This window comes from Eulemur rufifrons, chromosome 30 (assembly GCF_041146395.1).
Source record: "Eulemur rufifrons isolate Redbay chromosome 30, OSU_ERuf_1, whole genome shotgun sequence".
Lineage (NCBI taxonomy): Eukaryota > Metazoa > Chordata > Mammalia > Primates > Lemuridae > Eulemur > Eulemur rufifrons.
Genome location: NC_091012.1, coordinates 11,514,481 through 11,586,569, shown reverse-complemented (window position 1 = coordinate 11,586,569; position 72,089 = coordinate 11,514,481). Strand labels below are relative to the sequence as shown.

At 37.1% G+C, this 72,089-nt stretch overlaps 1 protein-coding gene and 2 pseudogenes across 1 annotated transcript; 2 read left to right on the top strand and 1 right to left on the bottom strand.

Moving 5' to 3' along the window:
• Positions 1-2,010, top strand: part of LOC138378434 (transcription initiation factor TFIID subunit 10 pseudogene) — a 6,307-nt pseudogene extending 4,297 nt beyond the window's left edge.
• Positions 2,011-21,094: 19,084 nt separating this feature from the next.
• On the bottom strand, positions 21,095-28,801 carry LOC138378433 (forkhead box protein K2-like; annotated as a pseudogene).
• Positions 28,802-34,440: 5,639 nt separating this feature from the next.
• LOC138378432 (zinc finger protein 682-like) lies at positions 34,441-60,218 on the top strand. The gene is made up of 6 exons (XM_069463769.1): positions 34,441-34,677; positions 37,989-38,048; positions 39,674-39,800; positions 58,426-58,713; positions 58,789-59,730; positions 60,154-60,218. Exons 1-6 carry the CDS (start codon positions 34,441-34,443, stop codon positions 60,216-60,218), a joined length of 1,719 nt encoding a protein of 572 aa, XP_069319870.1.
• The last annotated feature ends 11,871 nt before the right edge of the window (positions 60,219-72,089 follow it).

The following is a 72,089-nucleotide window of genomic DNA, read 5'->3' as shown; positions in this document are numbered from 1 at the left end:
ATTATCTAAAGATTGCTTGCCAAAAACCACCCTCTTTGTTTTAGCATATTTGATATATTGAGCTGGTGTCGGACAGTAATTGGCCACAGCATCACTTGCTACTTGAGACTGATCCTGAAATGTGCTAGTCATATCAGCATAGAGGAGGGTGAGAGTGTTCCTATTTGATAAGTACAAGGAGGAGGTCATGTAGATGATTCATCTACTAGTTGCATCAGATTATTCAGGTACAACTTAAAAAAAAAAAGTAGTTGCATAGCCTAGTTTTAGTCTACATGTATGGAAAGATTCAACCACATTGGATTTCGTAGTAGAATTTTTATATTGTTGCCACCATATTTCTTCATATTTATTACTACACACTTCTTTCAAGACTGCTAAAAGTGATTAAAATTAATGTGTACCTATTTTTTAGACAGAATCTCACTCTATCATCCTGGCTGGAGTGCAGTGTTGTAATCATAGCTCACTGCAGCCTTGAACTTATGGGCTCAGATGATCCTCTTGTATCAGCCTCCAAAAGTGCTGGATTACAGGCATGAGTCCGTATGCCTGTAATCACAATGTGTAGCTGTTTTTAAAAGCATCTTTTTCATTCTTCTAAATTATCATGTCTTTTTCCTCTTCTTCCTCTACAGATTCAACTTTGGAATCAAATCCAGCTGACCATCCAAAGGCAGGAGCAATTTTTCTGAGCAAATCTAAAAATGGATGGTAAGACAATATTTTTTTCCTCCAAGAAAAGACTAAAAACTGTTTTTGTTTTATGGAATGCCTTATAGAAAGTATTTAAAAGAACTCATAATTAGTTCAAAGTTTTCAAATTTTCTTTTATTCATCTGTCATTTCGACATTTGATACACTTGCCTCTAGTTGTCACTGTTTCACTGCGAACATCTAGACTTTCTGCTTATACAATTTGCCACCTCTTTATGAACACAATAGGCCCCATGATTTAGAAGTGGTCATAGATTTATCCCCATCTCTCCATATTTCTTTACCCTTCTTGCCCTGCTCCAAAGAACACACTTTAAAGATGAACGATGGGATTTAGCCTGCAGTTAGGTTTTTATTTGAACAAATGAAAAAAACTCAGTTGTTTACATGTGGGGATTGAAACTGTGATTTTGGCCCCTTTTAATACAGTGATCTAACCAGATGATCCTGTCACATCCACATCTGTCCTGCTCAGAAATTTAAGCTTTTCAAAACCTTTTCTCCCTAATGTAATATAAACATGCGCTGAGGTATTTCCCAGAGGTTGGCCTCAGTAAGCGAAACTACTGCCAATTTTCCAATCCTGCTTGTTTTAGGATGAGAATCAGAACCCTAGGATTGTTCTGCACTCCTGCTTATGTACCTTAATGTTATGTTAAATCTTAGTTTATTTGCTAAAAATCCATCTACAACCAGGATTTTCAGTTGATCTCAACAGCAAGAATACAAGAAGTGAAGGTCCCAGCTCCCACAGCGCCGCCCACTGGTGCCGCCCAGCCGCAGAGAACAAGACCAGCCCCGCAGGGCCAGCAGGGGAACCCGGGGCTGAAGCCACGGCTGGGGACACCAGGTCCTTGGCTGCGCGGGCGGGACCAGCCCAGCGGGGCGGCTCAGGTGTGGGCGGGCAGCGCGCGGTTTACCTACTGCGGAGCGCGGCGGCGGAGACGCGAAGCCTGCGGTGTCCAGCCCGCCTCTGCTGGACTTCTTAATGCAGCGGGAGGATTACTCACCCAGGGTCCCTGATGCAGTGACTGGTTACTACCTGAACCCTGCTGGCTTTGAGGCTTCAGACCCACACATAATTCGGCTCATCTCCCTAGCTGCCCAGAAATTCATCGCAGATATTGCCAACGATGCCCTACAGCACTGCAAAATAAAGGGCACAGCCTCTGGCAGCTCCCGGAGCAAGAGCAAGGACCGCAAGTCCACTCTAACCGCAGAGGACCTGGCCCTGCCCTCAGCGAGTATGGCATCAATGCGAAGAAGCCCCACTACTTCACCTGGGCCACCTGACCTAAATGTGCTTGTCTATCCCATGTCCCCACACCAGCCTGTTTTCATAATAAACTGGATTGTGACAGGAAAAAAAAAAAAAAAAGGAATGCAGCACAATAAAAAATAGGGGTTTCTTTTTTTCCCCTATCCTTCAGAAATGAAGAAATTGGGTGTCTGCCTATACTGCATTTCCACAGTTTGTGTGTACTTTGCCTGTCTTGAACCAATCATTTCTGGTTAGGATTGCTGTATTTCTCCGTTTCTTGCAGAGCCGTGAGCTTCTCTCAAGTAGAGTGTGTGGAAGCAGAAGAAAACTATCCCATCCCCCTGTCTCTTCAGTGGTGAGAAATGTGTGCCTAAAATGCCATCCAGCCTCAGAGGAGGAGGCAGTGTGGGAAACAAAGTGCAGCCAAAGTCCCTCTTGAAGCATTTACTCTTCTGACCTTTGGTACAACAAAATTATTTTGTGTTCTGTAGGTACCATGTTCAATGCAGTTAGCACACTCATTTTAAAATTTCAATGCCAGCTAGGTTACTTTCCAGTTATGTAAAGGCCAATTTATTTTTCAGTGACATATTAGTACATCACCAATGAGGATGCTTCCAGGGATTCAGATGCATCTAGGGATTGGTGCCTGACCAGAGACTGGTTCTTAAGAGCTGTCCGCTGGTAGATACTGGTAATTAAAGTAAGCTGTGTGTCAATGTAGAATTAGAAGATACTACTGGGTAGTGGTTCCAGTATGCAACAGGTTTACTTTTTTATTAGCTAAATTTCTCATCTGGCCTAATTTGTTTTGCTCTTTTCTACATGGGGATTCTTTCATTTGTATGTAATAGACTTTCATTTATTTCTTATTTATTTTAAAACAGGATCTTCCTCTGTGTGACCCAGGCTAGAGTGTAGTGGTGTCATCATAGCTCATTGCAACTTCAAATTCCTGGGCTTGAGCAATCCTCCTGCATTAGCCTCCCAAGTAGCTGGGACTACAGGCATGCCTGGCTAATTTTTCTGATTTTTTGTAGGGATGGGGTCTCCCTGTTGTTCAGGCTGGTCCCAAACTCCTGGCCTCAAGTGATCCTGCTGCCTCGGCCTCCTTTGCAAAGTGCTAGGAGTACAGGTGTGAGCCATTGCACCTGGCCTGCATATAATAGAATATCTGTTAAATCAAATAGTAAAACTAACATTTTAGACTTTACTTTATGACATTCATCTTGTGAGGTGAATTGAATTATAAAGTTTGCAGAAAATTATTTTTAAAAGAATGGAATTTTATCTGATTTTGTATAATGGTAATTCATCAGATAATTAGCAACTACTTTTACTCTATGACATTTGTATCAGAATTGATCAGTTTTTTTATATTATTTTGAGGGCAAGAAAAGAGGAAGAGCAACCATTTAAAGCATGTAAGTAAACACTTGAAAACTTAAAACATTAATAGTTTGAATTAAAAGTATGTCTGTCATAATTCCTTAAAAGTATAAAGGGGAACACATACTGTTAGTGTGGAACTCTTTTTTGTGGATTTTCTAAATCTCTTCTATTTTCCTAAATATCAAATTTATGTGGAAAAACCTTTGACTGAGTGTGCCAATTTTTTAAGGGTTTCTAAAATTTCAGCTAAATTTCAATAACTTGGTTGTGGTATAAAGATCTGCCTTAAACATTTTTGCCTTAATTATTTAGACTTATTTGTTAATCAAAGTAACAGTGATAATAGCTAAGTTCATTTTTAGCGCTCTCTGCTGATTTCCCGTCATAGCAGGTAAAAGCTGAGCTTCCTCACTCCACCATGACCTTATTTCCCTCCCTCCATTTCCTTGACATGTATCACATTTTGTATTAAATCAGTAATTAATATTTGCATTATTATGACTATGCAAATATTGTTTGTTGCTGAGTCATACAGTTTTCTTGCTGTTCTTCTTCTGCACACCCTTCATTCTTTCTCTTAAATATTTCTGAAATCTGAGCACCTCACTTCTCCCAGACAATCCCCTTTTCTTAGCCTACATTAGCTCACACAACCAAATAAGTAGTCACCGGCTGGTCTCCCTGCTTTCACATCCTTCTATTTCCTGTGGAATTAATTTCCTGACTATATTTATTTGCCTGTTTTCTAACAGCTATTAATCCCCCAAATTTTGTGACATTTGTCACATGCCCATCTAAATATTTTCCATCTACTAAAATATATCTGTTTCATTTTTCTCTTGGAGACAACTCCTCTCAGCCTTTTGTCATTCTCCTCCAGTATGGACTGCTTTGTTTTGCTAGTCCTGCTTTGTTAGCCTGTTTTTCTGGGACATCTCTTTGAAGTCCTCTGAGATCTCACGTAATGGCTCTCTTGTGTCGGATCCCCTGTGCCATAGGTTCTGTGTTTCCCGTGTCTTGTTATACTCCTTGAGGGTCTTTTGTTGTTTTGTTTTTGAGATAGCGTCTTTCTCTGTTGCCAAGGCTAGAGTGCAGTGTAATCATCCTAACTCACTGCACCCTCAACCCCCTGGGCTCAAGCAATCTTCCTGTCTCAGCCTCCCAGGTAGCTGGGACTACAGGCATATGACACCACACCTGGCTAATTTTTAATTTTTTTTTTTTTTTTTTTTTTTTGCAGAGATGGAGTCTTTCTGTGTTGAGCAAGCTGGTCTCAAGCTTCTTTCCTCAAGCAATTCTCCTACCTTGGCTTCTAAAGGACAGGAATTATAGGCTTGAGCCACCTCGCCTGGCCATAATCCCTAGTTTTACTGGAGCACATTCCCCCAGGAAAGGGCACATGGGCAGACATTTTTAGAGATCTAGCCTGTCTGAAAATCCCTCCCATTTGATAGAACATAAAATTCCAGGTTGAAACTAAATTTCATCGTCTGAGGACATTTCTCTATAGTGTTCTCAATTTAGTGTTGTCCTTGAATCTGTTACCATTGTGTGATATATTACATGCAACCAATTTGTAATCTTCCCCCCATTCCTTCTCTGAAAGAATTTTAGTGCATTCTCTATCCCTGGGATAAATCCAATTTTGTAATATGGTTTGGAGGGGATTTTTTCATTTTATTGGGTCCACTAAGTTTGCAGACCATCTCTTCTGGACAGTTTTGTTTCCTTGCTATTTTTTCTGTTCCTTCTTTTTTCTTATATCCTTATTCAAATGTTGGGCCTCTTAGACCAATATTTCTGCATTGATCTTTAATTATCCCTCAACTTCTTTCCAGTTTGTCTTTTTGTTCTACTTCCTGGGGATTCTTTGACTGTATACTCTAACAATTCTACTGAAATTTTTGTCTTTTTGAGAGTATTTTAAGAAAATTTTAAAAGTTTTTATTTTCTACTGAATTTTTACCACTTCTATAAATTCCTTTTTCCTGTTGTTTTGATCTCTCTTGTTGGAGCCTTCCCTCAAATGTGTGGTGGTGGTCCCTATAATTTTCTAATTGGAAACACCATGCATCAGCAGGACTTTTGTTAACTGATGGCTTTCACTGTGAGGATTTGAAGGACAAGCTGGCTTTTCATTTGGAGGACCTCAGTGTATTACCTGAGGGTCTTTTCTCTAGGACAGTTCAGTCTCTTCGGAGAAAGAGCTCCCCACTTTCTACCTGGGGAGTGCAAGCTTAGCTACTTGTACATTTTTCAGTGAATGGACTTTTCCCATTTTCCAAATTTCAGCCCTGGTATCTCTGAGATTGGTACCTCTGAGCCCAGAAACACTCAGGTCTATAGCTCCAGGAATACACATCTAAATTCCTTATAAGATGGGGGCACAGGTGGAGGTGGGGCTCTAACCACAGATTTTGAACTGACTTTGTTGGCTTTTGTTTTGTTTCACCTGCCTCCCACAGTGCCATGTGCCTTCTGAATTCAGAGACTGCCTTGAGTTCAATGAGGCTGTTCCAGTCACTCTCTGCGTGCACCAAAGTTGTGCTTCCACACCAGTTACCACACCTTTGTCATCTTTTTATCTCTCAATATTAAAAATCATCTGCTGTCAATCCTTTTTCCTCGTCTTGTATACAACCTTTATCTGATGCCTTTAATTCTAATGAATTTCAGGAGGAAGAGGAAATAAATTCATGGTCCACACATTAAACCCAAATTTAGAAGCTATATTTAAAGTATAAATCTAAGTTTAAATTCAATATAATTAATAATATTAGTTCAGGTAATTTTTAGTTATTCCTATAATAATCATATTACACTTTTCTGTTAAGCCCTCATTTAGTAATTGAATTCCAACTCTGCACCCTGACATATGGTCCCATCACTGTGCAACATACATGGAGCTGTTTTCAAGAGTGCACAGTGTTAGATATCTTTAAGTGAATAAGAAGTCATCAATTCTTAAAAAAAAAAAAATCTAAAGTCTGTCTTGTAAAAAAAGGCCAAGAAAAAGTTTCATTCACTTTTATTTTATTAATGGGTTTAAAGTCAGAGAGAGTAGGCACAGTGGAAAAAGTCATTGGTTGGGACAGGATTTCAGTGGGTACTTGACCTTTTGTGGTAAGGCGTAGGTTGTGATTTCTAGGTGTTATTTTCTAGTCTTTGCTATTCAACTTTAAATCTACTAAGTACCCTCTTTCCTTTCCTGTTAAAGACTATAAAATTCTATATTCTAGTATTTGTGCTGACTGAAGATAAATGCAATTCTCTGTCCCTGTCTATTTTGTGACTACCTGAAATAATATCTACGAACACTAAACTGTTGGTAGAGTTTTTGCTGTTTAATCTTTTTTAGTATTTGCATTTTATATCCTTAAGTTTGTCAGTATAGTTTGTTGTGATTGTAAGATGACAATGGTAAGGCTTTAGCTATAAAGAGCAATTGTCAAGTTTTCAAGCAAGATGAGGAGAATATTACCAGTTAGAAGCTATAATTAGTTTGCTCAGAAACTTAATTCTGCCACCCTCTAGTCTCAAGAGACAAAGGGATGCTCTTGATATTGAAAAGCTTGCATAGCTGAAATTACAGGCACTTGCTGTATATCTCTTGCTGTGTACTTGTTAGCAGAGAGCTTTTACATCTATCTTTTTCTGATCATCTTGAAATTTGGGAATGGCCTGGTTGTGGGAAAAAAAGCAATCAAGTAGAAATGGCCATTTTCCTGGAATGAATAAATCCTCTGTCTTCAAGCTGGAGTTTAGAGTAAGGCTGGACTGATGGAGAAGTGTTTAATGTTTCTTTGGCTGGATCTAGCCAGTAGACCATAAGTTGCTGATTCACTAAATGAGCTCCCATAAGTTGGTGATTCACTAAAAGCCACATCTAATTCAAGGTTTTAAAGGTTTTAGCATTAATATTTTCAGAGACAAACCATATACATTCATGACAGAAAATCTTAAAGGGAGAAAAATTGGAGAAATCATCATGTCAAGTTTTACAATCTAGTCTGCATTTTGGTCCATTTCCTCTCTGTTCTGTTTATTCTCATGTATATGTTTTTCATAACAACTAACTTTGTTATGGTGTAGTGTATGCCATATTAGCACCTAACAATAGTGACCTTAAAAGATACCTTCTTCCACTTGGAATGAAAGTATTTGAATGAGTTATTTTTCATTTTTCATGCTGCATTTGTTTTTTGAGATTATAAAAGTATACACATTAACACAGAGAGTTAATATGTACACATTAACTGAATAGGTAAAGAAACACAAGAAAGTTAGATAGAATTAAAACATTTCTAACTTAGGGAGAATTCAGCCCTCCAAATAGTAATAGTTCTCAAAAATATAAGTCTGGGACTTTTTATTAATAAGGAATAAGTGATTTTGCAATAGAAACAACTGAAACAAACAAAAGGGTGTTAGATGGTGTGGATATTTCTTATTGTCAGTTACTGGCAAGTTTTAAATGCTGTGTACTTTTAAAAGCAACAAGTAGATCTTCTCCCTGCCCTGTTTCTCATGTATTTGTGGGGGCTACTGATAGGAGAATGTGACAACATGTTAAAAACTATCATATTAATAGGAGGAAAGAAGGCGAATCTGAATTAGTTTTTTTAAATGCATTAAAATCATTGGTATTGTGTGGTCTTAAAGAATGCTGCTGTTTCTTCCAACTATTCAGTCACTGATATTTGGTTGCTAATTTCATTTTTTTTTTTTTTTTTTTTTGAGACAGAGTCTCGCTCTGTTGCCTGAGCTAGAGTGCCATGGCATCAGCGTAGCTCACAGCAACTTCAAACTCCTGGGCTTAAACAATACTTCTGCCTCAGCCTCCTGAGTAGCTGGGACTACAGGCATGTGCCACCATGCTCGGCTAATTTTTTTCTGTATATAATTTTCGCTGTCCAGATCATTTTTTTTTCTATTTTTAGTAGAGACGAGGTCTCATTCTCGCTCAGGCTGGTCTCGAACTCCTGGGCTCAAGTGATCCTCCTGCCTCAGCCTCCCAGAGTGCTAGGATTACAGGGCTGAGCCACTGTGCCCAGCCTGCTAATTTCATTTTTAAGAAAGAGAGCTGTCTTAACATTGTTTAGGATATTTCATTATTTGACTGTTGTATTTTTTGCAACTAAAGGGATACTTATAAAGTGTTTTAAACATAGTTTATTTTCTACAAGGCTCAAAAAGTTTCTTCTAACCTCTGATATCATTACAGATATATTCTCACTAATTTGTGTCTGTAGCAAGATTTATCTTCCAAATTGTAACTGATTTTAAATAATAATTTGTCAAACATTTGTTCTCACTAATTTGTCCCAAATTCTGTGCTCAGCAGCTGGAGGTAGAAGGAGTAAGAGTCCCACTTACCATGCAGAAGCTTGGTTTTTTATTAGGGGGCTGTCCTGTAAGCAACTGTTACCATGTAACAAGCGGTGAAATAAACATATGAGTGTACACAAAGGGAAGAGTTTTGTAGTGTGGAGGCTGGCAAAGGTACCCTGGAATGTAGATGGGTCCAGTTTGCTGGGACAGGAGGAAGGAAAAGGCATTCCATCCAGAAAGCAGCAAGAGTGAGGCAGGAAAGTGCCATGATGTATGTCAAATAGCTCATAGAATAAAATTAATAAAATTTTGAAATGAGTGGAAGGTATTCTCTAAAGTTCTCATTTGAGTAATGTAATGGCAGTCTTATTGAAACAGGAAGTGAAAGTTAAACTAAAAAAGTTGTTTTTGACCTCCATTCTTTGACTATGAGAGTCTTCAAATAATAATTTTATCTTCCATTAAGCAAACAGGCCCAGGGAGACCTACAGTCCCCTCATTTGTTGGTGATTGAGCAGCCTGGGCACAAAGGGCCTGTGTCTCTAAAACATTTGTTTCATCACACTGTCTCCCAAACTAAGACATTTAGTGTGAGCAAATTAGTAAACTTTATATTAGGCTTTAATTTACTGCCATAAATTTCTCTTATCCCAATATCATAGAAGGCATTACATTTTACTGTAATAAATAAATACTAAAAATCTCAATTTTTTTTATCACCTAAGAAAAAAACACTGAACTCTTTTTTTTTATTTCAGCATATTATGGGGGTACAAAAGATTAGGTTATGTATATTGCCCATGCCCCTCATGCCCCCATGTCAGAGCTTAAAGCGTGTCCATTTCCCACACAGTGCACATCACACTCATTATTTAGGTATACACCCATCCCCTCCCCTCTCCCAACATCTGCCCAACACTCAATTGGTGTTATTCCCAAATGTGTATTTCGGTGATGATCAGGGAAACCAATTTGCTGGTGAGTACATGTGGTGCTTGTTTTTCCATTCTTGGGATACTTCACTTATAGAATAGGTTCCAACTCTATCCAGGAGAACATAAGAGATTCTATATCACCATTATTTCTTATAGCTGAGTAATACTCCATGGTATACATATACCAGATTTTACTAATCCACTCATGTTTTGATGGGCATTTGGGTTGTCTCCACATCTATGTGATTGTGAATTGTGCTGCTATAAACATTTGGGTGCAGATGTCTTTTTTACAGAATGTCTTTTGTTCTTTGGGGTAAATATCCAATAATGGGATTGCTGGATGGAATGTTAGGTCTGCTTGTATCTGTTTAAGGTATCTCCATATTGCTTTCTACAGAGGTTGCACTAGTTTGCAGTCCCACCAGCAGTGTATGAGTGTTCCTGTTTCTCCACATCCATGCCAACATTTATTGTTTGGGGACTTTTTGATAAAGGCCATTCTCACTGGAGTTAAATGATATCTCATTATGGTTTTGATTTGCATTTCCTGATGATTAGAGATGTTGAGCATTTTTTCATGTTTGTTTTCCATTCTTCTATCTTCTTTTGAAAAATTTATATTGCTTTCCTTTGACCACTTTTTGATAGGGTTGTTTGATTTTTTCTTACTGATTTTCCTGAGTTCTGAATAGATACTAGTTATTAGTCCTTTGTCGGATATGTAGCATGCAAAAATTTTTTCTCATTCTGTAGGTTGTCTGTTTGCTCTCCTGACTGTTTCTTTGGCTGTGCAGAAGCTTTTTAATTTAATCAGGTCCCATTTATTTATTTTTGTTCTTGCTGTGATTGCCTTTGGGATCTTCTTCATAAATTCTTTGCCTACGCCAATGTCTGTAAGAGTCTTTCCCACATTTTCTTCTAGAATTCTAGTAGTTTCACACCTAAGGTTTAAGTCTGTTATGCACCGCGAATTGATTTTTATGAGAAGTGAACGCCGTGGGTCCTCTTTCAGTCTTCTACATGTGGCTATCCAGTTTTCCCAGCGCCATGTATTGAATAAGGGTTCTTTTCCCCAGAGTATGTTTTTGTCTGCTTTGTCAAAGATTAGACAGCTATATGAGGATGGTTTCATATCTGGATTTTCTGTTCTGTTCCACTGGTCTGTGTCCCTGCACTTGTACCTGAATTCTTATTTTAAACTTTTAAAATTATTTATAAATGGAACTCACAATAGATTCTTGCCGGATTTCACTATAGGTATTATATCAAAGGCAGCATTTTATAAGCCATTCTTCAAACATTGTAGGAGGAAGTTAAGAGCCTTTAGTGAGTTTTCTATAGGGCTACACATAGATACCACAAAGGCAGTTTATGGAGTATAAGAAATATCTTAATGCTTTACCACTTGACTTTTTTTAAAGATTTTTTATTGATAATAATTGTACATATTCATGGAGTACATGTTATATTTTGATACAAGCATATAACCTATAATGATCAAATCAGGGTAATTTGGACATGATTCACCTGAAACATTTATCATTGCTTTATGTTGGGAACATTTGAAGACTTCTAGCTATTCTGAAAGATAATAAATTGTTGTTAACTATGGTTGCCCTATTGCACTATTGAACACTAGAACGTTTTCCTTCTATTTAACAGTATTATCCATTAACCAACACCTCTTCATTACTCCTTCCCACCACCCTTACCAATCTCTAGTAGCCACCATTCTATTCACTACCTCCATGAGATCAATTATTTTTAGGTCCCATATAGGAGTGTGAAAATGAAATATTTGTCTTTCTGTGCCCGGCTTATTTCACTTAAAATAATGTCCTCCAGATCCATCCATGTTTCTGCAAATGACAAAATTTCCTTCTTTTTCATGGCTAAATAACACTCCATTGTGTACATACACCACATCTTTCTTATCCATTCATCCCTTGATAAACACTTAAGCTGATTCCACATTTTAGCCTTTGTGAATAATGCTGCAATAATCACTGAAGTGCAAATATCTTCTGGTTACCCTTTATGTCTTTGCCTCACCCAAGCAAGGTTTAGAGGCATGCCCTTCCCCTCTGCAATGCTCACCATGTTCATGCCCATTAGTTGTGAGTTTACCTCCCCTAACCCCCTATTCCCTGGAGAATATTACTATCATTATCACTTGACATTTTAACCAAAGAAAAAACCACACTTTTATAGGTTTAACTTACTGTGACATTTCATTCTGTTTCTTTTTCCCCTTCAGGTATCTCCAGGGCAGCTTATTAGAAAGGACAGCTCATGCTCAATGGTGTGTCTAGAAAACAACATAGTCAACCAGCCTAACCGTAGAACAACAATAAAATAGTGAGTATAACTAGGCTGCCAAGGGTAGAGTGACAGACCCCCTTATACTAAAAGGATCCCAGACATCCTCAGTCATTCCAGCCATTTGGTGCTGCTTTTTCAGGGATCAGTTTGAGAAATTGATATCAATTATATGTTAATTTTAAGGGCCTAAGTACGAATTTTCAATTTCTGTTTTAATCTTAGACTGTGTAGAGGAAGGGAAAGCCAGTTACCAAATAAGGAATTCCAGAAAAAAAGTGTAGCTCTTTATGTGTTGCATTTACCTTAAGATAATGTTGAGCATAATGAAAAGGAGAGGTGTTTTTTATTGCAAGTTTCTGAAGAAAAAAATAGTTCTTTATGAGTTATAGGCCTGAAGTAATGTATACTACTTTGGAAACTATTCTTGGAAGAAGGGACAGCTTGTCTTATATTGGCAGCCAAATGTATCTGCATTGAAATATACCTAATCAAGCATGAGCACCTTTGAGTTGCACAATCACAGATATACTTTCAAAACACCCTAAGATGAACCATTCAAGTTTATTGAAAAGGCATTAACAACAAAAATAAGCCCCATTGGATTGTCCTTTGAACATTATTAACACGTTGGATTACAAGTGTTGATTTTCAGAACACAGTTTGGAAAATGCTACTTTAGAGTACCAATGTCCTTATCCCCAGTTTTACAGTTAAAAAATATAACTAGCTTATAAACTTAATTTTCTTTCTAATGTACTAGTTTTTTTGCTAATTAAATTATCTGTAACTTCTACATTTAAATAAAAATTAGGCCGGGCGCGATGGCTCATGCCTGTAATCCTAGCACTCTGGGATCCCAAGGCGGGTGGATCGCTCGAGGTCAGGAGTTCGAGTCCAGCCTGAGCAAGAGCGAGACCCCGTCTCTACTAAAAATGGAAAGAAATGATCTGGCCAACTAAAAATATATATAGAAAAAATTAGGTGGGCATGGTGGCACATGCCTGTAGTCCCAGCTCCTCGGGAGGCTGAGGCAGTAGGATTGCTTAAACCCAGGAGTTTGAGGTTGCTGTGAGCTAGGCTGAAGCTACAGCACTTACTCTAGCCCAGGCAACAGAGCAAGACTCTGTCTCAAAAAAAAAAAAAAAAAAGAGTTTCCTGAAGACAGCAGATACTTGGCTTATATATTTTTTTATCCATTGGGCCAGTCTATGTCTCTTGAGTGGGGAATTCAATCCATTCACATTTAATGAGAGAACTGATAAGTGAGAGAGATTGCTGTTCCTCATGTTGGGTTGAATTTCATTGATCTGTTTTCTCTCTTGAGCCATTATGTTAACTGGGTTTTTATCTTTATCTCCTGATTAGTTTTACATTCGTGGGTCCTTCTTGTGCTGGACCATGTGTAACTGTTTTGAGTACTTCTTGGAGAACTGGTCAAAAAAATTGCAAGTTTACACTCATAATAATGTCACTTTTCTCTTTCACTTATAACAATAGTCATGATCAAATTGTGTTTCAGATAAAACTGGACCCTGACTCTGCCCAAAGTCGTGGGTTCTGGTATCTTATTAAGTAATCACTAAATGCTTTTGTTCAGACAAGGCCCTAAATCTATAGGCAAAAAAACCACTGTACTTTGGCTAGAGTCCCAGTGTTTTTTGAATTCAGATGATTCTGATGTTTCCATATGTAATACAAAAGTAGTTTCAAAGATTAACCTTGCTCAAACAAGTACATTTTATGCTTTTTCCCCCCTAAATTAGTCTAATTTTTATAAGTCTCCCTTTGCATATACAGTAAGTTTTAATTTGCTGTCCTTAGGTTTTAGAAATGATCATATGACATATTCACTGTTGGTGAAAGAAAGGTTTCTTGGAGCAAATTAACAGGGAAAATTGGCTTTTAGGAAAGATTTTGAAAAACGTGTGAGGGGGTAGTATTGCTTGTTCTTAGTGGGAGAGGTGAGACATTAGAATCACTTATGCAACATTTTTCAAAATACATATCTGCAAATATGCATTTTCCCACCTGCACCTTCCCTCCATGTCTAGGAATTCACAAGCCCTTTAGAAAAATGGGGAAGAATGTGAGGCAGAATTATAGGAACAAAAGCATCCCAGGTGATTCTGATCCCAACCCTAAAGCAAGCATTCCCAAGCTTTGCTGTACATTGGAATCACCTGGGAACTTTAAAATAATTCTGATGCCCAAGTCACATCCAATGCCAACTAAGTCAGAATGCCTCAAGTTGAAAGTCAGGCTGTTTTTAAAGTTCTTCAGATAATTTCTGTGTGCAGTAAAGGAGGGACAATGCTGCTTACTTTGCATGTAGGAGGATGCACTGTTCCTATCGGTGGGACTTTGGGCAGGTCAGTTTTAAGCCTTGGTTTCCTTACCTGCAAAATGAGTTGAGTTAAATGTCCTGTGAGGTTGGGTGGTCCTTTCCATCTTATAACTTCAGATTCTGTGATTTTGAAATCAATTTGGAGGCAAAACAGCTGGAAGCATTATATTAATAAAAGTGTTTATCTTATATGCTAATAATGTTACAGGCATTTTTAAAAATGCTAATAGTATATAGACCTACTTTTAAAAATCTGATTTGCCTTCCCTGAATTATTTTGAACCTCATTTTAGACATTGGGGACAAATGGAAACATATAACTTACCAAAGAGAACCCTTTGTTTTCTAACACACAACATCTGTGGATAACAGAAATTCAGTAACAGAGTGAGTTGTCTCTGTTCATTAATATTTCATTTAAAATATTTGGGAAATAGCTACCCTTAATATTATACTGTGCAGTATTATGCTGCACTGTTAACACTGCTTGTTTCGGGATAGCTATATCTGTCATTGATTTTGCACTTATATTTTCGCACTTATATTTACTAACAAATTTTTCAATATTTATTGCAAAAGTGACATTAAATGATTTTATTTGGTATAAAGCTCTTTCATTATTTACCTTTAGAGCTAAAATGGAAAACAGGAAGGTAAATGATAGTGAACTAAATCAACTGAAATTTAAAGCCTAACAGAGTAAACAAAATTGCTATATGACTTAAATTTAAGCATGTGTACAAATAGATATAACTTTCACAGGATGAAAGATTCTATGGGTAGAAGAGCAAATGACATGGAAAATAAGTAATAATTAATATATTACAATAATCAACAGAAACCTGTCTTCTAACAGCATATTGCCTAGCATGTTGGCTCTCTTATTTTTGCTAAAAGCCAAAGAATTAAAACAAAGGGGAAAGTGCCCACACAGTACTGTTCTAAAGTAGAGAATTGCAGAGTCTCTGGGAATGTCCCCCCTACCACCTTTTAAAAATTGTCTTCAGACATAACAAATGATAAAATCTGTTGTTAAAAATATTTTTTTCCTCCACAGTGTGACTTTAGTAATATATTACCACATAAATAACAGGTGAACTTTTTTAACCTGTCTTGTTTTTCCGGCTAATTACTTTGCATGATATCAAGTTTAGTAGTAGGTCATAACTATAGACATAGGCTATAGTGTGCTTACTAGAGTACTGAAGCAAACCATTTGCAGCTTTTTTGGTCCTTAAGATTCTTTTAGCACTTAAATTATTGAGGATCACAAAGAGTATTTTTTCATGTCAATTATATTGGCATTTACTGTATTAGAAATTAAAATTGAGAATTAAAAAAATATGCTTAGCTTAGTTTTCTCAACCTTGGGATCCTTGATATTTTGAGCTAGATAATTCTTTGTTGTGGAATGTGTCCTGTGCATTGTAGAATGTTTAGAGGCACCACTAGGGGCCAGCAGTAACTTCCCCCAAGTTGTGACAACAAAAAATGTCCCCTGGGTGACAAAATCACCCATGACTGACAACCACATTGTTAACATAAATAATATTTTTCACAAAAATAACTTTTCTTCTGCAACAAAAAAGTTAGTAAAAAGTGTGTTTTATTTACATTTTTGCAAATCTCTAGTGTCTGGCTTACTAGAAGACAGCTGGATTCTCATTCCTGTCTTTGCAATTTGTTTTGAAGAGACAATAAGATGATGACCTAGCCTCATGCAAATATATAGTTGGGAAAAAGGTATATTTTTAAAGCTTTCAGATAATTGTGTGGTTCCTTAATACTACAACAAAACTCCAAATGTCTTAGTTCCTTAGTTACAATGGAGTTTTACATATCAATGCATTTGTGACATTAATACTCATTAATCTATATTGCACAATAAATGAATATTTTCCTCTCACTTGGAGGAAAGATTTTCTTTTGTTATTATCAGCACCAATCTTATAAAAACATTAATGTTCTGACTCGGGGGGGATGGGGGGAGGGTACAGGGTATAACTACATCATGAGTGCAAAGCGCACTGTCTGGGGAATGGACATGCTTGAAGCTCTGACTCAGGGGGATGGGCGGTACATGGGCAACATATATAACCTGAACTTTTGTACCCCCATAATAAGCTGAAATAAAAAAAAAACATTAAGTATTAAAAAGTAGTCAGGTTCACAGTAGATGGTATAAGTTATCCTTCAACTGTAATCTTAGTACTATTTTTTGCTTAAAAGTTTGAGTTTTATCATTGGCAACAAATACTTGTTATTTTCCTTGAAGTGAAAGTCTCACCTTGTTTATTTCTGAGACTAAAATTTGGTTGTACTTTCAAATAAAAATGGTACTTTGTGAAAAATGTGGCTTGTTCAGCTCAGAATTTAATCACAAGCACTTTTGCTTAACACAGCCATGCTGCAGCATGCAGGAGTGCTTTAAGTGAACATTTCACTTATTCCGAATATTAAAAAGGTCAAGATTTAATAACACCATTAACTTTTACTAATTCATAAAGGTCATTCTTAAATAAAGCAGGCTTTTTGTTTTCCCCTGCAAGGGGGAGTGAAGAATAGAATGACTAGTGTAAGTTGGTACCACTGCCTTGATTCATGCTGAGAAACCAACAGTTTTACCCATGTATACTTTTATACAGTCATTGCAAATGTCAGTGAATAAACAGGCAATGTCCTGTCATTCTTATAAGAACAGTTTTGACCTTATGGTTAGAGATGTGAAAATATATTTGGTACCTACTCCTGTGGCATCCAGCAAGGGTTTAGGAGAGGAGGCTTCTGCTGTGCACTTGAATAGAAACACCAGTGGGCACTGGATCAGACACAGACCTTTTCATGAAGCTGCAAGCCATTTGGGGATACTTAGCACCTGCTGGAGAGAAGCATGGGTGCTGCTTCCACATGCGGAGAGATAAGCGATGCAGGAGGGAGAGCTGGGTTGGGAGACAGGGAAGTTCATTGCAAACAGGGGAAGCTTGATGTGCCTATGAGAGAGCAGAGGGGTCCTGTGTAGTCATCATTTAGATATATGGGACTGGAGCAGGAATCTGAGCTAGTGGTAACGAATGAAGAGTAAGAGTAGCTGTTCACATGTAGAGAAAGTCTATAGAATAAAAGTGGACAAAGTGTAGATCTGTAAGGACTATCATAATTTAAGGGACAAGTCCCCAGAGGGGCAGGTAGAATGTGAGGAGGAAAACTAGGAGACATAAGATAAAAGGCGACAAGATAAGAGAGGCTATGGTCATAATGCTAATGCTGCCAAGAAGTTGCTAAGTGATGGGATAGAGGAGACCACAGGTGGAACAAAGTTCTTGCCTTTATGAGCTGATGATCTAGTGAGGAAGACATTAAGTATTTTTTTTAGGTATATAAATATCCCAGGTGGTGGGAAATACCAAGAAGACAAAGCAGGGAATGAGATACAGTGATTGGAGGTGCTCATTATTTTAGGTAGAATCATCAGAAAGAGCCTTTCCCGAGAGGCCACATTTGAATAGTGACCTGACCAAAGCAAGGAAGGTAAGGAGCTCTGGCATTACACCCAGTGGAAAGAGTGCCAAGACTGTCAGACAGGAATGTGTTCCATGTGTGTTCAAGGAACAAACAGCAAGGTGGCCAGTGGGGTCAGAGTGAGGAATCAGGGAAAGAAGGAGGAGAGGAACTCACATGGGCAATGCTGTAGCTCAGTGGTCCCCAGACTTTTTGGCACCAGGGACCATTTTCATGGAAGACTATTTTTCCATGGACTGTGGGGATGGTGGCATGATGGTATTGGGATGATTCAAATGCATTACATTTATTGTGTACTTTATTTCTATTATTATTACATTGTAATATATAATGAAATAATTATACAATTCACTATAGGTTGGGAAGCCCTGCCGTAGCTCACAGGGCCTTGTCGCTTTCAGGGCATGGGAAGAAGTTTGGTTTTTAATCCAGTTTGTTGGGTAAATTTTGGTAGATCTTGAGCAGGGGAGTGAAGTGCCTTAATTTAAGAGGTTATGCTGACTGCTCAGGGGAGAGTAGACCATAGTTGGGAGTCAGAATGTAGGCAGAGAAGAGGGTTAGGAAGAAAGTCTGGTGATAAAACTGAGCAGTGACAAATGGTGGCTCAGAATGAAAAGCGGACAGACTCCTGATGGAGGAATTGCTCACAGGTTGGAGCAGGGTAACTCATGTAGGTATTTGCCCCAGCAACTAGTCAATGGCAATGCCGTTTCCATTATTAGGGCAGACTTGGGAAGTTGTGTGTTTGGAAAAAGAGCTCTGCTTTAGAAGTGTGAAGACACGAGGGACCTTGGCAAGATTAGTCTCAGGACAGTGACAGTGACAGGGGACAGATGGAGGGGGTTAAAAAGAGACAGGAGATGAGAAGCTGGCACCAGAGCATGATTCTGTGAGCAAATGAGCGGAAACATCTCGGGAGTTGTGGGGAATGGGATGGGAACAAAGGAGACACATTCATCTTGGGGAAAATCTCTGGCGGAGAGGGGGAAAGTCTTCAAAGAGAGGTAATTGTTGGAACAGTGATCTGCAGAAGTGGGATGGGATTGACTTCACTGATAGGAGAGTTAGCTTCAGGGGAAAAAAAATACATCTCTGGGCTGTTTTCAACATGATCATGATGAATGACATTTTTTGTGTGTTGAATTCAGTTTGCTAATATTTTGTTGAGAATAATGCAACTATGTTTATCAGAGATATTGGCCTGTCATTGTTGTTGTGTCTTTGTCTAATTTTGGTATCAGGTAATACTGGCCTCATAGGATGAGTTTGAATGTATTCTTCTTCCTTGATTTTTTGAAATAGTTACAATAGGATTTTATTAATTTTTAAAAATCTTTTGTAGAATACAGCAGTGAAGCCATCAGGTTCTGGGCTTTTCTTTGATGGAAGATTTTTTATTACTACTTCTACAAGTATATTAAATACTTGTTAAATAGACATTAAAATATATTAAATATATTATCATAAATACATGTATACTTTAATATATTAAATACATTTAATCAATATAAAACATAAATATATATTATTTATATTTTTATTGCACCCTTTAACAATCCAATCTTTTTGAATGTACATGGAAATTTTACCAAAATTGAGCATATGATGAATGGCAGAGTAAGCCATAAAAAATTCTAAATAATTTAAATTGATTACAGTGTACTTTCTTTACCTAAATATAATTTACCTAGAAAATCAGTAACAAAAGTACTAGAAATGCCAGATTTCTTTGAACTTAAGCTAATGGTTTTAAATCTGTTAATATATTACAGACAATATCATAATTTAAATAAGAAAATATGTACATCAAGTAGTTCAAGAAACTCCAAGAGAATAAACAAATATTCATACCAACACACATGATCATCAAATTGTTGAAAGTCAGAATTTTGAAAGCAGCTAGACAGAAGAGAATCATCCTATACAAATTATTCTCAATGAGATTGACAGCATATTTTTCATCAGAAACAAGGTCTGAAGGGAGTGAATATCATTTGTAAAGTGCTGAAAGAAAAAAATATATATCAATATAGAATTTCATATCCAATAAAGCTTTCCTTTTTCATAAATGAAGAAAAGTTATTGAGATATTCAAAGATGGATAAAACTTAGGTGGTTCTTTGCTAGTAGACCTGCCCTACAAGGAATGCTGAAGGGAGTCCTCTGGCCAGAAATGAAAGGACACTAGACAGAAACTCAAAGTAATATGAGGAACAGAGAAATAAACTACAAAAGTAAATATAATAGCCTATACTATTGAATTTTGGCTTATAACTAGTCTTTTTTTTCATTTCCTATATTATTTAAAAGACAAACATGAATATTTATAAATTCATGTTAATAGGCACACCGTGAATGACAATGTCACTTGTGCAAAAATAACCTAAGGTGGATCTGTAAGAAGCAGAGCTTTTGCATGCTACCAATGCTAAGTTGGTATCTAATCAACCTAGATTTTTTAAATCACATTTTGTCTTTAAGTTAATAATACACATTTCTAAAATTGCTGAAATTTACCATTCTGAGCCATTTCATTCCACCAGGAAGATATAGGTATTTTTTTCCTCTCTTTAAAAAAGTTAAATACCAAAATAACTACATTTAAATAAATAACATTATGATAATGACACCAAAAATTCAAAATAAGGCTAACATCCTCTTTCTATTTGCACTGCTGCTCTGTCCTAACTCCTAGAACACCTCCTGGAAAGGAGACTGTTTTTTTCCTAAGGAGTCTGGGCTGAGGCTGGGGGTGGGGGGTAGGTTGGAACTTCTCATTCTCTCACTTGTTTCCTTTCCTCTCCTTTTCAATTTTGGTAGGAGATAAGTCAGCCTTAGTTTTGAATTCAGTTCAGAAAGGTTAGGGAAGTTTCTTACTGCAAATTAGAAAACAACCTAAATCTTTCCAGTGCTTAATCACAGCGTGCTTACTTAGACCCTAGAATTAACATTCAGCTCCCGCTCCATTGGCATGGCTGCTCCCGCCTGGAGTGGGGACAAGTGCAATATAACTGAGAAGACAGCTGGTCAGATGATGCCTTGAGCTGGCGACTAAACCTGCAATAACACACTATGGAGAAATCTGTGATCTTTGTTTGAAAATGCTTGTGATAAGAGACTGAGTCTTTTCCCCCAAATGTAGTGGTAATGGCTCTGTTGTTTTAAATACACAATACTTAGGAGACTGGCTTTACTTAGAATGGAAAATTTTGCCAGGGACAAAGTTAACACAAAGAAACAAACAACAAAAAACAGCAAGAAAGAGAACAGTTAAGTGCAGCTTGGATGAGACCGGGCAGTTCTTTCCCAGCACCAGCTTGTCCCTGAATTATCACGGTCACATGCAGCCTCAGCATTTTTCTTCTGTCCTACGCACTGAAATGGAGGTGGATTAAAATCACCAAGCAACTGCTCTAACTTGGAAAATCTGCAAGTGTCATATACTAGCTCCACCTGAACAAGATAAAGAATTCATTCCATAGGCTGAAAGCAACAAAAACACAAAACTACTTTGTTTCTTTTCCCCAAATGAAATCCACATGAAAGGTCCTGTATGATTTACAAAATTTCCAGAGTAGAAATGCAGTGATGTGAAATGTCACAGACCTCATTATTGTGTAAAGAAAACGCACTTCCGAAATATTCTAATTGCACATGTGAACAACAAAATACCGTCTTGCCTGCCAGTACCAGCGGTGAGTACTTCGAGGGCCGTGGTGGGGGGCGGATGGGAGGGTGGTCCTGCCTGGTCTCTGCAGGAGGCCGAGTCCCTGGAGGTCCGCTGGCACCTGCCCCTGACCGCTGACCACACTGTACCGTCCTCACAGGGAGATGCCTGGTCCTCCAGGAAGGGCCATGGTTTTTCACTGGTAGTTAAAAGCTTCACTCAAAGGCAGCAGCCCAGGGAGCGCTCAGCAGGAGAGACACTGTCTCAAGTACCAGGTTTTGTTGTGTGTGGTTTTTGTTCAAGTGTGACTTCTGTCTGTAAATTAAAGCGTTTGCAGGCCACCTGGGTTTTGTATTTTCAGTACTGAGAGGTGAAGTCCAAAGGCAGGGCCCTTTACCCACTGAGAGAGAGCGCACTCCTACTAGTGGTGAGAGGCAATGTCCCCTTTTGGCAACACAACATTGATATTTTAAAATAAGAAAAACTTTCCCAGTCACTAGTTTTAGACACCATTTTCCTCACAGCTGCCCGTGACGTGTCCACACTCAGGGTGATGACGACGCTCTGGCCATCTTCTGTTTTGATTCGCTTCAGCCCTGGCTGCCCAGGTTGGTTGCTGTCCTGGCAGATGCTGATGCGGGGGTCTCTAGCACGTGTAAAGGACTCCTTGCGGCATTGTTCACCTGGCAGTGGACCGCAGTGGGGATTGGTACCACAAGAGTCCTGTTTTGTATTACACTTTTTACTGGTAGCTGGTGTTGACCTAGAGGTGTCTGTTGTACTGATAATGAAGATCCTCATCAATCTAACACTAACCTATTACCTGGCTTCTGTAATCACGCTCACCTATTGCATCAGCCACCTGAGACCTCACCCCTCGGACCACCCCAACCTAATAAAAGTGGAAAAACCCAGCAAACAGGCTCAGAACTTGGTGATAACTCCCCTCTGAGCCCACCATTAAAAAAACCTTCATTTTCTGTGTGCAGCTTGGTTTGTCCTTGGAACCACACACTGTAACACTTGCTATAACGCTCCTACAGTGACCATCTGGACAGAGGTGGTCTGTGATATCTGAATGATCTGGCTGGCAGCACCTAATGTGCCATGGCTAATTGCAGCAACAGGTTCTACTTTTACTTCCCTGTGATTTCTATTCTCTTGCAGCTGGGCCCTAGGAGAGGCCAACACAGCTGCCTGAGTGACTACAGCTTGTCCTGAGACAGTGTAGGTGTTTGCTGGGGCCAGTCCAGCCACGCTGGTGACTGACACTGCTGGTATCTGGTGGAGGTCGTGAACTGTCTGCACGAAGGGTGGCTGGAAGGTCACTAGGTCACCACCTTGCAGTGGTCACTAGGGTGGCAGCAGTGTAGGCAGCAGTCTTAGCCACCTGTAGTAGCTGCCACTGAATGGTGATTAAGACTAGCTGGCTGGACAGAGGTGACTCTGGTGAGCTTTGGGCAACCCAGGCTTCTTGGATGATGGCAAGTCTGGGGTGTGAGTTGCCAGGCTCAGGCTTCTGATGGGCCGGCAAGGCCTCCCTCCACAGGCTCTCAGGGCTCTGGGGCCACTGCAGTGAGCAGACACTACTCCAGCGTGACTGGGAGAGGCTCCTAGAAGAGAGTGGTCACAGAGAGGTTCTAAAGCAAGGTACACTCCTAGGCTGCCTTTTCCTAAAAGCCTGCTCTGTTAATTTGCTTTCAGAGGCAGGATCTCTACCTTCCAGAATGAGCCTTTGCCTGGTTCTTCCTGGGAATGTGGTACTTGGATGAAATAACAATTCAGACAGAGATTGTCGGGAACTGAATTCTGCCACTCCTTGTTAGTCTTGTAGTATGGACAATTTTTAGTGATGTGCATATAAATTCCATTTAGGATGAGGTGTTTACCAGGAGCCATTGTAATTGCTTGTGCTATTGTGTATAGGAATAAGGTGGCTTTGAATCATCCTTTGGGCTTCCTCCACCGGAAGCTTCCTTTTCATTTTCTGGGTGTGAGTTTTCAGCCACTAAATTGAGGTGAGATGGCATCAGTGGGCCCATTTTGAAACCTGAAATCCCCACTTCCTGGGGGCTGGATGGGCAGGAGTTGGCAGCACTGATAGTTCCCGCTGGGGAGGGAAGGGGGATGATGAGGTGGGCCATGGTGTTCGGAATGTTGATGGTCAGAGGCGAGAGGTGTGGCTGCACAGCCTTTGCTGGGGACTCAGGCGCCACTTGCTTCTTCCTCTTCTGGCCGGATAGGGAAGTGAAAGTTAGTTTGAAGTCTGTGCTTGGAAACCTGGTGCATGAAGCTTGGTAGCTGCAGCAGCGGCACCCGGTGCCTCTGGAACACCTGTACACAAACAGGCTTCTGGCCAAGGCAATGCAACTGGAAATCGCCACTTTAGGCCAGGGCTGTGCAGGCGGTGGGTCCGGGCTGTCCAGTCATGGCCAGCGCTGTCGCTCAGGGTCATCAAGATCTCAAGGTGGCACTGGGAGATGAAGCCCAAGTGGCCCATGCTCACATCCACTGAGCCCTGCAACCAGATGCACATGATGGTCACCGAGTGCTTGGTATTAGGTACTCAAACTGGCAGCCCTCCAGCTGTGCCACTTCCCCGCAGCCTGGCCGGGACCAACACCCCTGGCCCTGCCGCCCATTATGGGGGCTGCTGAAGCCACAGCCATCGGCCTGAGTGAGAGTCCAGCGCCACTCACTGGGAGCTAGGAGCCAGAGCAGAGGCCTCCGGTTTGCCAGAGAGCCAGCCAATTAGCAGCGGCTAGTGGCCACAATCTCAATTTAATAAATTTATAATGTTAAATTCAAGCATATATAAACCACTGAGAAGTTTCAACAGAATACAAATAAAAGCCAATGAGAAGGAAATCAAAATAGTACCCTACAAAACTTTATTGAATGCAAAGAAGGAATTGATGGAGGGAATAAAGAAAAAAAAGGTAAGAGATACACAGGAAACAAATAGTAAAATAGCATAGATAAGTTCCTCCTTATCAGTAATTAATTAAGTGTAAACATATGGAACTCTACAATGAAAAGGAAGAAACTGGAGGAATATATTTTAAACAACAAACAACAAAATGATCCAAGTATGTGTTATCTACAAAAGCTATATTTTATATTCAAAGATATATATATGTATATATGTTGAAAGTGAAAGGATAGAAAAACATATTCCATGCAACATTAGGTGTCTATGTTATTATCAGACAAAATAAACTCTATTCCAAAACATTTTATAAAAGATACAGGCCATTATTTATTGAAAAAACAATTGATTCATCAAAAAGATACAATTACAAACATTTATGCACCAAGCAACAGAACGCCAAAATATATCGGACAAGTATTGACAAAATGGAGAGGAGAAATCATTCTACAATACAGGTTGGAAACTTTAATACCCCATTTTCTTTAATGGATAGATGGTCTGGACAGAAGATCAGTAAGGAAAGGAAGATTTGAAAAGTGCTATAAACCAGCCAAATAGAGCAGACATAAAGAAATTCCTCCACAGAGCATAAGGCACATTTCTATCAAGCCCAGATGGAAATTCTCCAGGTTAGACCACATAGTAGAGCAGAAAATAAGTGACAAGAAATGTAAAAAGACGGAAGTTATAACAAGTATCTTCTCTGACCACAATAGAATGAAGCCAGGCATCAAAAACAAAAGGAAAAATGCAAACTTCGTAAGTAGGAAATTAAACAGCACAGTCATAAGCAATCAATGAAACAAAGAAGATAATACAAAAGAAATTGGAAAATACTGAGAGGGACATAAAAATGAAAACACAATATAACAGAACATATATTCAGTGAATGCAGTGCTTAGAGGGATGGTTAAAGCAGTGAATGCCTATATGAAACAAGAACAAATGTCTTAAATAAACCTATATTACAATAGAAGGACTTAGAAAAATAAAGTCAAATGAAACCCAAGCCTAATAGAACAAAGGACTAATAAATATTACAGTGAAGACAAATAAAATTGAGAGGAGAAAAACATTAGAGAAAATGAACAATACTAAAAGTTAGTTCTCCCATAGGATTAAGAAAATTGATAAATATGTAGGTACACTGACCAAGAATATAGAAGAGAAGATATGAATATTTACAATCATAAATTAAAGTGGAGACACTAATAAATACCTTACAGAAATAAAATGGATTATAGAAGAATGTTATCAGCAGTTGCACAAAGAGATAACCTGAATGAAATGAACAAACTTCTATAAACACATACATTACTGAAAGTGACTGATGAGGAAACAGATAATAGGAACAAACCTATAAAATATAAAGAGGCTGAATCAGAAAAAAAAATCAATCAAACATATTAAAGCAACTCCCAACAAAGAAAAACAGTACCAGATGGCTTTCCTGGTTAAGTCTACCAAATATTTCAGAATTTTTAAAAATCCTCCTCAGACTCTTACAAAAAATAGAAGAGGTAAGGTCACTTCCAAATATATTCTGTGGAGCCAGAATTGCCCTGATCTGAAATACAGATAAAGACACCAAAAGAAAATTAGAAATCAATATTCCTTATGGTCACACGTGCAAAAGAGCCTGAACAAAATACTAGCTAATTGAATCAAACAATATATTTAAAGGATAATACACAAAAAGCAAGTGGAATTATTTCAGGAATGCAAGATTAATTCAATATAAGAAAATCAATTAATTTAATAACACAATAATAGAATTGAGGAAGAAAACACACACAGCAAATCAGGAAATGCAGAAAAAGCATTTAAATAACAACAAAATCTCTTAGCAAGTATGGTTGCACATACCTGTAGTCCCTGCTACTCAGGTGGCTGAGGCAGGAGGATTACTTGGGTCTAAGTGAGTTGAAGGCTGCTGTGCTCTCTACATTGTGCCTGTGAAGCCACTGCACTTTAGCCGGGGCAACATAGTGAGAACTTCTCTCTAAAAATTAAAAAACAAAACAAAACAAAAAAAAAACAACTTTTTTTTTTCTATTGACACCTGGCAAATCTACTTTGAATCCATTCTGTTATATGAAGAGGTGTACGTATATGTGTGTGTATATATATACATTTATTATTATTATTATTATTTCAGCATATTGTGGGGGTAGAAAAGTTTAGGTTACGTATATTGCCCTTGCCTCCCCACCCCACCCCGAGTCAGAGCTTCAAACGTGTCCATCCCCTAGACAGTGTGCATCGCACTCAGTATGTATGTATACACCCATCCCCTTCCCTACCCACATCTGTTTGACACCCGTTCAATGTTATTCCTGAATGTGCTCTTAGATGATGATCAGTGAAACCAATATGATGGTGAGTACATGCGGTGTTTATTTTTCCATTCTTGGGATACTTCACCTAGTAGAATGGGTTCCAACTCTATCCAGGAAAATACAAGAGGTGCTATATCACCATTGTTTCTTATCACTGAGTAGTACTCCATGATATACAAAAAATCCATTTTTGATGAAAGAAGTCAACAAACTAGAAATTGGAAAAAGAGCATTTATTAAAAAAAAAATTAACAAGTCAGTGGGTAAAGCCTAAAATTTCTCCACACCACCTAAGATTGGGAACAAGAGAAGGACGCTCACTTTTCCCCACTTTATTCAACATTGCACTAGAAGACATAATCAGGGAAATTAGGCAGGAAAAATAATAAAACCCATTCAAATTGAGAAAGAAAAAGTAAAATTCTTGCTATTTACATATGGCATGATACTGCCTTTAGAAAAACTCAAATAATCCATAAAAATTTATCAGAGCTAATGAACAATTCAGTAGAATTGGAGGACACAAAATTAACACACAAAGTTCCATGATGTTTCTATATACCAGCAAAAATCAACCTGAAGCAAAAATTAAGAAAACAATTCCACAGAATAGAAAATGCTCTTTAACTATGGAATAATTTTAGTCAAGGAGGTGAAATAATTAAATGCTGAAAAGTACAAAATATTTCTAAGAGTTAAAGAACAGCCTAACAAATGAAAATGTACCCAGTGTTCATGGATTAAAAAAATTCAAATTGTTAAGATGGCAATACTCCACAAAGTGATCTATATAGTCAATGTATTCCCTATTTTAAAAAGTGCCTGTCTTTTCAGAAGTGGGAAAGTATATTCTCAAATACATAGGAAATTGTCCACCTAGTAGCCAAAAAAACAAAAAAAAAAAAAAAAAAACTGAAAAATAGAAGAAAGTAGGAGAGCTCACACTTTCCAGTTTTAAAATATATTACAAAACTGCAGAATCAAAACTGTGGTAATGGCAAATGGGTAGAAAAATAAATATATGGAATACAACTGAGAGTCCACAAATAAACCCATATAATTATTAATTGTTTTTTCTATAGTCACACTTGCATTTGATTAAAAAAATACAAAAAATACTCACACACGGTTCCTGTATGAATTCTAATTAAGAAACATTACCTTCAGAATAATAATACTCGGTGATAATTTTCAGAAGACTCTAAGAGCTTCTTTACCATTTAAGGGGTACATAGGGTGCAGGTGTTTCCGTGAATGTATTCTTAAATAAGAGACTACACCACTCTAATTTGCCTAGCTGTAGCTCTGTTCCAGGTTACTGACTGCTAGTTCATGTTCCAGAGTTTCTTTGCCAACAGGTTATTTACAAAAGAGGCACCTCCAAAGTCTTAGAGTGAATTGGGAAAGGGCTGGTTAAATGAGGAAACAGGCTATCATTCCCCTGTAAAAGTTCTTCGTTTCCTTTCCCAATGTATCATTTTATTGAGAACTTCTATTTTTTATCCTGTGTTCCTCCTCTGCCATCTCACACTCTGGCTCTACCTGCTGTATTTTGGCCACCTGCACCTCATTCATTTGTATCAGTTTTAAGATGGAAATTGGTTGATGGGGTTCTTCCTCATGCATCTTTTTCCTGAGAGATTTTGCTTCTGTATTTTTTATTGGAAGTTATTCTGACAGCTGAATAACAGGTGGAGCAGTCCCCTCACATACTGGGAAGCAACAAACTCTTTCTTGTCGTTGCACAGTTCTCTATAAGCAGCAGCAAATGATTCTGGGCTGCAGTGTGGAGTGGTATTTGGCCTCTTCCTCCCCCCATCCCTGACTCTGCAGGAAGTAGAGCTCCTCAAGGGCATCCTGTTGGCAATCTTCTCCTTCCCCAGGATGAGCGTACTCAGAAGTGGGCTGACACTGGGCTTCACTTTCTCTTTCCTTTCACAGCCTGTAATTGTTTTGGTGCCAGGCTTGAAGTTCTCCAGCACTTCAGCTGTGTGGAAAACCGCCGTGGTATGCTCCTTGCATTCAGCTAAGAGTTGCATGCTTGGCAAGGGATGGCCAGGTGCCTTGCTTGAGGGCAGTATTTCCTATATCGCATCACTTTTCTTTCCTTCCAGCACATATTCGGAATTTTCTACTAAAGCAAGCAAGAGGCTCTTTTCCAATTCGAAGAGGTATTTGGCAGGTTTTATAATTTTGTTCTTTTGTATTTTTCATTATATTCCATCTGGACACTAGCTATGTGAGTCCCACTGCAGCGCAAAGAGGCAGCAGCAACATCTGGCCAACAGAGCAAGGGTCACAGCGGGTCCGCTAGGGAGCCTGAGTTAACGATTGTGAACAAGGGTGTAGATGCATTTCAGTGGGAGAGGGGAAGAGTTGTCAACAAATAGTGCTAGAAAAACTGGATATCAACCATGCAGAAAGAATGAAGCTGGACTCCTAGCACAAACCTGTACAAAATTGACTCAAAATGAATCATTTACGCTCATGCAAAGGTAAATGTATTTCTGTGTGTTCAACCCCACTTGTGTTTTAATTGGGTCCCCTATCACCTGTACTCTGACAAACATTTTTCTGTCTGAAATGATCTTTGGGCATATTCCTGTCACTGGATGTTCAAGGCTTTGTTCCCAGAGGCTTTGCAGGTGATGGCATGGACATGCCACGTTTTATATAAAGCACAACATAATTGACCTTTTAAGACAAGATAAGAATGGTACGTTTTTCATCTGAAGACATTCTTAAAAATGGCTACGTAGAAAATTTGTTTAAACCATTTTTCAGACCTTAATTTGGAGAAGCTGCGAAGAGAAACTTTGTTCTCTTCCCCAGGTTAAGAACATACATTACTCACCAGTAAATACTTTGTGGTTAGAGTCTCAATGCAATGTCACAGACTTATTTTATTCTGTGACACAATTAAAAAATTTCCTTAAGGGAGTAGGTCAAACTAGTAAGGAAATAGTTAATTCTTTGAAGCAAGTAGGCAGAATTCTTATCATATTTTTATAGTTGTATAAAAATAAAGCATGGCTGATGATTGTTTTATGCTGCCTCTACTAATTAACAATTCTTATTTTTTAAAGAAAACTTTACTTAACATCAACTTGAAAAACACATAGAACTATGCATGTAGAAGTTCCAGAAAGACAAGAACACCAATATTAAAGCAAAAAAAAAAAAATTGAAAAACAGTTTGTAGGTACAGATATAATAAATAAAAATATTTTTATATTTTATAAAAATTTATTGAAATGTAATGAATCAATTTCACTTTTTAGTTTTGATCACTATCCTTTTGCCTTTTCCAATAATTTTAATATTTTTATACTAAAAGTGTATTATGTGGGTGTGTGGGCATGAAAGTGTGTACAATTTATAAGTATTTGAGAATAATAATGTACAACTTTTTGACGCACATTTTGAATGTGAGTATGTAATGAAGTGTACCTAAATATTTCTCAAAGATTTATGGATAAGACTAGTTAATATTTTTAACATGGCAAATCTAATTTATAAAATTGTTACAATCTTTAATCTCACAACTAAAATCCTTTTTAATTTTTGTAAGGAATATTGAATATTTTCTTATTTACAAATACCAATAACAACAAAAGGAAAAGTGTATATCCTCTATTCTTACCAATTACAGAGGAAAACATTTTTAAAAATCCCTTTGAATATTTGTGGCATTCAGGAATATGCTATCCTCTCCTTATTGCTATCTTTCTTTCATTTCTATTTAATCTTTGTTTTATTTGTAACTCCTCCTTACTGCTTGTACTAGGAAATTTTCAATAAATATCTGTCATGCCTTACACCTAAGATGGTTTTAGTTCCATAAGTCTCTCTAAATATCATGGTCAAAATTTTCAAAAGTCAGTATATTTTTATTTAAAAATATGCATGTTCATAAAGTAGTTATATTTTTATTTGTCAAAATTATTGGAGGTCCTATGTAAGAATTGGATGCTAATTTGAAAACTGGTTTTTACATATGACTTCAGTGTGTTGCTTTGTAATCTAGAGTTTCCCTGTAAGAATGATACATGGCAAACAAAGTCAAATAAATAAAAAAAGCAATTCCAAGTAGTAATTTGATCATATAAACAAAAAAATACATCAATTATGTTTAATTCAAACTAGCTAGTAGACAATTTACTAAGTTCTGTTAGTGAAACAAAAAAGTTGTAGATAGTTCAGTGTAAAAAAATAAAATGTCTCCATAGCTCTATGCTACCATCCAGGTTTTAAAGACATATCTGACCTTTCTAAGTAATATTTTTGATAGAGTGAAAAGGCTTGCAGGGTTTTAAAAATATTTGCTTTTCTTGTCATCCATTACTAACCAAAATTTTCACATTTATTTGTATTCTTATATATTGTAGTATTTTCCCCCTCACAGAAAACAAGCAATTAAAAATAGTAATAATTTCCTTCTTCCACTAAAACCTCACTGTCAGAACAGCTTTTAGATGGTTGTGTGTAATCAGTAAATATCTTTTGAAATATTAAGACTTTAGCCTGTACTTCTCACAAGGGATATGAGTTTTATTATTTCAAACCTACATTCAATATATTGATTTACGGAGACTGGGAAAGAACATACCTTATTTTGGACCTAGTCATTTGTAAATAAGTAGGATAAGGAAGAATTTTAGTGGCCAGTTGCATTAAAATGCATTTCTTTATTAACTGTCACATGTGTAGACATGTACTTGGTACTAAAAGTTAAGAATATATATATACAGTCAAAAATTCAGAGAATTTACACAAATGTGTGGGTGATAAACACATACAAAATTCCTGTAATTCAATACAAAATTTAAATTTTAAACAAAATGTAGGTAGAAGAACAAATATGAAATTATTAGGAAGGTTCAAAGCAAAAGCAGTATTTGAGTTGGATTTAAAGACTAGATAGGTAGTAAGGGAAGAGCGTGATATTACAGGTAAAGAAGGAAAGTGGCACAGTCAGAGACCAGTTTAGGTTTATTTTGAGAATGAGGAGTGTACTCAGGTGAGGACTTCAGGTTTGTATAGAGAAGAATCAGAATTAGGGACAGAAAAATGTATTGCATGTAGATTTTGCAAGACAAAAAATATTCTACTCTCATGAAATGTAACTTATAAACAACTTGGGCTGTCTACTCACACATACAGCCTTGTGGAACCCATGCATTTTCAGAGATGATCTGAAAGCTGATAAGAAAAGTGACTTTCCTGAGAGAGATGGTGGTTAATGTGAGAAGATGCTGAAGAGGAAAAAGGTTGGATAAGGTGGGGGATATAACCACTTATGTCACTCACGGGATTTAACTGGTAAGAGCTCTTTCAAAAGTGGTATGATCAGTAGTGCCAAAAATCTATTATATTAATATTATTATGATATATAGATGATACCTTTAGGAAAAAGAAAATGTAATGAAAAGGATGGTCAGGACTAAGAAAAATCATTTTATGGACAGAGGAATCTTAAACTTTATGCAGGTTAAAGCATGAAGTAAGAAACATTATGACAAGCAGAGCTTTAGGAAAAAAACAAAACAAAACAAAAATATAGAATTGATTCATGCTGGAGGCTTTTAAGGATTTTGTAATCTGCTGGAAAAGGTAAATAAATAAGTAAATGGAGTCTGGGCATGTAGCTCACACCTGTAATCCTAGCACTCTGGGAGGGCAAGGTGGGAGGATTCCTTGAGATCAGGAGTTCGAGGCCAGCCTGAACAAGAGTGAGAGACCCTGTCTCTACTAAAATTAGAAAAAATTAGCCAGGCAACTAAAAATAGAAACAAAAACATTAGCTGGGTGTGTTGGCTCTCACCTGTAGTCCCTGCTACTGGGGAGGCTGAGGCAGGAGGATCCCTTGAGCTCAGGAGTTTGAGGTTGCTGTGAGCTAGGCTGATGCCACAGCACTGATTCTAGCCTGGGCAATAAAGCAAGAATCTGTCTCAAAAAAATAAAAATAAATAAATAAATAAATAAGTAATTGGAGATGACCTGGGCAGTGATGGACAGGGCAAGCATCATAAAATGTTAGTATTGAGAAGGATTCCAGTGGAATCATGGGAGGCAAATGTGGAATTATGGAAAATGTTTTAAGCTGTAAATAAGTCAGATTCAAGTGGAGCCCAAACTCTTAAACTTATACAGTTTTAAAACATAAAAGCTTATTTTTGAGACTGGTTCTTCATTAGTAAATTGTTCATGTTTGTGGAGATACTTAACTATTATAATGGTACAAGTTATTTCCTGTATAACAAACATAGTAAATAGATGATAATGTGGATGACTAGCATTGGATATAATGATGTAGTTATGGTGACAACTGTGGTAGTCAGGGTACAGGAGAGAGGTTATGAAAACGCAGGTCTTTAAAGAATAGATAGTAAGAAGATAATTTCTTAGGGAGAAGTGGAGGTGAAAAATTTAGGAGTTTCATTTTGCATGTGAAATTTACAGATTATTATACTGTATGTAAAAGGTAAATCTGCATGTGGGATCAGTGTCAAAATTAGTAGTACCTTCAGATGTCAAAGCAATCATATAGGAAAATGAATACAATTTGAAATAATAGATAACAAGCATGGGAAAATGTCCCCAGTCATTATAACCAGACGAGATTCAACTACATTAATTCTTGGTTACTTAGGAGTGTACACAAAATATGTACAAATGTTTCATAGTCAAATTCGGTATTCACTTCCCCTTATGATCACAAGGGTAACTTCTCTACCAATATGGCTTTTTGACCACTGACAATTAAATTACCTATAGTGAAGGCCAGTTTTAACTTTCCTCCAAACTTTTCCTGAGTCCTTATTTTCAAAGATAACAGATAACTATAAAATGATATTTTAAAATAACATGCAGAATATATGTGCATAGAGCACCCTTCACATAAGTGACTCCATCTTATTAAAGGTTGGTGCAAAAGTAATTGTGGTTTTAGCATTGTTGAAACTTTCTGTTTGATATTGGAATACATTCTTAAGTAAAGGTGGATACGTTATACATCATTTTAATGTGCATTTCTCACTTTTTGTGTTTTTGCTAATGACTTATTACTCGTTGTTTATTTGATATTTACTTTATTTTTAGGTATTTATTTTTTCATATTTATTTTATGTTATGGAAATGATGTTAGACAAAAAGCAAATTTGAGTTCAATATGGGTCGTAAAACAGCAGAGACAATTGACAACATCAACAACTCATTTGTCCCAGAAACTGGTAATGAACTTACAGTGCAGTGGTGGTTCAAGAAATTTTGCAAAGGAGCTGAGAGACCTGAAGATAAAGAGCGCAGTGTCTGGCCATCAGAAGTTGACAACAATCAATTGAGAGCAATCATCGAAGGTGATCCTCTTACAACTACAGGAGAAGTTGCCAAACACCTCAACGTGGACCATTATATGGTAGTTTTTGGCATTTGAAGCAAATTGGAAATGTGAAAAAGCTCAATAAGTGGGTGCTTCATGAGCTGACTGAAAATAAAAAATTGTCATTGTGAAGTGTCGTCTTCTCTTGTTGTATGTAATAACAGCGAACCATTTCTCGATCAGATTGTGATGTGAAATGAAAAGTGGATTTGATACAACAACTGGCTACAAACAGCTCAGTGGTTGGATTGAGAAGAAGCTCCAAAGCCCTTCCCAAAGCCAAACTTGCACCAAAACATGGTCATGGTCACTGTTTGGTGGTCTGCTGCCAGTCTGACCCACTGTAGCTCTCTGAATCCCAGTGAAACCATTACATCTGAGAAGTATGCTCAGCAAATTGATGAGAGGCACCAAAAACTGCAATGTCTGCAGCCAGCCCTGGTCAACAGAAAGGGCCCAATTCTTCTTCATGACAACACCCCACCACACATCGCACAAGCAACATTACAAAAGTTGAATGAATTGGGCTACGAAGTTTTGTCTCATCTGCCATATTCACCTAACTTACTGCCAATCGACTACCACCTCTTCAAGCATCTCAACAACTTTTTGCAGGGAAAATGCTCCCACAACCAGCAGGATGCAGAAAATACATTCCAAGAGTTTGTGGAATCCCAAAGCACAGCTTTTTACACTACAGGAAAAAACAAACTTATTCCTCATTGGCAAAATGTGTTGATTATAATGGTTACTATTTTGATTAATAAAGATGTGTTATAATGACTTAAATTTCATGGTCCAAAACCGCAATTATTTTTGCACCAATCTAAGAAAAAGACTCGATCTAGTATATCAAAGAGCATGATGTCAACAGGGACCAGATGTTCAGAGACTATGCCCAACCAGATAAGGATGTAACCCTTTACTACCAGTCCTCCCCAGAGGACTGAAGGGCCATAAAAAGAGCAGGGCTTCACCAGCTAGGTGAGGCCATCTCTATAGACACCATCTTGCTGTAACTCGTGGCCAGCACCTGGCATTTTCTGCCAAAGGCATGCCTAAGTCAAGGACTCTGCCTTGAAAGATGTTGATGATCATGCAGATCAGCCCAAGATACTCTTCTTGTCCATGTTGCTCTCCTTGGACTGGTTCATTAACTCCTTTTCATGTTCTCTTTCTCTTGATATTAAATGCTACTTTGTTGGATATGAAAATTTTAATATATAACATTTATATATTGATTAAGTATACTACTATGTATGGTTTGCAATATCGACAGACTTGTGAATTCGCTTGTATCTGTGTACCAATGGCTCTGACTACTGAGAGAGCCAGTTGTACTAAAGAGAATTTTCTGTTTGGAAACTCCATGTAGCTCACGGCTTTCATGATTAAAATAGCATCAGTAAAAGTCTGGACCTGTGGAAAGACACAAACATACATGGAGCTGGTTATGTCTGAACTTGTGCCACTCAAGACAATATGCTTTACCTATCTCATGCTTGGATGGTATGCCATTGTCAAGTGTTATAAAGGTGTAGAAACTATTAATCTCAACATCTGCACATATCCTAAGAAGAGAAATGTTAAGACATGACTGTTGCTGATAACAACAGACCACCCAATGAAGGCAACTGTTAGATCTCTGCTACATATCAATATCCAGGCTGCATGTGTTGTCCACCTCCTAATAATATTTAACTACTTCTGAAATTTACTCCCTTATAGGCATTTTATACATATCGAGTAATTCAGTCTTCATGAAAACAATAAATATCATAGGCTGAAAATGATATAAGTCAGTGAATTACACTTATTTAGGTCTTGCTCAGATAACTAATTGAAATACTTTATCCTTAGAAGTTTGATATATTATCAACTCAGGTGTGGTTATGCAAATCAAAAGACAAATAGTACACCTATACACAGAAACCAATTGTGTAAGACAGAAAAAAAAAAAAACTTTCAAGAAAATATATGAAGTGGATTTTATCATTTTGTGTTTCCTACTTTTTATCTCTCTGCCTTCCCAGTCAACCAGAATTTCTAGTAAATGGTCAATTCCACCATTATTTCTCAGTTACTCTTCATAGGCTTTGCTAAAGGCTGGAAACTGAGGTTCTTGCACTCCATGCTATTCCTATGATGTACTTGGCAACCTGTTTGGGAATCTTTTCATCATCATTGTCACCCCTGTCAACCAAAACCTTCACAGGCCCATGTATTTCTGAGGAATTTGTGCATTATGAATATGTGCTATATTTCTATCACTGCCTCCAATGCCTGTGTTAACCCTATCACTGAAAACAGGGCCCTCTCAGTCGATAGGTGTACAACTCAGATCTTCTTGGACATTTGTTATGTGTATGTAGTTTCTTTTCCTCACCATCATGGCCCACAACCACTGTGTGGCCATCTGCCAGCCCCTCCATTACCCAGTCCTCATATACCACCACTTTTGTGTCTGAATAACACTGGCTTCCATACTCAGTGGTCTCTTCTATGCAGGCATGCACACTGTCAACACCTTCCACTGGCCCTTCTGTGGTTCATCAATTGTCCTGTGATGTCCCTCCTCTGTTGAGGCTCTCTTGCTATGACCCCTTCAGCAATGTGCTCTTACTTATTGCCTCTGCCATAGGAGTTTGTGGTGGCTGCTCTACCTTAATGCCCATGTTATATATTTGCACATTTTTGAATGTGCTCAAATTTCCAACCAGACAGTGAAGAAAGGCCTTTTCTCACCCATGCCTCTTATATACTCACAGTGTCTGTCTTCCTCAGTTCTCTCATGTGTATGTACCTACAGGCTTGGGTAACTTCTGAAACAATTCAGGATATAATTCTGTCTGTATTTTATACTATATAGCTTCTATTCTTGAATCTTATTATAGTTGTGTGAGAAGAAGAATAGAAAGGCTGGCACCACATCTAAATTTTTCTGTACTCACCTTTTTAGTACTCACCTTTTCTGGTATTATAAGGATTTAGTCACACAATGTAAAAGCTTCTTCCCAGTGCAGCATACCATACTTATGAGCACAGAGTACATGCTCAGTAGACATTGCATTATGCTGGTCTTCACTTTGGAAACTAAGTATCTGTGTGGTGATGTGTGTTGGGCATAAGTCACTCTGTATGCTGTGCTTGCTGTCTCTAGCTGAGTGCTACTAATAATGGATCCAGGTTGAGCAACTTCAGCACTAAAACCGGACTTGACCCAGAAGCCAATTAATGTACCCCTTCCACACCAGCAGATCACATTTCTTAGAGTGAGGCCCACAATACCACATGATTTCTATTCACATTGATGGTTCAGAGACAATTTTTAAGTAATTGCCTCTCATGCCAACCTTTCAATTAGGATCACCTGCCTAGCTTGAAAGAAATACCATCACCTGTCTATTGGGCTGGGTGGGAACATCCATGTGGTTTTAATTGTGCCCCAAATAATTCTAATTTGATGCCAGGGTCAAGCTTTAGAAATCCTGAATACATTCATGAGATTGAGTTTAGACCTTGTTCCAGAGAGAAATCACAGGGCCTGCTGTTTTGGGTTTGGTAGGGGCAGATCAGTGTGTTTCAGGTTCCCACTGCTGTAGCAGAAAGTCCTGGCACATGTGGCAGGGGAAGGTCCCCAAGGGAAAGACAGGAGAATCTCACATTTTAGTCTCCATGAGCAGACATCATACCTGACTGTTTCCTGTGACTAAGAACAAGTGAATGTTGCCTTTTCTGCATTTTGTCATCCTCCTGCTTGTGGATTCTGTGTAAACAGGTGAAGAGATTGTGCTGAATCCTTTCAGGGAATAGTCTCAAGATGTAATTCTAATTGTTCTACACAGTCTCACCTGAAAAGAAATTTCAGAGTAGGAGAAGGAGAAGGAGAAATGGCTGGTTTTCAGGTAAGTGTGTCCCAGGTTAGGGACTGTGTCGACTGTTCCTCCTGGAATGTCATGCAGAACTTCAATTTTTAGAACTTGTAAACCTTTACTTCTTTACTTCTGATGTTTATGCCTAATGAGTTTTTTTCCACTACATTTTTTTTTTCATTTCTTCTTATGATAGTCCAGGAACACTGGAAAATCCTTCCTCCCTAAAAACAAAAGTTTTTATCTGGATGATTTCATTAGCTGTGTGTGAAATAGTATTTGGAAAATGCAGAAAGAGGATAGCATTTATTGCATAGGATAACAAGAAAATTATGGAAAAATAAAAAATAGAAGACTTGCCCTGTATAATGCAAAAGTATTTACATACATTATTAAAGATTACAAAACCTGGGAAATATCTATAACTTGAACCTTGCATAAAACTGATGATTCTTCATGGTTACATATTGTTGGGCACTACCATCCCAGCAGTGATTTTTTTTTATCCTCTGTGCAATGGTGCCTAATGCCAATTTGTCCCACTATAGTTGATGTTAATTTCATTCACTTGGTTAAGGTGCTCTCTGACAGATTCATCCAATGTAAAGTTAATTGTTTTTTCTTTATTCATAAGTGTCTTTTGGAGATTTACTGACTGATGCGCATGAACCATCAGATTTACACTGGAAGCTCCCCTTTCTTTTTATAGCTTGCTTTGAAAAATGAAGGCTCTTATCTTTGTCTTCTGGTCAAATGAAGTGAGATAAATTTAAAGTCTACCACTTACTGAGTGTTGACAAAATACTTTCCTTAGGCCAGAAGCACTGGTTTCACTGGTTATATTATGTGAAATGCAGAGACTCAGACCCCACCCCAGATCTCCTGAATTAGAATCTGTATTTTAACAAGATCTCCAGTTCATTATTACACACGTGAAAATTGGGTGATACCTTCTAACTCACTGTTTCTCTATGTGAGAAATATGCACAACTTATTTCATATGATGTAAATATAACACAAATTTATATTGCTGTGTTGAGGCCTTTAATTTTATATTAAATAGTTTATCATGCAAAACAGTATCATATGCACACTAGTTTCATACATGTTAAACGATCTTCATTCCTGAGAATTAGAGGATATATTCAAGAATATCACTGTGCTTAAAAATATCTTTTTTTTTTTTTTTTTTTTTTTTTTTTTTTTTTTTTGAGACAGAGTCTCACTCTGTTGCCCAGGCTAGAGTGAGTGCCGTGGCGTCAGCCTAGCTCACAGCAACCTCAAACTCCTGGGCTCAAGCGATCCTCCTGTCTCAGCCTCCCGAGTAGCTGGGACTACAGGCATGCACCACCATGCCCGGCTAATTTTTTCTATATATATTTTTAGTTGTCCATATAATTTCTTTCTATTTTTAGTAGAGATGGGGTCTCGCTCTTGTTCAGGCTGGTCTCGAACTCCTGAGCTCAAACGATCCGCCCATCTCGGCCTCCCAGAGTGCTAGGATTACAGGCATGAGCCACCACGCCCGGCCAAAAATATCTTATTGGATAATTCCAGTCACCCATATGTCAGAAACAGTTCTCATAACTTTGATTTTCCTTGTAGTCAAATTAAGAATTCTCTCCTTGGCAACTTGGGAAATATGTGTCTTTTTTCAGGAACTGGTGACATTCAGGGATGTGGCTATAGAATTCTCTCCAGAGGAGTGGGCATGCCTTGACAACGCTCAGCGCAATTTGTATAGGGATGTGATGTTAGAGAACTATGGAAACCTGGTCTCCCTTGGTGAGGATCACTTCAATACACAATTCCTATTCCACACTAAGGGCATTATTTTATTTTTGTAGATTGTTTCTTGGAAGTTTGTACTTTACATGAATTAATTTCATATCCCTGCTTTTAAGGAAAATTTGAAGGATTTCGGTGTAAAAAATAAAATCACTAGTTGTTTCATCTTATCATGTACTTTTCCTTTCTTGAGCTGATTTGTATACTTCAGTCTAGATTAGTGGTTCCTCTAGAAATCAGGGTATATAATTGTTGCCTGCACCTTAGAATACAATTTCCACCACTCACTTTTTATTTGGTGCTAGTGGGAATTGGTGCTCTGGAGCCATAAATTTGAAATAATTTCTTATCGTTCTACAGGGTCTGTGAGAAAACAATATTTTAGAAAAAAATTTTCTAGAATCTTCTATAATATTCTGTCTACAAGTATAGTGCTTATAAGATTAGTAATTGGAGAGTCTTCAGCAAGATTCATGTGAATTCCTTCTAATAAAACAGGTCTTGCTGTCTCAAAGCCAGAGCTGATCACATGTCTGGAGCAAAGGATAGAGCCCTGGATTATGAAGAAAAAGGAAACAACAGCTAAATATACAGGTAGGTGAGATTCAGTAAAGCAGATAACAAATGTTAAAAATCCAAAGCTCAAGGAGAAAGGCAGATATTAAAAAGTGGTTTGGAATGCTTGCTGTATTGGAAATGTTTTTTGAGAAGCCTGTGTATGTTTCTCTTTCTCTTACACAAGGACATCTTCTGTCCCATGCTCTTAAACTCCCTAAGAACTGTACATCTGTAGTGACCTTCGTTAGAATTCAGTGAGAGCCAAACTTCTTGTCATGGCTTATAAGGGACTACATTATCTGTAAACACTTGTATTGTTTGGGGAGATACGGGAATATCTGTACATATTTTGAGGACCTCTACATTAAAGCATCTTTTGACAATATTTTGCTCTGTTGTTCCATCTGGAGTACAGTGGTTGATCATAGCTCTTTGCAAACTGAAACTTCTGGGCCCCAGGGATCCTACTACCTCAATTTTCCAAGTACCTAGGACCATGGGCATGAGCCACCATGGCCAGCAGATTTATTCCTATCATTATTATTATTATTTGTTAAAATGAAGTCTCATTATGTTTCCGGGGCTGGTTTCAAGATCCTGACCTCAACTGATCCTCTTTCCTTGGCCTCCCAAAGTGCTGGGATTATAGTTGTGATCCACCATGCCCAGCTCCATTTTTGAAGTTCCTTTTGTTGCCTCATTTTTGAAATGTGTAAAACGGAATAGTGGAGATATTGTGATTTGCTTCAGTAATGCTAGAAACACTAGGGACAGATGTTTCATATTTTGTGCATCATGATTTCCAATTCTAAGGTTTCAGAGGCAATCCTATAGAAATTCATGCTCACTAATTTTATACAAATGCATGCCTCTTCCTAAACCTAAGAACATCTAATGTTATTTCACTTTGAAATATCGTTTTTCTTTTATTATGTATATTCTTTATTCTAGTATAAAATAAGAGTAAAATTTCAACTTTATTGTACCCAGATTCCCAAACTGTAATATAGTTTATTTTCCCTACTCACCTCATAGAATTCTTAAATATACTGTCTCTTCGAGTGCTTCAAATTGCTGAATATATTTATACTCCCAATTGTTATGTTATATTTTGATACTTGTATTCCATAATTTTCCCCTATTTAGTACTATCACGAAATTGTCATTCACATATATGTGTGTATGTGTGTATATATATTTGTGTATGTGTTTAACTGGTAAATTTTTCCACAAATAAGAATTGCATAACTGTATATATTTATTGTTCACATTGTAAGTATTGCTGCAGTATACACGGGGGTGCAGAATGTTCTTGAGATACTCATTTTACATCTTTGGTTATACTCAGAAGTAGAATTGATGAATGATAAGGCAGTACTATTATTTACATTTTTAAACAAATCTCTGTGATGACACTACCAGTTTACAATCAATAACAGTGTACAGGGATTGCTTTTCTGCACACTTTGCCCGCACATATCATGTCTCTTCTTTTGGACATTAGCCATTTTAACAGTTGTGAGGTGATACCTTAAGATAATTTTGATTTGTGTTTGCTTGATGTTTTGGTGATGCTGAGTTATTGTTCATGTTACCTTCATAAAAGAATTTTATGTCTCCCATTTAAACCTTTATTTCATTTGGAGTTAGTTTTTGAATATCATGTAAGACAAAATAACCTACTTTTATTCATTTGTTGTGGGTATCCAATTTTACTACACCAAGCATTGAAGAGACCATACTTTCTGTACTGTGATTTGCTAGAGCCTTAGATAAAGTTTAGTTGACCTTATAAACTTCGGTTTATTTCTGAGCTCTCCATTCTGTTCCATTGTTTTTTGTGATGGTTTTATTTGCATATTTTCTTTTTATTACTATCTCCTCGAAATATAGTTTGAAATCAGAAAGTGTGATGCCAGAACCTTTTCTTTTCTTTCTCAATATTATTCTGGCTCATCAAAGGTACATGAGATATCATACAAATGTTAGGATTTGTTTGTTAATACTGTGAGTAATGCCCCTGGAATTTTGATAGGGAGTGCAATGAATGTATACATTGTTTTGGATAATATCTTTCTATTTACTCATGTCATCTTCAATTTATTTTACTAATATCTTATAGTACTCAGTGCAAATGTTTTTTTTTTTTTTTTTTTTTTACCACTTTGGTTAAATTTATTTCTTAGCAATCTATTTTCTTGATGTTATTGTAAATGAGAGTGTTTTCCTTTTTTTATTGGATAGTTTATTAGTGTGTAGAAAAACAACTGATGTTTGAATGTAAATTTTATATCCTGCGACTTAACTGAGTGGTTTTATTACTTTATAAGTGTTTTCTTCCTGTCTTCTTTATGGTTTTTGATATATAAGATAATGCCATTTGCAAACAGTGTTATTTTTACTTTTTCCTGTCAAATTTGAGTGGATTCTTGTCATGTTCTTGCCTAGTTTTTCTGCTTAGGTCTTGTAGTAATATCATAAAATAGAAGCATTAAGAGTGGTTGCACATTTTCCTTATATTGGTATCTGTGCATGTGAAGGATTAAATACATTTTCCAGTTTTTATAAAGTGGTTTTGGAAGGTAAAGATGTTTCCTTTGTTTACTTGGTCTAAAGTATGTCCACTGGGTTTTCAAAGAAGATTGCTGTGGCTAGGTCACAAGGCTGCCCCTTGCTCTGCAGTGGAGTCTGCATTTGGTGGGCCAGTTCTGAAGGGCTTGGGTGGTTTTCAATTCTCTGTTGTTTCTGGGTAAGCTGGTTGTCTTCAGGATTTTGATCTCTATGACACATACTAGGGTATGTTTGTGCAGTTGAGTCTGCATATGGTGGGGCTGATACCAGATGTGTGGATGGGTGTGGCTCCCAATGAGTACCTTGGAAGTTTCCCTTCAGGTCACTGTGTGGATCTATGCACTGAAAGAACTGGCCATGGACAGTAGTTGAGACAGCTGTAGTGGAGTCACAGGTCTGCTTTTCAGATGACAGTAAGACCAAATTATTCAGATCTGCCTCCATGGCTACAGATAGGTGTGTCTCTCCCAAAGTCTCTGGATGAACAGCACCACTGCAACTTTGTCACAGGGAACAGTTAGAGACTGTGTGTATCCAAGTTGGTTGACCCATGATGTAGTCTGTAGTCAGGACAACGGGTCCTTAATTTTGGCACCTGAATGACAGCCTGAATATTCAAAATGACCCTCCAAGATCTGTGGTTCCACTAGGGTTTAATGACCTTCTATTTAAGTCCCCAAATTCAGACAAATGTAATTTTCCATGGATGGCCACCAAAGTTTTATTGTTGTTTGGAAAACACAAGTGGATCCTTCCCCTCCCACCATATTGCTGAGTTTAGTCTCCTTATATATTTTTAATTTCTGATCTGTTCTATTTCATTTTTTTTATAATTTTAGAATCATAGTTTCCGAATAACATGATAGCATTTCAATTTCTCTACATTCTCACCATATGTATGTATGTATGTATTTGTATATGTATTTATGTATTTAAAAGTTCTCAATGTAATGGATGTGAGGTGATATCTCATTGTGACTTTGCTTTGCATTTTTCAAAAGATTAACAATTTTCAGGATCCTTTCAAATTCTGTTTGTCCATTTGTATTTCTTTGCAGAAATGCCACATCAATCCACTGTCCATTTTTCAATCAAGCTATCCACTTTTTGCTGTTGAATTTTAGTCATTGTTTATGTATTCATGATATTAACTCCTATCCAATATATGATTTGCATCTATTTTTACGTATTTTGTGGGAGGCATTTTTACTCCACTGATTCTTTTCTCTGTGTAGAAATTTTGAAGTTTGATTCAATCCCATTTTTCTTTTCTTAATTTTTATTGCTTATGCATTTTTTTTTTTTTGAGACAGAGTCTCACTCTGTTGCCCAGGCTAGAGTGAGTGCCGTGGCGTCAGCCTAGCTCACAGCAACCTCAAATTCCTGAGCTCAAGCGATCCTCCTGTCTCAGCCTCCCGAGTAGCTGGGACTACAGGCATGCACCACCATGCCCGGCTAATTTTTTCTATATATATTTTTAGCTGTCCATATAATTTCTTTCTATTTTTAGTAGATATGGGGTCTCGCTCTTGCTCAGGCTGGTCTCGAACTCCTGAGCTCAAACAATCCGCCCACCTCGGCCTCCCAGAGTGCTAGGATTACAGGCGCGAGCCACCGCGCCCGGCCTGCTTATGCATTTGATGTTACATCTACTAAAACACTGCCAGGACCAATATCATGATCTTTCCCTTTTATTTTCTTCTAAGAGTTTTATACATGTATTTCTTTTTTTTTTTATTTCAGCTTATTATGGGAGTACAAAATTTTAGGTTATGTATATTACCCATGCTCCCCCTCCCCCCCGAGTCAGAGCTTCAAACGTGTCCATTCCCTAGACAGTGCGCATCGCACTCATTATGTGTGTAACAACCATCCCCTCCCCCACCCACATCTGCCCGACACCCGATCAATGTTATTCCCAAATGTGCTCTTAGGTGATGATCAGTGAAATCGATTTAATGGTGAGTACATTTGGTACTTATTTTTCCATTCGTGGGATACTTCACTTAGTAGAATGGTTTCCAACTCAAGTGCCCATCAATACATGAGTGGATTAATAAAATGTGATATATATATATATACCATGAAATACTACTCAGCTATAGTAAACAATGGTGATATAGCATGTTGTTTTTATTCCTGAAGATTTGTTTTCAAATCAAGAAGTTAAATGTCTCTCTCTTTTTTTTATTTCATCTTATTATTATGGGGGATACAGAATTGCAGGTTACATACATTGCCCATGTATCGCCTTTCCCCCCAAGTCAAAGTCTGGCTATTTATTGTTCCAGTACATTTTAGAATTTATTTTATTTTATTTGAATTTTTTTTTTCAGCTTATGATGGGGGTACAAAAGTTTAGGTTATATATATTGCCCATGCCCCCTACCCCACCCCGAGTCAGAGATTCAAGCATGTCCATTCCCCAGATAATGCCCATCACACTCATTATGTAGGTATACACCATCCCCTCCCCCCACCCCCCCATCTGCACGACATCCAATCAATGTTATTCACGAATGTGCTCTTAGGTGATGATCAGTGAAACCAATTTGATGGTGAGTACATTTGGTGCTTATTTTTCCATTCTTGGGATATTTCACTTAGTAGAATGGGTTCCAACTCTTTTATATATCTCCAGATCAAGTATGATTGGAATGTTATAAACATTGCATTAAATTTGTGTATCACTGTGGGTACTACTGACATCTGAAAAATTTTAAATCATCTGACCATTGAGCATGAATACATTTAAGAGTGTGCTTAATTTTGAGATATTTTTGTATTAGCCAGTTTATCTTTTGCTTTTGATTTCTAGGTCCACTTCATTTTTGCCAAAAAATATATATTGTATATTTTTAGGCTTCTTCCAGTTGATAAAACTTAAGTGTCCTAACAGCATTTGCCATGTCTGATTGAAACTATTGCGCATTCAGCTATTTTTCACTGAAGACCTCTGTAAATGTCAATCACATCTAACTGGTCTATAATGTTTTTCCCATTATCTGTTTCTTATCGATCATCTATCAAATTTTTGTGTTCATTATTCAAAGTGAGGTCTTGAAGTCTCCTATAATTAGTGTGTTGCTAGGTGTTTCTTGCAACACTTCTGTCCACACTTTTGTTCATATTTGCTTAATATATTTAGAAGCCCTGATGTATATAACATATATTTAAAAAATATATGATAAAATATGTGCATTGCATGTATATCATCTATGTGTATTCTGTGCTATAGATTTCTGTTAAATGACCCATTTTATCATTATATTATAACAGTCTTTGTCTCTTCTGATGGTTTTTGACTTAAGGAGTACTTCCTTTAATTATGGCCACAATATTATCCTCTAATTATTTACATACATTTATTTTTACAATTACTTTCAACCAACTTGACTTTTCAGAGCTAAAGGAAGGCTTTCATAGGTGGCATATTGTAGGGTGCTGTTTGTTTCTTTATCCATAAAGTCATCTTATTTTTCATTAGAGAGTTTAAACCACTTATATTTAAAGTAACTTCTAAAGAACATGAAGTTACCATTGAAAATTTTTAATTCTTTCCCCTGTGCCCTGTAGATACATTGTTCCTCATTGCCTGTCTTATTCTCTTTATTTTTGTTTCCTGGATTTTGAAGTGACATGCTTTGATTGCTTTCCCATTTGCTTTTGCATACCTTCTACAGGCATTCTGTTTGTGACCACATTAGTAATTGGAGACTACCTAAAAAAATCTCTATGTTATAACTGTATATCTTAATCTCATAACAGCTTCACTTCAAGTGAATAAAATACCTACACATCTTAAAGTGCCACATGTTCTTATTAACGTCAAAAATTATACCTTTTATATTGTATACATGAGAACAGATATTTGCACATTTATGCTATCAGTTTTTTTTAATTCTATAGAATTATTATGAGGGCTTTTGAACCATCATGATCATATAGAATTCTATATCTGTTTATAGATTTATCTTTAACACAGAGCTTTATGTTTTTAAGTGTTTATAATGCTACTCAACATCATTTTATTTTTCATCACAGTGGACTCCCTTTACCTTTCTTGTGGCCTATTCCTGTGGTGATGAACACCATCGACTTTTGCTTAATTTGGAAAACCTTTAATTTTTCTCTTGTTTTTGAAAAAAAATATTTCCCAGAGGAAGCCTTCTTAGTTGGTAGTATTTTTTTTATCACTCTGGAATTTAGAAAATTCTCAGCTGCCTTATTCTCCAAATAATCCTTCTGCCATTTTACCACTATGTTCTTCTTCTAGGAATCTTTCTTAAATATATTGGTCCACCTGATTGTGTCCAATAAGTCCCATACTCCACCTTCAGTTGTGTCCCTTTTAAAATTTTGCTTCCATGACTCAATATTTATAAATGAAATGTCTTCAACTTTCTGATTCTTCTGCTTCATTAAGTGTGCTTCTGTGCTTCTCTAGTGAATTTTTCAACTCAGTTATTGTATTTTTCAGCTCTGCAATTTGTGTTGGCTTCTTGTTATAGTTTTTATGTCTGTTAATATCTCAGTTTCTTCAGGCATTATTTTGCAGATTTTGTTGTCTGTGTTTTGTTTTTGCTTGTAGGGGATGTTTCAGATGATTATTCTTATTGTTTTTCAGATACTGCAAATATCTCCATTTCTTAAGCATTGATTCCTGGAGATTATGTTTTTTGTTGCTGTGGGACAGGTTTTGTGAATCCTCTGCATTCCCTGAAATCTTGTGATAAGTTCAGTTAGTTAATTTTATCTTTGTTTTTACTTATACATTGTAGTTTTGTGTGACAATATTCAACTCTGCTCATTTTAACACAGTATGATTTACTATTCAAATAGGAATTAGTGATTTATCCATTGCTAAAATAATTCTCCATGTGTTTGCTTGCCTGTATGAGTAAAAATTATGTCTAGTTTGTTTCAAACTTACTTATTTGTTTTCTTGGTTTGTGGTCTATAATTTTTGTAACTTGACTGGGTAAGTAGTCATAAAAATTGTAATTTCAGCAGCTCTTTATTGGTGAATGTATATTATATTTGTGTGAGAGAAATAATCATGTAAGGAGACATCAAGATGTCTAATGAGAATCAAGACTTGTCAGATCTTTCAAGTAGAACAGTTGAGAATTCAACAGAAAGGAGTGCAGGATGATTCCTGGTCAGCAGTGGACCATAGGGTCTGAAACATGTGGAGTCCGGGACACTAACAGCAGGTACTGAGCAGCTGAGAAGAGAGGAGGATAGAAGGTAGGAACTGGCCCAAACAAAATCACAGGACTTCTGGAGCCCAGGGAAAAAGTAAGGGATTTTGACCTCCCCCACCCAGGTGCCTCAGGCATGCAATAGGATGCATGTCTCTCATCCAATGGGAGTGTGCTATGAGCAACAAGAGAGCTAGAATTATTGCACCTGGACACCCCCTCCTCTGCATCTGATACACTCCAAGTATCCCAGGAAGCAATTTTGGCTTAAGGATCTCATAGATGTGTGACCACACTCACCCCATAGCAACTGCCAAAGCACCTTGCACTGAGAGATTAAGCCTGCCTTGGTCAATGGGTAGCACACTTCCAGCCAAAGCTGCACTGAGTGACTGAGCATGCCTTCAGCAATGGGGTGCAAACTACCAGCCAAGCCTGCCTTGGAAAGTGTATCTGGTGCTGCAACTCAGAGAGGAGGAGGTTGGTCTGGCACTCAAGCTTCCTGAGAGTGCTACAGGAAAATCATGGCCCATTCTCACCATCATAGCTGATGCTGGAATTCTCTGTGCTGAGATGGCCAGCTCTCAGTCCTACGGGTACATTTTCACCTAGGTCCAGCAGCGTGGCCTCAGCTTGTGATCTTCCCATTAACAGGCACTTGGTGCATGTGCCTGCTGACAGCACAGTCAACAGGATGAGAAGCATTGGGGAAGGGTCCCAGTTTCAAAATCAGTGAATGAATCACCGTGTTCATTCGGAGGGTGTGGAGGAGATAAGGAAAACACTGGTCTGTCAATGTTCCCCCTCCAAATCTCCCCTGGAAAACTGCCATATTGAATTTTGCTGAACCATGGAGAATTAATTTGCATAAGTACTGGTTCCCATGGTAACTAAATACATCTGGAGCCTCTGAATTATAGCAGCTTCCCACAATACCACTCAATTTAATAGAGAGATCAGCCCGATCCAAAAGTTCCTTGAGGTACCAGTATTCCCCAATGGGAAGTGTCTGCCTGGTAGAGTGTAGAGAGAAGACACTATAGTTGAATGTGGTCACTTCAGCCCCTTCTGGACCCAGAGGCATGGAATGGACCTTTAACCCATACATATCTGTGACCAGGATTTGTGGATCTGGAGGACAGCATAATCCAACCTAACCTCACCCAGCCTAATTCCCCACCTGCCTCTTCTATGGTAGTAAATAAATGACTTACATGGAGGTTTCAGGGCCCCCATCCACCACCTGGGGCATTTTAGGGCTTTTCCTGAGGAACTAGAGCTGGACTCAGGATCCAAAAACAATAGTTTACCTTCTTCCTTCCTGCAAACACCACCTACTGACCAGGAGATAAACTCACATGCCTGTTACAACATTTACTCTATCATAGAGGGTGTAGTTGATTCTCACTCGCAAGCACCAACTGACTCAGAAAATAAACTGTGCATATCATTATCAAAACAAAAGAAAATCCAAAATAAAGAAGCAAAATCTGCATTTCACTAATGATTAGAGATGTTGAACATTTTTTCATATGTGTGTTAGCCATTCTTATATCTTCTTTCGAAAAATTTCTATTCATGTCCTTTGTCCACTTTTTGATAGGGTTGTTTGATTTTTTCTTACTGCTTTTCCTGAGTTCTAAATAGATTCTTGTTATGAGTCCTTTATCTGATGTGCAGTATGTGAAAATTTTTCCCCATTCTGTAGGTTGTCTGTTTACTCTCGTGACTGTTTCTTTGGCTGTGCAGAAATTTTTAATTTAATCAGGTCCCATTTATTTATTTTTGTTGTTGCTGTGATTGCCTTAGGGTGTCTTCCTCATAAATTCTTTGCCTAGGACAATGTCTGTAAGAGTCTTTCCTACATTTTCTTCTAGAATTCTAATAGTTTCACACCTAAGGTTTAAGTCCGTTATCCATCGTGATTTGATTTTTGTAAGAATGGCTAACAAACATATGAAAAAATGCTCAACATCTCTAATAATCAGGGAAATGCAAATCAAAACCACAATGAGATATCACTTAACTCCAGTGAGAATGGCCTTTATCAAAAAGTCCCAAAACAATACATGTTGGTGTGAATGTGGAGACACAGGAACACTCATACACTGCTGGTGGGACTGCAAACTAGTGCAACCCCTGTGGAAAGCAATATGGAGATACCTTAAACAGATTCAAGTAGACCTACCATTCAATCCAGGGATCCCATTATTCGGCATCTACCCAAAAGAACAAAAGTCATTGTATAAAAAAGACACCTGCACCCGAATATTTATAGCAGCATAATTCACAACTGCAAAGATGTGAAAACAACCCAAAGGCCCACCAATTCATGAATGGATTAGTAAAATGTGGTATATGTATACCATAGAGTATTACTCAGCTATAAGAAATAATGGTAATACAGAATCTCTTTTGTTCTCCTGGAGAGAGTTGGAACACATTCTATTAAGTGAAGTATCCCAAGAATGGAAAAATAAGCTTCACATGTACTCACCAGCAAATTGGTTTCCCTGATCATCATCTAAGTGTACATTTGGGAATAACACCAATTGGGTATCGGACAGAGGTGGGGGGCGGGGGGAGGGGATGGGTGTATACCTACATGATTAATGCGATGTGCACTCTCTGGGGAATCACACACTTGAAGCTCAAACTCAGGGGGCTGGGGGGGGCATGGGCAATATAGATAACCTGAACTTTTGTACCTCCATAATAAATTGAAATAAAATAAAAAAAAGAAGCAAAGTCTGCTCCAGATGGGAAGGAACTAGTGAATAGATTCTGGACGTATGAAGAATCAGAGTGAAGCATCACCCTCAAATGGGAACACCAGCTCCCTCGCAATGGGTACCAACCAAAAACAGAATATTGAAAGGACATATGAAGTATGTCAGACATTGATAGGAAGGAAGCTTCATGAAATTCAAGATAAAATGGAAACCCAACACAAAGAAACCAAAAAACTAGGCAAAAAAGAGTGAAAAATTTACAAAAGAAATCGAATTGGTAAAGAAAAATCAAACAGAGTTTCTGGAAAGGAAAAATTCATTCAAGGAACTACCGATCACAGTGGAATGCCTTAAGAACAGGTTACATCAGGCAGAACAAAGAAACTCAGAACTTGAAGACAACACCTTTCAATTAAACAAGTCAATCACAGATATAGAGCAGAGAAACAAGAGGAATGAGCAAAGCCTATAAGATACATTGGATCATGTAAAGAGGCCTAAGATAGGAATCTTAGGGACTCCTGAGGGTGAAGAAGAAAATAAACAAGGGTTGGATAAGTTGGGGGGGGGAATTGAGGAAAATTTTCCTGTCCTTGCTACAACTCTACATATGCAGGTACAAGAAGCTCACAGCACCCTTGGGAGATTCATAAAGAGACAAAAATATCACAGCACATTGTCATCAGACTGGCCAAAATAAACATGAAAGAGATACTCCTAAGAGCCATAAGGTGAAAGGAACAGGTAACTTACAAAGGAAACTGTAGATCTCTCAACTGGGACCTATAAGTCAAAAGGGATTGGGGCTCTATTGGGTCTTCTCAACAGAATAATGCCCATCCTGGATGTTTGTGTTTTTGAAAATTAAGTTTCACTTGATGTGAAAATAAAGTCTTTCTCAAACATGCAAACACTGAGGGAATTCGTCAAGAAAAGACCTTCCCTGAAGGGAGTACTCAGAACTTCATTATTCATAGATTAGCATGATAAACACTTAACAACATGAAATCACCCAAAAGCTAAGGTAGAAGTCCAGTGGCTTAAGAGATAAAACAAACCAACAACATTCAAGTCAACAGGCTGAACAGAAATCCAGCACATTAATCAAACCTTTCAATAAATGTGAATGGTTTTAACTACCTAGTGAAGAGACATATGCTAGCTGAATACATAAATATACAGAAGGCAAGCATCTGCTATCTTCAGGAAACACATCTAACCCACAAGGACTCATCCAGACTGAAGCTCAAAGGACAACTTTCTGTGCTAATGGAAACACAAAGAAAGCTGGAGTAACAGTTCTCATATCAGATAACGTCATCTTCAAATCAACAAAAGTAATGAAAGAGAAAAATGGCCATTATAAAAGGAATAATTCTCCAAGAAGGTATAACAATCTAAGATATTTATTATGCACCAAATACAGGAGCACACAGATTCATACCCCAAAATCTACTTGACCTAAACAAGACCATAGATAATACAACCATAATGCCAGGGTCTTCAACACCCTGATGACAGAACTATACAGCTCCTCCAAGCAGAAAATAAACAAAAAGACAAGGGACTTAAATAAAACTCCAGAACATATGGGCCTACCAGACAGTTACAGAACATTCTATCCAAAAAATACTTTCATCTCATCAGCTCAGAGGACATTCTCTAAGATTTATCATGTCTTAAGCCATAAAAAATATCCCCCCAAATTTAAAGAATACAAATTATACCATACATTTTATCAGACCACACTAGAATAAAATTAGAAATCAACAACAATAGAAACACTTATCTCTACACAAAGTCATGAAGACTAAACAACCTACTGCTGAATGATTGGCAGGTCAAGGAGGAAATTAAGATGCAGAAGAAAATATTCTTTCAACTAAATAATAATGGGACACAAGGTATCAAAATCTGTGAAAACAGCTACAGCACCCTGAGAGGAAAATTCATAGTCATAAATCCCTACATCCAAAAGACAGAAAGGTAACAAATCAACAATCTAATGAATCAACTGAGAAAGGATGAGCAAACCAATCCCAAACTCAGCAGGAGAAAGAATATAGCCAAGATCACAACAGAACTAAATGAAATTGATAACCAAGGAACTATACAGAAGATTAATGAAGCAGAAAGTTGGTTTTTGAATAGATAAACAAAATTGACCTTCCTTTTATGAGATTAACCAGAAGCAGAAAAGATAGGACTCTAATAAGCTCAATTTGGAATGAAAAAGAGAAATTAAAACTGATTCCACAGAAATACAAAATATCACCTTTGAATATTCTAAAATTCTCTATGCACATAAACTTGAAAACGTGGAGAAAATGGACAAATTCTTAGAAACACCCAGCCTCCCTAGGCTCATTCAGGATGATATACAATTCCTGAACAGACCAATATCAAGACCGGTATTGGAGCAGTAATAAATAACCTTTCTTAATAATAAAGTCCTGAACCACATTGTTTCCCACCTGAATTCTATCATACTTAAAAATAAGTACTGGAACCTATCCTGCAGAAATTATTATACAATATTGAGAAGGAAGAAATCCTCCCCAACACGTTTTACAAAGCCAACATTGCCTTGATACCAAAGCCAGAAAAGGACCGAACAAAAAGAAAAAAAATTACAGACAAATATTCTTTATGAATATGGATATAAAATTTCTCAATAAATTCCTAGAAAATGGAATTCACCTGATCTTCAAAAAATAATCCATTATGATCAAGTGGGCTTCTTTCAAGAGATGCAGGCATGGTTGAACATATGCAAATCTATTAATCTAATTACATACATGAAAGGGAAATAAAAACAAAGACCATATGATACTCTTAAGATTCATAGAAAAAGCATTTGACAAAATTCAGCCCTCTTTTGTGTAAGAATGCTTAAGAAAATAGGCATTGAGGCAACTTACCTCAAAATGATAAAGCCCATATATGACAAACCCCCAGCCAATCTCATAGTGAACAGGGAAAAATTGAAAGCATTCCTGCTTAGAACCAGAAAATATTTCCCTCTCTTATAAGTTTTATTCAACATAGTACTGAATGTCTTAGCCAGAGCAATCAGGCAAGAGAAGGAAATAAAGGGCATCACAATCGGTGCAGAAGAGGTCAAACTATTGCTCTTTACAGATTACATGATCTTAGAAAACCCCAAAGATTCTGACAAGAAACTACTGGAGTTGAATAAGTTCAGCAGAGTCTCAGGTTACAAAATCAATAGGCTTCACATGGGCCAACAATTGTTTAACTGAGAACCCAATCAAAGACTCACACCTTTCATAATAGCAACAGAGTAAATGAAATACTTAGGAATATATCTAACTAAGGAGGTGAAGGACTTCTATAGGGAGAATTACAAAACACAGAGGAAGGAATCAGAAGAGGATACAAACATATGGAAAAGCACATCATGCTCATAGATAGGCAGTATCAACATGGTTAAAATGTCTATACTACCAAAAATAATGTATAGATTCAATACAATCCCTGTTAAAATATTAATATCATTTTTATAGCTTGAGAAAAAGTAATTCTATGCTTCACATGGAACAGGAGAAGACCCCATATACAAAAAGCACCCTTAAGGAAAATGAACAAATTGGGAGGCATCCATTTACCAGACTTTAAGCTATAGTGCAAGGATATAGTAACCAAAACAGCATGGTACTATCACAAGAACAGGACACAGATCAATGGAAGAGATTTGAGAACCCAGACAGAAGACCATTTTCATATAGCCATGTGATAGCAGACAAGAACATACACTGGGGAAGGAATCCCTATTCAATAAATGGTCCAGTGAAAATTGGATAGCCACATGTAGAAGACTGAAACAGGATCTGCACCTCTCCTCTCTCACAAAAATCAACTCACAGTGGATAAAAGACTTAAACCTATGTCGTGAAACTGTAATAATCCTAGCAGAAAATGTTGAAAATACTCTTACAGACTTCAGCCTAGGCAAAGAATTTATGAGGAAGACCCCCAAAACTATGACAGAAACAACAAAAATAAGTAAATGGGACCTGATCAGACTAGAAAGCTTCTGCACAGCCAATGAAAGTATAACTAGAGCAAATAGACAACCTAGAGAATGGAAGAAAATATTTGCATGCTATATATCCAATAAATTGCTAATAACTAGAATTTATATATAACTCAGGAAAATCAGTAAGAAAAAAAATAAAACAACCCCATTAAAGGTGTGCAAAGGACATGCACAGAAAGTTTTTAAAAGAAGATGTACTAATGGGCAACAAACATATGAAAAAAATGTGCCCATGTCTAATCATCAGAGAAGTGCAAATGAAAACCACAGTGAGATATCACTTTACCCCAGTGAGAATGGCTTTTATCAATAAGTCCAAAACAAGTGTAAGTGTGGATGTAGAGAGATAGGAACTGTTATATGTACTACTGGTGGGACTACAAACTGGTATAATCTATATGGAAAGTTATATGAAAACACATCAAAGTACTAAAAGTAGAACTACCATTTGATCCAGCAATTGCACTACTTGGTATCTACCCCATGAAAAAACATCATCCTTTAATAAAGGCATCTGCACTTGAATGTTTATAACATCACAATTTACAATTGCAAAGATGTTGAAACAACCTTGGTAATTATAAATACATGCATATAAATATATGTATTAATACATATAAAATGTGGTATATGTATACCATAGAGTAGTACTAAGCCTCAAAAATCAGTGGTTAAATAACAAAACTTGTATTATCCTGGATTGTGTTGGAGCCCATTCTTTGAAGTATCACAAGAATGGAAAAACATGCACCACACATACTCACTATCAAATTGTTACCAATTGATCCACACATATGTGACCAAATGGAAATAAAAATCAGCAGGTATTGGACAGTTGGAAGGGAATGAAGGGGTTGGGAAAATTCACACCTAATGACTGTGGTGCACACAATCTGTGGATGCGCACACTTGTAGGTTTGATCAGTCGGTGCAAAAGCAATACATATAGTCTAAATGATTTACTCCCATAATATTTTGAAATTAAAAAAAAGAATCAGTTTTTAATATGTAGGAAAGTTTTGAAAAGCCTAATAACTGTGTATCTCTTTATGATATTGTTATTTTAATTATTGTAAAGTCACTAAAATTACAATCTTCATTACTTTTAATTATTCACACCAGTCATATTAACTACATCGTCATGCAAAATATGTCTAGAATATATGTATTTTGTAAAACTAAAATTCAGTACAAATGAGAAAACTACCCATTTTCCCCATTGCCTAACTGCTGACAAACAACATCATGTTTTCTGTTTCTAGGAGTGTTACTGGTTTAGAAATATCATACAAGTATAATCTTGAGATATCTGTCTCAGTGTGCCTGACATTTCATTAAGCATAATGTCGTCAAGGTTTATCTCTACTGTGGCTGTTATTAGATTATATGTTTTTTTTTTTTAAGCTGAGAAATAATCCATTATTTCTAAATTTCAAATTGTATTTATCCTTTCATTTGGTAAGGGCAGTTTGGATTTCTTTCATCTACTGGCCTTTGTGAATAATGACGAAATAAATATGAGTGTGAAGATACCTTTTTATTTTACAATATATGCAAGAGTTTATATTTGTGTTCCTTTCTGATTCATTCATCCAGTTTTCTGTCTTTTTGCCAGTAGAAAACTTCATTGACTATTATAGCTTTTTTAATGTTTTAAAATGGGGAAGTATGGTACCAATAGCATTGTTTCTCTTTTTGATGATTTTTCAGATCTTTGTGGTCTCTTGAGATTCCATATTATTTTTGGGTTTGCTGTTTCTATTTTTGAAAAAAATTAAATTGAGAATTTGAAAGGAATTGCACTGAATCTGTAGACCACTATCGACATCTTCACAGCATTAAATCTTCTTCTCTTGAACAAGAACATGTTCAAAAGTGTGTTATCTTCATATATTTGTGAATTTTTCTGTGTTTCTTCTGTTATTTATTTATAGTTTCATTCCATTCTGGTCAGAAATTAAAGTGTGTAAAATTTCAGTTTTCTAAAATTGGTTAAGACTTGTTTTGTGGCCAAACAGGTAGTTTCTTAGGAAGAATGTTTTATGAGCTATCAAGAAGATTTTATGTTCTATTATTCTGTAGAGTGTTCTCTATATATCTGTTAGGTCTAATTGCTCTATGGTGTTTTCAAATCTTCTGTTTTCTTATTATTAATTTGACTGGATTTATTATTATTGAAAGTGGAATATCAAAGTATCCTATTATATTGCTGTCCCTTTCTTGCTTCAATTCTGTGAATGTTTTCTCTATGTATTTGTGAATCTTGATGTGAGATAAAGATAGATATCATATATATGTATTATTTTCATGGATTCTCAGTGAATGACCTCTTTTTGTATTAAATGTCCTTGTCTCTTGTGACAGTTTTGGCTTAAAGTATATTTTATAAACTATAACATTTTCCACTTCAAATTTAATGTGCCTAATATAATTTTGAACTCCACTGCTCTTATATGCTTAAGGTTTTCATGGTATATCTTGTTATATCCTTCCAGTTGTAGTCTATTGTTTTCATAAGATAGGAGGTAAAGTCTCTTTAGAGAGAATATAGTTGGATTTTTTAATCCCTTTATTTAACTGTGTCTTCTGACTTGAAATACTAGTACATAAATATTTACATAATTTTCTCAAAGGGAAGGACTTATAATTTCCCTAATAGTAACTGTTTTATATAACTTTTGTCACTATTTTTTCTTTCTTTACTCTCCTTTTCTCCTGCATTGTATGCTACTGATATTCCTTTGTGTATCTCTATAAACATTGTCCTGATGTTCACTGTGAGAATTACCTAAAATCCTTTGAAGTTGCTGCATATATTGAACTGATAACTACTAAACTTCAGTTGCATACATAAATTCTTAATCTTTATGTCTGCCCCCAACCTTATGATACTGATGTCAATAATTATGTCTTTTTATATTGTATATCAATTAACATATGGTAATGCTCTTTTTTAATTTTGTCTTTCAAATTTCATAGCATAATTAAATGTTTTTGTACCATCATTATAATACTGCATAATTTTATTTTTGATATGTACACACCATTTCCAGAGAGTTATGTAGTTGTCATAGAAGACAGGAACCAGCTTTTGGAAAGGCCATAAAAAACCAGATTATGGACATATGTGCCAATAGTTTCATTCTCTTTTGAAAGGGAGTCCAGGAGATGGGATTTTACTACTAATGTGATTCCTGTACATCAGCGCAGAGGAAGGGCTTTGGTAGGTAAATGTAACAAACTTTCCTTCCAGTTCCATTTGGTTCTTTGTGTCATTCTCATCTGGGGTGCTATGAACTATTAGCAGTTATGATTTCTCAAAACGTCATGCTTGTAAGTATACTTTTAAGGTCATACATCTGTGATGGAAGTAAGACCATGGTATTCTATTGTGCTTTCTTGCTAATGTGCTTGGTATAGTTTTATATATTCAAATTGTGAAGTATATTCACCTGAGTATAATTAGTGAGATACTTTGTTATTTGCATTTATTTCAGAATTGTCTTCCCATTGCACCGGAGACCTTTCGCCAGAGCAGGGCATACAAGACTCATTCCAGAAATCAATAATGAGACTATATGGAAGCTGTGGCCTTGAAAATGTACACTTAAGAGAAGACTGGGAGTGTGTGGGTGAGAGTAAGAGGCAGAATGTATATTATGATGGTCTTACTCAATGTTTGTCAACTACCCACAGGAAAATTTGCAAATGTAATAAATGTATAAAAGTCTTTACCAAATCTTCAAACCTAAACACACATAAGAAAAGACATACAGGAGAGGGAAGTTTCAAGCATAATAAATGTGGCAAAACTTTTAACCACATCTCAAAACTTTCTGCACCTAGGAAAATTCATACAGGAGAGAAACCCTACAAGTGTGAAGAATGTGGAAAAGCCTTTACCCAGTCCTCAATCCTTACTCTACATCAAAGAATTCATACTGGAGAGAAACCATACAAATGTGAAGAATGTGGCAAAGCCTTTAACCGAAGCTCAAGTCTTAATAAACATAAAAGAATTCATACAGGAGAGAAACCTTACAAATGTGAAGAATGTGGCAAAGCCTTTAGCTGGTGCACAGACCTCACTAAACATAAAAGAATTCATACAGGAGAGAAACCCTACAAGTGTGAAGAATGTGGCAAAGCCTTTAGATGGTGCACAGACCTCACTCTACATAAAAGAATTCATACAGGAGAGAAACCCTACAAGTGTGAAGAATGTGGCAAAGCCTTTAGACGGTGCACAGACCTCACTCCACATAAAAGAATTCATACAGGAGAGAAACCCTATAAGTGTGAAGAATGTGGCAAAGCCTTTAGACGGTGCACACACCTCACTCTACATAAAAGAATTCATACAGGAGAGAAAACCTACAAGTGTGAAGAATGTGGTAAAGCCTTTACCCAGTCCTCATTCCTTACTCTACATCAAAGAATTCATACAGGAGAGAAACCATACAAATGTGAAGAATGTGGCAAAGCCTTTAGCCGGTGCACAGACCTCATTCAACATAAAAGAATTCATACAGGAGAGAAACCTTACAAATGTGAAGAATGTGGCAAAGCCTTTAGCCGGTGCTCAAACCTTACTCTACATAAAAGAATTCATACAGGAGAGAAACCCTACAAATGTGAAGAATGTAGCAAAGCCTTTACCAGGTGCTCACATCTTACTGAACATAAAAGAATTCATACAGGAGAGAAACCATACAAATGTGAAGAATGTAGCAAAGCCTTTAGCCGGTGCACAGACCTCATTCAACATAAAAGAATTCATACAGGAAAGAAACCATACAAATGTGAAGAATGTGGCAAAGCCTTTAGAGGGCGCACAGACTTCACTCAACATAAAAGAATTCATACAGGAAAGAAACCATACAAATGTGAAGTATGTGGCAAAGCCTTTACCCAGTGCACAGACCTCATTCTACATAAAAAAATTCATGCAGGAGGGAAACCATGCAAATGTAAAGAACGTGGTAAAGCCTTTACCCAGTCCTCAATCCATACTCTGCATTAAAGAAGTCGTAATGAAGAGAAACCATACAAATGTGAAGACTGTGGCAAAGCCTTTACCCAGTGCTCACACCTTAAGGTACATAAAAAAAGTCATACTGGAGAGAAATCCTACAGATAAGAATGTGGCAAAACCTTTACCTGGAACACAAACCTTACTCTATGTAAAAGAATTCATACTGGAGAGAAAACCTAAAAATGTGAAGACTGTGGCAAAGCCTTTAATAACTGCTCACATCTTACTCAACATCAAAGAAATCATACTAGATAAAAGTGAGATAAATGTAATGACTATAGAAGTGCTTTCCCAAAGCATTAGCCTTAAAATGCACAAAAGTACTTATGCTAAAAGTAAACAATAATAATGTAGAGCACTGAACATACCTTTATTCTATCACAGTTCTTATTGGACATGGGAGAACTTACACTGAAGAAACCCTCCAATATTTTCTCAAGCATTGCTCAACATCGGAAAATTTTTAATAGATAGAAACCTTACAAATTTAATGAATGTGAAAAAAGATTTATGGAAAAGGTATACCTTAGAGAACAACACAGAATTGATACTTAAAACTACTTTACAGATATAATAAATTTCAGAACACATTTAATAAAAAATCAAGTCTAAATAGATATCAGAGGATTCACAGTATACAATGCACTAAGGCACTAACACATTCACCCATTTCTTTAAACCAGGTTGTTGATTATAGAGAATAATCCAGTTAAAATAGTTAGATAATTTATTTGCATGCAAGTTTTAAAAAAGAGAGAGATTATTTGAGAGTTATAATTACATGTAAAATATACTTTCTGGTCAGGGTGGGGTGAAAATGTAACAAAGTATAATTTTTTGCATTTTTTGACAAGCAAATATTGATGTGATTCAACTCTCAAAGCAGGAGATGCTATGCTTTCATTCCTAGTGTGTATGTGCATGTGTGTGGTTAATGGTAGCTACATCACAGTTATTAGAAGTCTTTCTGTATTAAGTAGGCATCATTCATGTACTTTCCCATGGAAAATTGAAATCACTGAAATGTAACATGTATGAAATGGACAGGTGCTTTGTGGTTGACTTTTAACAAACAGTGTTTCAAGTGATGTGTAATGTAGGTATACAGACTAATATTCTTCTCATTATAATCAGAATGAAACAATTATAATATTAGAAATAAATTGTTTTACTAATTGCAAATTAGGATGATGAAATAGAGTGGATTTTGAAATATATTTAGATTACCTGTAAACTTAATTTGTTTTATTAAACTAAAAAAGGTTTTTAATGTGTTAAACATGTACATTGAATGAAGTGTTATTTTGCCACTAACATTAACCTATCTGATGTTACTCAGAGTTGGAGGTAATGGATTGTAAAAATGTACAATTGAATGACACACTAAAATGACATCATTTGTGATCCTTTTTTCAGTGGCTTTAAATTTCTAATACTTCGAGGAATAATGTTCCCAAAATTTTTAGTTTTTATTATTTTTGCAATTAAATTGTTACTGTAATGCTTATAATAAAAATTGTCCACTTAATGAAAAGCCATACATTTCTGAACACTGAATGACTACTTGTTCCATTTTATTCTACATTTTTCTTTCAGCATGCAACCCCTCTAGCCAGTGAAGCACAAATAAACACATTTTTTATTTACATAGAATCAAACATCCAAATACATCATGGTAAGATGGATGGACTTTAGTTGTAATAGACTTACAGAGTAAGTAATTGTCTTTGTGTGAATGTGGATGTATACCTATTTGGAAATATAAAGAAGAAATATTGGAAAAAATATGTCATTTAAAAAGTTTTGAGAATTTACTAGCAAACTAGAAACTTCAAAGATTCTGAAAGCAATTTTTTTTCCTTTATGTTGAATTAATTTGTTTAAAACCCTAAAGCTTCTGGTTCAGAACCTGCCCACACCAATGCTCTGTTCTTACATGCTTATTACTCATACTAGGCCTAATGTATAATTTTATTATTTCAAAGGTCATTAAGTAATCTTTACATGACATGCTCTCAATTATAAGAATGATTTTTATAAAATTTAATGGTTCTCATAAAATAATCTGAAGATATGAGTAATTCCACAGTGTATTAATTTCATTTTATTTACTTAGTATATTCTATATTTTCCTTCTAATTTGGGGAGCGTATTGAAAGCACTTTTGGTTACTGTTTCTTTTACTTTTGGTCATTGACCTAATTGATTTATTGACTGTGTCAGGCTAATTTGTTCAGGTAAACACTAAGAAGGATTTATAAATTATGAGGGTTTTTTGATATTTAAATAGAAGAACAAGTACAGTACAGTGTTATGTATGTAATAGATGCTTAATAATTAGCAGTAAATATTTCTGTGGGAGTGAGTTTGTGGCTCTAGGTAAGAGATTGAAAATGTCCAGGGTGAAAAAACGGCACTGACTTTGCATGTGGAGATAGGAGACCTACAGAACAATCAATGCTTGGAATTTATAAGTGGAAACTCTGCTTCTCTGATTTCATAATTATTTCCAGTTTTTTTGCTATCTTTTTATCTTCATTCCCTTCTAGAAATGTATCTAAACCTTCTTCTTTCTGTCTGTATTGGTCTACAACTTTCTCACTGTTGTAGTCACCTTCTGCCAGTTCACACAGTACTTTAAAAGTTCTGATGAGAAGTGCAGAATTTTTTAATTTAGTGAAAGAAAAATTTAGAGAGTTTGACGCCGTTTATAGGTTATACATGCAGCATTCTGATTACTTAAGATTAGAGAGATTCAGTGTCCTAAGCTAAAAGTAAGAGCCTTAAAGTACAAAGAAAGATAAATAATTCTCAATGCCAGAGGATTAAATCAAGAACTCAGTATTGTTTGCTTGTAAAGGCAAGATGTTATTAGATCCTAACATATAATGTCATAAATATGAAAATAATTAAAATAAGTAAAGCATTAATAAGTGTGTGATGCATATGGTAAGCACTATACAAAGATACATCAGTTTAGGAAGATGGCAGAGTGGAGGTGACCTCCTGGATTTGCGCTCCCAGAGAGGAAGGCATGGATCTCAGTCTGCCACAATGCTAGAGGATTGCTCCCCCACAAGAACAGTGGTGTGAATCCACGGAGAATCAGCGTGGGACACAGAAAGTAAGAAAAGACTGAGGTGAACAGGAAATAAGATCGCCAAAATCTGGAGAGTGCGGGACGGACAATAGACAGCGGAGTGTGGGGCGACAATAGAGAGCAGAATGCGGGACAGCTGTACCCGCCTCACCAGCGAGTGAGGTGGTTTCAGCCACACTGCAGAGTGGCTTGTTTCCCCATTGACCTCCACACCCACTCATTTAGTGATTTGCCTGAAGTCGGTGCAGAATCACCACGGGAGACGTGGGGCTCTGTGGAGAGGAGACATTAGCGGGAGGCATTTTGGACCCCCGGAGCTCTGTGCGTGGATTGCGCCTGGCGTGGGAGGGTTTGCTCTAGGCTGCAGCAAAAGGCAGCTAGGAGACGCCAAACTGTCTCATTTACTTGGTGGGTTTCTGGCCTGGAGACAGCGGGTGGCTGGGCTCCCTCAATCCCTGGCTCCTCCGGCCCCTGCTGGACCCTGAACATTCACCCCCAGCACCAGTGATCTGTGGACGGGCAGCCACCATTATTGGGGTCCACAGCCTAGCCACTGCGGGGCATTTGGGGACTGGGAGGTTCCCTGGGCAGCTCCCTTCCCTAGTCTGTGGACCCTCACTAAAAGCTCTGCCTTTGCGTGAACACTGAATGCTTCCCCAGTCGTGAGGAAGTGGAGCGTGGACCTTACAGTCACTGGAGTGGGGCAGACCATTGCCCATGGGAGCTGCAGCAGCTGGGGCACTGGGCTAATGAGGACATCGCCCCCCCCCCCCCGGCAGCCACAGTTTTTTGTGTGGAGAGAGGCAGAAACCACCTCTGGAGAGGAAGAGACAAGAAAAAGACGCTTTTCATCTGCATCCAGCACAGCCCAGTGACTTAACTCCTCAAACCAGTTTTAGGTAAAATTAATTCTCTGAGGCTGGACCCAACAGGAGCCGCCCCCCAGCTGAGGGAGGAAAATATGAAACAACACATAACAGGCTCCCCCTGGTGACAAAGGAAGCAAATCACCTAGGCTGCTACAGAGCCCAAGAACAGCATGCAAGGCGTGCCTCTATCCAGACTAATGCTTAGAGAAGAAATCTAACGATTGATCCAGATGGGAAGGGCTCAGTGAAAGAACTCTGGGAGTATAAAGAATCAACCTGAAATCTTGCCCCCAAAGAGGAATACCAGCTCTCTACCAATTGACACAAACCAGATTCAAATAGCAACATGTCACAGGAAGAATTTCAAACATGGGTCATAAAAAAGCTGAATGTTATGCAAGAAAAAATAGATAACCAACACAAAGAAACCACAAAAAAAAAAAAAAAAAAAAAACAGGACTTGGAAGAAAAATTCACTAAAGAAATTCAATTATTCAAAAAAAATCAAACTGAACTCCTGGAAATGAAGAATTTATTAGGGAGCTACAAAACACAGTGGAAAGTCTCAAGAGCAGGGAAGATCAAACAGAAGAAAGAATCTCAGAGATCGAAGATAACACTTTCCAATTAAATAAGTCAGTCACAGAGATAGAGCAAAGAAATAAGAGAAAAGACCAGAGTCTACAAGAAACGTGGGATTATGTGAAGAAGCCTAACGTGAGAGTTATCAGCATTCCTGAGGGTGAAGAAGACAATAAACAAGGGTTGGATAAGCTATTTGAAGATATAATTGAGGAAAATTTCCCAGGCCTTGCCAAAACTCTAGATATACAGATTCAAGAAGCTCAAAGAACTCCTGGGAGATTCATAACAAATAGGAAGACACCACATCATGCAGTCATCAGACTCGCCAAAATATCCACTAAAGAGGCCCTTCTTCGGCCTATAAGGAGAAAGAAACAAGTAACATACAAAGGAAAGCCCACCCAAATTACGCCAGATTTCTCAACTGAAACCTTACAAGCAGGAAGAGATTGGGGCCCCATTCTCACTCTTCTGAAACAGAAGAATGCCCAGCCTAGAATCTTGTACCCAGCTAAGCTAAGTTTTATATATGAAGTAGAAATTAAGACATTCTCAGATAAACAAAAACTCAGAGAATTCACCAAGACAAGACCAGCTCTCCAAGAAGTACTCAAAATAGAGTTACACACAGAATAGCACAAGAAAGACCCATGAATGTAAAACTACTTAAGAGATAAAGATCAAAACCCAGTTATCACAATGGCTCAAGAGAGAAAATATAACAATGAAGTTCCACCCACAAGATGAACAAAAATCTGTCTCACTTATCAGTTCTCTCATTAAATGTGAATGGCTTGAATTCCCCACTCAAGAGACATACACTGGCCGAATGGATAAAAAATTACAAGCCAAGTATCTGCTGTCTTCAGGAAACTCATCTAACCTGCAAGGGTGCATTTAGACTGAAAATAAAAGGGTAGAAATCGATATTTCAAGCAAATGGAAGCCAAAAATAAGCAGATGTGGCAGTTGTAATCTCTGATAACTTAGTTTTTAAATCAACAAAAGTAATGAAAGACAAAGATGGTTACTATGTACTGGTGAAGGGTACAAATCAACAAGAAGACATAACTGTACTTAATATATATGTACCCAACTTAGGTGCACCCAGATTCATAAAGCAAACCCTACTTGATCTGAACCAAATGATAGATAACAATACTATAATAACCAGAAACTTTAACATGCTGCTGACAGTACAGGACAGATCCTCCAAACAGAAAATAAACAAAGAAATAATGGACTTAAATAGAATGCTAAAACAAATGTGCCTGACTGACATCTACAGGACATTCTACCCAAAATCCACTGAATATACTTTCTTCTCCTCAGCTCATGGAACATTCTCCAAGACTGACAATATCCTAGGATATAAATCATGTTTTAAAAAATTTAAAAAAATAGGAATTATACCACGCATCTTCTCAGATCACAGCAGAATAAAAGTAACAATGAACCCTAACAGAAATTCTCATTCCTACTCAAAGTCATGGAAGCTAAACAACCTTCTCCTGAACAATTATTTTATAAATGAAGAATTCAAGATGGAAATCAAAAGATTCTTTGAATTAAATGACAAAGGAGACACAGATTATCAAAATCTGTGGGACACAACTAAAGCTGTCCTGAGGTGAAAATTTATTTCCATAAATGCCTATATCAAAAAGAAAGAAAACTTGCAAATAGACAACCTAATGAATAGACTAAAAGAGCTGGAGAGAGAATAACAGACTGACCCCAAACCCAGCAGAAGGCAGGAAATTATTAAGATCAAATCAGAACTAAATGAAAAGGGCAACAAAAAAATCATAAGGGAGATTAATAAAACAAAAAGTTGGTTCTTTGAAAAGATAAAACAAAATAGACACACCTCTGGCTAGACTAACCAAGAGCAGAAAAGAAAAATCTCTAATAATGTCCATCAGGAACATGAAAGGAGAAATCACGACCGATGCCACAGAGATACATGATATCATCTATGAATTCTACAAAAATCTTTATGCACACAAATTGTAAAATGTGGGGGAAATAGACAAATTTTTAGAGACACACAGCTTTCCCAGGCTCAACCAGAAAGAAATAGAATTCCTGAATAGACCAATATCTAGATCTGAAATCGAAACAGCAATAAAAAACCTTCCCAAAAAGAAAGCCCTGGACCAGATGGGTTCACATCCGAATTTTACAATACCTACAAAGAAGAACTGGTGCCCATCCTACATAAACTATTCTCCAACATTGAAAAGGATGGAATTCTCCCCAGTACATTTTACCAAGCCAATATAATTTTGATACCAAAACCAGGAAAGGGTGCAACAGAAAAAGAAAACTACAGACCAATATCCCTTATGAATATAGATGCAAAAATTCTCACTGAAATCCTAGCAAATCGAATCCAAGTGCTTATCAAAAAAATAATCCATCACGACAAAGTGGGCTTCATCCCAGAGAGGCAGGGATGGATTAACATACACAAATGTATAAATGTAATTCACCACATAAATAGAAGCAAATATAAAGATCATATGATCCCTCAATAGATGCAGAAAAAGCATTTGACAAAATTCAACACCCTTTTATGACAAGAACGTTTAACAAAATAGGTATAGATGGGGCCTATCTAAAAATGATACAAGCCATATATGAAAAACCCACAGCCAACATCATACTGAATGGGAAAAATTTGAAAGCATTCCCACTTCGAACTGGAACCAGACAAGGATGCCCACAGTCCTCATTACTTTTCAACATAGTATTGGAAGTCCTTGTGAGAGCCATCAGACAAGAGAGCAGAATCAAGGGAGTCCAATAGGGAAAGAAGAGATCAAACTCTCACTCTTTGCTGATGATATGATGTTATATCTAGAAAACCCCAAGGATTCAACCAAGAGACTCCTGGAATTGATCAATGAATTCAGTAAAGTCTCAGGATACAAAATCAATACACACAAATCAGAGGCATTCATATATACCAATAACAGGCAAACAGAGAACCAAATTAAGGACTCAATAATCTTCAAAATAGCAACAAAGAAAACAAAATACCTAGGAATATATTTAACTAAGGATGTAAAGGACCTCTGTAAGGAGAACTACGAAACACTGAGGAAGGAAATCGCAGAGCATGTAAATGGGTGCAAAGCCATACCATGCTCGTGAATCGGAGGAAACAACATTGTTAAAATGTCTATACTGCCCAAAGCGATCTACATATTCAATGCAATCCCTATTAAATTACCAACATCATTTTTCAAAGATATATAAAAAATAATTTTATGCTCTGTATGGAGCCAGAGAAGACACCGTTTAGCAAAAGCAATTTTAAGCAATAAAAACAAAATGGGAGGTATTAATTTGCCAGACCTCAAACTATACTACAGGGCTGTGATTATTAAAACTGCTTGGTATTGGTACAAGTACAGGGACACAGACCAGTGGAACAGAACAGAAAATCCAAATATAAAACCATCCTCATATAGCCATCTAATCTTTTACAAAGCAGACAAAAACATACTCTGGGGAAAAGAATCCTTATTCAATAAATGGTGCTGGGAAAATTGGATAGCCACATGTAGAAGACTGAAACAGGATACACAGCTTTCACCTCTCACAAAAATCAAATCACGGTGGATAACAGACTTAAACCTTAGGTACAAAACTATTAGAATTCTAGAAGAAAATGTAGGAAAGACTGTTACACACATTGACCTACGCAAAGAATTTATGAAGAAGACCCCAAAGACAATCACAGCAACAAGAAAAATAAATAAATGGGACCTGATTAAATTACAAAGCTTCTGCAAAGCCAAAGAAACATTCACGAGAGTAAACAGACAACCTATAGAATGGGAAAAAATTTTCGCATACTACACATCAGATAAAGGATTTTTAACAAGAATCTATTTAGAACTCAGGAAAATCAGTAAGAAAAAATTGAACAACCCTATCAAAAAGTGGGCAAAGGACATAAATAGAAATTTTGCCAAAGAAGATATAAGAATGTCTAACAAACATATGAAAAAATGTTCAACATCTCTAATCATCAGGGAAATGCAAATCAAAACCACAATGAGATATCATTTAACTCCAGTGAGAATAGCCTTTATCAAAAAGTGCCAAAATAATACATATTGGCGTGGATGTGGAGACACAGGAACACTCATACACTGCTGGTGGGACTGTAAACTAGTGCAACCCCTGTGGAAAACAATATGGAGATACCTTAAACAGATTCTAGTAGACCTACCATTTGATCCAGCAATCCTATTATTGGGCATCTACCCAGAAGAACAAAAGTCATTCTATAAAAAAGACACCTGTACCCGAATATTTATAACAGCACAATTCACAATTGGAAAGATGTGGAAACAACCCACATGCCCATCAATTCATGAATGGATTAGTAAAATATGGTGTATGTATACCATGGAGTATTACTCAGCTTTAAGAAATAACAGTGATATGGCATCTCTTTCGTTCTCCTGGCGAGGGTTGGAACCCATTCTATTAAGTGAAGTATCCCAGGAATGGAAAAATAAGTACCACATGTACTCACCAGCAAACTGGTTTTCCTGATCATCACCTAAGTGCACATCTGGGAATAACACCAATTGGGTATCGGACAGAGGTGGGGCATGGGGGGAGGGGATGGGTGTATACCTACATGATGAGTGTGATGTGCACTGTCTGGGGAATGGACATGCTTGAAGTTCTTACTCAGGGGGATGGGGGAGGGGGAGGGGATGGGTGTATACCTATATGATGAGTGTGATGTCTACTATCAGGGGAATGGACACGCTTGAAGCTCAGGCTCGGGGCGATGGGGGGACATGGGCAATACATATAACCTGAACTTTTGTACCCCCATAATAAGCTTAAGGGAAAAAAATATACATCATAATTTGGCCATCTCTTAATAGAGAGTTTAGGTAAATTAAAAAGTTTGAATTCAATTTTCTATGAATTACTTATAGTACAACATATGCATCCATCTAGAATCTACTTCTGAGTGTATTTTCAGTGTTAGAATAAAATAGAATGATTTCTGTGAATCTAAAATTTGGAATAATCTTTCTTTACCTAATATTTCAATCTTGGAGGATTTATTTTACATGACTTTATTTCAGTTGGTGCAGTGCGCAGTACACAGTTTTCATTTTTAGTCATCTAACTGTGGCCAACAATTTGGTCATTCTCTCTAGAGGAATCTCGGATCGTGGCAGCTTTTTGATTGAAAATTTCATCAGTGATTTGGGATGCAATCCTGTTATCTGTACTCACAGTGGCCAGAGGTGGGACAGTGAGCACCACATACCCCTTTAGTGTCTTCCATACCATGATCATCAGCACCAGGAAGTCTAGGTGTCCTTAGCTTAAAATAAAAGCACTAAAGCCCCTTTCATATTCTGTGCTGGATTCTAAATCTGCTGGTAAATATCAGAGTTCCCTTGCTTATGAGTGACAAATGGAATGACAAAAACAGCACAAAAACTGCATAATTTTGATACGGTTCAGCTAAGCTCATGACAAAGATCCAGGCTCAGTATTTAGAACAATGCTACGCTTCAAAGGTTTTTATTGATTAGTTTTTTATTTGACTTATAACATTATATGTATTTACCATGTAAAATGTGATGTTTTGATGTATATATATATTACACACACAAAAATATACACACATGCACACACACGCACACATTGTCTGATGCTTATTCTAGCTTATTAACAGATGCTTTACTTCTCATAGTTTCTCACCTTTGAGGTGTATAACACTTCTCATTGACTGTTTCAGAATATTTTAAAAATACAATGTATCACCATTAAGTATAATAAGCATGCTGTACAGTAGATCTCTTAAATTTATTCTTTCTATCAAAATGAAATTATGTATCCTTTGAAAGACATTCCCCAATCCTACTGTTTCCTAAAACCCTAGCCCGTGGTGCCACCATTTTCCTTTCTACTTCAGTGAGATCAAAGATGATGAAGCATGTGTCTGTGACTGGCTTATTTCAATTAACATGTTCTCCATGTTCACTCATGTGATTTAATATGATAGGATTTTTCTATTTTGTGGATGAATAGTATTTCATTGTGTATACATGTTCCCTTGTATTTATTCATTCTTCAATGATGGGCAAGTAAATTGAGACTCTATCTTCACTATTGTGAATATTGCTGAATAAATATGCAAGTGAAGATGTTTCTTTTTATTTTTATTTTTATTTTTATTTTATCTTGTTATGGGGGATACAGAATTGCAGGTTACATATGTTGCTCCTGTACCGCCTTTCCCCGCAAGTCAGAGCTCCAGGCGTGTCTGTTCCCCAGGTCGTGCGCATTGCACCCATCATGAGGTATATATCCCTCCCTTCCCCACCCCCCCTTCCCGAGTCAGCACCTTCAAGTGTTACTACTCCCCAAACGGTGCGCAATGCACTCATTGTGTAGGCATATCCCCATCCCCTCCCCCACCCCTGACCTCAGTCTGATATCCAATTGGTGTCGTTCCCAGATGTGTATTTAGGTGATGATCAGGGAAACCAATTTTCTGGTGAGTACATCTGATGCTTGTTTTTCCATTCCTGGAATACTTCACTTAATATAATGGGTTCCAACTCTCTCCAGGAGAACCATAGAGATGTCGTATCTTCATCATTCCTTATACCTGAGTAATATTCCATGGTATACGTATACCACAGCTTACTAATCCAATCATGTCTTGATGGGCATTTGGGTTGTTTCCACATCTTTGCTATTGTGAATTGTGCTGCTATAAACAATCGGGTACATGTGTCTTTGTTACGGAATGACCTTTTTTCCTTTGGGTGTATGCCCAATAATGGGATTGCTGGATCGAATGCCAGGTCTACTTGAATCTGTTTAAGATACCTCCATAATGCTTTCCAGAGGGGTTGCACTAGTTTGCAGTCCCACCAGCAGTATATGAGTGTTCCTGTCTCTCCACACCCACGCCAACATGTGTTGTTTTGGGTTTTTTTGATAAAGGCCATTCTCATTGGAGTTAAGTGATATCTCATTGTGGTTTTGATTTGCATTTCTCTGATGATTAGGGATGTTGAGCACTTTTTCATATGTTTGTTAGCCATTCTTATATCTTCTTTCGAGAAGTTTCTATTCATGTCCTTTGCCCACTTTTTGATAGGGTTGCTTGATTTTTTCTTGCTGATTTTCCTGAGTTCTAAATAGATTCTTGTTATCAGTCTTTTATCTGATGTGTAGTATGCAAAAATTTTTTCCCATTCTGTAGGTGGTCTGTTTATTCTCGTGACTGTTTCTTTGGCTGTGCAGAAGCTTTTTAATTTAATCATGTCCCATTCATTTATTTTTGTTGCTGCTGTGATTGCCTTGGGGGTCTTCTTCATAAATTCTTTGCCTAGGCCAATGTCTGTAAGAGTCTTTCCTACATTTTCTTCTAGAATTCTGATTGTATCACGCCTAAGGTTTAAGTCTGTTATCCACCGTGATTTGATTTTTGTGAGAGGTGAAAGCTGTGGGTCCTGTTTCAGTCTTCTACAAGTGGCTAACCAATTCTCCCAGCACCATTTATTG

What these genes read in the sequence shown, in the direction of transcription:
- LOC138378432 (XM_069463769.1), top strand. Translation starts at nt 34,441, where the DNA reads ATGGTCATGGTCACTGTTTGGTGGTCTGCTGCCAGTCTGACCCACTGT. An exon ending in TGAATGAATTGGGCTACGAA is followed by an intron (nt 34,678 to 37,988) that starts GTTTTGTCTCAT and finishes TGTTCTACACAG; the next exon opens with TCTCACCTGAAAAGAAATTT. An exon ending in AAGACATACAGGAGAGGGAA is followed by an intron (nt 58,714 to 58,788) that starts GTTTCAAGCATA and finishes AAATTCATACAG; the next exon opens with GAGAGAAACCCTACAAGTGT.